This window comes from Cornus florida, unplaced genomic scaffold, assembly GCF_030987335.1.
Source record: "Cornus florida cultivar Cherokee Brave unplaced genomic scaffold, ASM3098733v1 CherokeeBrave_3.0.0_Hap2_Chr03, whole genome shotgun sequence".
Classification (NCBI taxonomy): domain Eukaryota; kingdom Viridiplantae; phylum Streptophyta; class Magnoliopsida; order Cornales; family Cornaceae; genus Cornus; species Cornus florida.
Window position 1 is genome coordinate 8,313,345 of NW_026775573.1, and position 72,089 is coordinate 8,385,433.

Consider the following 72,089-nt stretch of genomic DNA (forward strand, 5'->3'; position numbering starts at 1 on the left):
GCCACGTTGTTAGTGTACTCACCTAATAATAAGTAATATTTAAAAAAAGCTAATTTATTTATTCATAAAATTATTAATAACGAAATAATATGTAATGTTTCATTAAATTAGTACACCTGTGACAAAATGATTTTACCCATATGAGAAAATGATTGTGGTACACGACTAAAGCATGAGATTTAGTGATATATTGCTAATCTTTGTTTGAGTCTTTCTCAAAAGTATTGTGAAAGTTTAAAAATTAAAAAATAAAAAATAAAAAAAAAATTGCAATGCAAAAAACTAAACCCTACTTCCTACTCTATTGTGGTCATAATTCATGTTAAAAGAATTATTTGATAAAAACACAAACTAGATAAAAACTTGTCTCATGTTGATGTTTTCAAACTCAATATATGAGTTTGAAAACATCAACATGATTTTTATTTATTTATTTATTTTAAGAAAATGGTGGTGGTGTCAAGTCTCCTACATCAGTTCATAATTTACTACTTCCCAAAATTTTCTTGGGTGACCCCAAGGGAGTCCGAACTCCCAACCTACAAATAGGATTAGAATTAAAAATATATAATCAAAATCATGTTAAGCACAAGTTAACTAGATAAAATGTAGTCTCATCATTCAAATTTGAAAAATAACGATGTGATGAGATCCACGCCTCCCACACAAACAAACTTCATTCGGCATCCTCCAAATCGGAAGAATATATCTTTATTCTTGTAAATGTGAAGGTATATACTGAAACAAAAATCAGAAGAAAAGTTAGGGTTGTGTGCGGTAATGTGAAGTTGGAATAGGACTTATCATAGAGTCATGGAGAAGATAAAAGTGGACTGACTATTTTGGACACTGGTGTGGGGGATGTCAGTAGGAGGGAGTAGTAATACTCAATGCCAATTATATAAACTCACTGTTCACATACTAACATGACGTCACCACACACTCGCATTTGCTCCCTTGTTTCCTCCACGAAAGTAATGCTCTCTCTCTCACACACACACACACACACAGTTCCTCCAGTCAGATGCCGACATGGGCTATACAATAACCATCACTGGCAGTTTGTTTACCTTCTATATAGGCCTGCCTACTTAGTCTGAAAGTTATTAGGGGAAGTGAAAAAAATACTCACAGTTTCGTACTACTATTTCTCTCTCTTGTTTTTTTGGGAAGTTTACTATTCCTCTCTCTTGTTTCTGTCAAAATCATTACTTACAATTTAATTCTTCACTCTATAAATTAAATGAAGGAAACACTAGACATGTTTGAGAAATCAAAGAGAGCATACCTTAAAGCAATGTTAAGAATGTTCCGTCCTAACACAAAGATATTAATGGGTTTGAAACTAAAAATAGCATTGCGTACCCGTGACCTACAGTGGCCGGAGCCTCATACATTCCGATTTGTGTGAAAATCATTAGAATTTAATTCTTGATTCTTAAAAAAAAAAAAAAAAAAACCCTAGAATATTAAAGATTATTAAAATTGAAAATGAAATCAAATTTCAATGGAACTGGCAACTTAGAATAACTTAGAATTTGAATGGAAAGATAATTCAAACTAAATTTCCTCGGATTTCAATTCAATGACCAATTCAGTAAGCTCAAATACAACATTAATGATTTTATTTTATTTTTATTTTTATTTTTATTTTTTTTGTGGTAATTTCATCCTCTCCAAAAACCAATACTACCTTTGTTATTGGCAAACAAATTTTATATTACTAGCAAAGATAATTATTAATTATCTCAACTCTTTTATTTATTTATTTATTTTTTTCCACCTTTTAAAAGATTTGGTTGCAATTTTGCCTTCCAATATGTTTCTCAGATCTTTTACTTTTTTCCAGTGAACTTATCCTTACCTACCATTATATATAGAGCCTATATATATATTACATATATTATCAGTTGGTGCTTATTTGATTTGCACACACGTCAGAGGGGAAAGAAATCTAAAACTGATAGGCTTTACTTGATTCCTCGTTCAGAAAGTAGTTGTCAAGAATACAAAAAACAAAAAATCGTTTTCAAAGTTTTAAACCAAACAGACCCTCTACAAAACCTCTTCATTTGGCAAGAGAAAGAAATTAAACATAGCCCAGTTATATCCTAAACTCTATTATAGAGTATAAGACATAGGGTTAGGGACAAATTGATCTGAAAAACAAATGCAGATCTCCTGGAATTCTTATCCAAAGGCCGAGTAGGGGCCAACTTAAACCACGAGGGCCAAACTGTACTCACAGAGAACATGTATTCAGCACCAAAAAGGACTGGTCACATTATCACAACCACATTAAATGGTCCATCAAATTTTTATACTACAATAAATGAACCAGAAAGTCCATTTTGAACCCCGCAATCATTGCCTTATGCTAACAATATGTCCAGCAAACCATCAATATCATGCCCTTTTTTTGTGATGAGGTGTTTACATCAGTTTAACCAAAATTACAGAATTTATATGTTTTACCCTCTTTTTTTTTTCTTTTTTCTTTTTTTTTGAAAAAAACCCTAATCAATTGAAAAAAAAAAAAAACCCTGCAAAATTGTTAAAAAACTTTGGAGGGAAACAAATTTCCAGAAAACAACTTTAACAGGAAAGACTAGGTGTTAGCAATCACACTGCTTGAATGAGTTTTCAAATATTTCTTTCTCACACTGAAGTAACCAAAAAAATAAAAATCCCTTTTTATTGAAATGAAAGAAGTTTTAAAATGAATACCTACAAATAGCAAATAAGAGGAAATTGCAGAAATAATAGGAACAGTGATTCAAGGAAAAGCACACATCAACTGCTAAATCCCCAACCAATATGATGAAAGCAATAACAGCATACTTCTTTCAATACACAAATGCATGATTAAGATGGCATAGACAAGGGGTGATGATCATTGTTGACATCTACAACATCATCTTTATCCAGAAAATAGGAAAATTTATTGAGTGAATATAATAACCATATTTCCAATACCATCAAGAAAAGAAAGAAAGAAAAAAATGCTGACGGTTTCGGTTGATTCCATCCTTGATCAATTGGCCTCAGTTTTACAAGCATTTTTTTTTTTTCCTTATAAAAAAAATAATAATAGTGAAATATCATATTATCTCAACAGAGAACTCCAAATAATGTCATTTTGTGCAAAAAATAAAATCTGCAGTCTCTAACAACCTATTGCAAGTGTCTTACGGGGTTGTCACAAGGAGAGGGTGGCAGAATATAGACCTCTCTCTTAAAGAGCATCGATGCAAATATGACATTGACAGCATTTATTGGCTTCTGTGCCATTTGAGCTTATCGGTATGACCCTGGAGCCACCAGTGAACTGAAAACAAACAAAACAACACATTATGTACACATTTTGCAGTATTCCAGCACATGGAGCGCACACAACTGAGTGTGTTGAAAGGAGTACACCTGAAAATGATCTTTTAGCAATGACTTCTCAACTCTCAAGAAAATAGGGTTGGCAATTTACACACCATACATATGTATATAGGACCACAGAGTGAACATAGTATAACTATTCAATAGGAGATTCATAAGCAGATCGCTTTCGAGACCTCTCGGATTGCCCATTCATATTAAGCTACTTCAGTTAGTCATAGAGTAGTATTACCATCAGTAGTACATCATAATGATGAATCTCATTCAAAAAGGGCATCAGATTCCATTGCTTAAACTTAATTTCAGTCAGAACATACCAGTAATGACATTAAGGTGCAAAACAAATAATGTAGCTTGCAAATAGTTGCATTCTTTAGCTTGATGCCATGTGGTGGTCCTTATGGAAAGGTGTGTCGCAAAATTCCGTACGAGAAGGACATTTCCTGATCAACAAGCCATCCCCTTTTAGCCAAATTGGATGGTGACGGTGCTATAGGCCACAAAATCCACCACAATAATGTTTAAGGGACCACCGTCCTAACTAATTTTGATGCAGCCCAATCTAAACTAAAAGCATATCCAAATGCCTTAGCAAGGACAAAGAAATCAATCATTCATTCATTTGATGTAATCGAACAGCATGTCATTTGGAAGTCAATATTATTTTTTCAAATAATCTTTCTAAATATGATTCATATGAGAAACTTTTCTTTCTTCAAATTTTCAGAAAAACAAAATGAGTTGGGGTACAGCAGTAAAGGGCATCAACTCTTACTCCCCTCCCCCCATTAAAAATTTGTGTATGTGTATATATGATATATCATCAAATTGAGTTGACCTAAACCAGAATTTTCCAACTAGGTGCAATGAATTACCTTTAACACATTAAAGAGAGCAAAAAGATGATATAACCCTCTGAAAATATAGATAAGAATATCACATATCTCAAACTACATGTAAACTGTATACAAACAAAAGACAATTAACCGTGGGTAGAAAATTAGAAATCCCAATGCATTGCAGAAAATTGATATAACCTCTGTAAATAATGCTAGGAAATTATGCTAGAATAACTTTATCTCAATACCAATAACTACACATAAATGAATCTACCAAAGAAAAAGAAAATAAATAACTGGACATAAAGAAACAGTATTGTAACTGAAGAAACAGGGTTGGAAAAGTGGAGAGGTGAGAGGGAAAAGTGCCAAATGGTGCCAGTAACTTTCGCTTGACAATGATATGCTAGGATCTAATAAGATAAACAAGAGAAAGCATATGACCAGGAAATGAATAAGGAATTATAACCAGTTAAAAGATTAAGAATGGAAAATATCATAGACAAGCAGCCACAGACAGTTGATTGGACTATATGTGAGAAGCACGTGAATTCAAAAATTAGTTTGCAACAGCATCACTAACTAGCTGGTAAGGCAAGCTGTCATTGGACCTAACCACGTTAAGTTCAGGTGGGAATCACATGGCCAATGCCATTTAGGACTCAGTGAATTTTTTATGATCACTAACTGAATTCTACCAAATTTGGGTCTTGAAACAACTTTTTTTTTTTTAAAGGTACGAGTCTTGAAACTTGCCAACAACTAAGTAAATCTCCAATGCAAAATGCCATTTTTGCATGTCAAATCTATATTTTGAGAGGAGCTATAGTGTCAAAATGCTATATTTTAGCAATTCTGTTTCAATGGTGCATTTCATTCAAAATGTTATTTTTTGACACAACCACCATTATTTTTCACCTACCATTCCCAACTATAATTTTCAACAACCAATTTTTATTTTTTTTTTTTTTTTTATTTTTTTATTTTTTTTTTTTTTTTGTGAGTGTTTGTATTTTATTTAGCTTATTTGCCTTATTAAAAATAAATAAATAAAAACATTGACATATATATATATATACAAGCACAACAAACATATATATACACACAACAGACATATACATATATATACACACAACACTGAAATATATATGTATATACAAGCACAACTGACATATATATATATATATACACAAGCCCAACACCAAATTGGCAGTCTATGCGAGAGAGAAGAGAGAAGAAAGAGAGTAATAGCAGATTTGGCAATAGCTATATGTTGTGTTATATTTGGCACAACATTTGGCAAAGTTATATTTTGGCAACCCATTTGGCATGCCATTGGAGAGCCCATTTTAAACCCACATGCTATATTTTGAAAATAACAGCCCAAATAGCAGCCCATTGGAGTTGCTCTAAGAAGAAGAAAGTTAAGAGGGGAATTCAAAGAGCCTTGAGCTTAGAAGAGAACAAGGTAGTAGGAGTCCAGAGTAATAATGGATGCTGAACCAAATAAGAACTACCCAATGGCAGCTGGTTTGGACCGTTGGTTCACTTTTAAGCATTTTCGCACCATTGACCATGACTGAGTAGCACAACTTGTGGACTGACAAGTGGAAATTAAATGAAAGAAAAAGAAAAAGAAAAAGAAAAGTATATACATGTGAAAGTAGATCATTTAACTAGATTGAGTAAAAATAATAAAGACTGAACCAGAGAAAGAAATGCTTTGTATGTCAGGTCCAAAACCAAAGTAAAAAATAATTGAAGTAGCTGCAAGAGAGAGAATAAGATGAAGAATAAAGAATATTATGTGTAGCAGAAAAAGAGAGGGAACCCTGCTTTGTGCAGTGGTATATTGCTCAGGCTGTCAAGCATGGCGCGTATGAATCCTGAAATCAGCCACTTTGTGTAGATAATGACAAAGATTAAGTTTGTATCCAGTCCACCCCTGATTAAAGGAGATCATGACCCTCTACGTGTAGCTGAAAATAAGAAGGGAGAGGTTCTATATATTCCAGTATTATACATATGACCGAATAAGATACATTATAATCTTCAATATGCTGTTAATCCGATAGAAAGGAATAAGATCTAATATGGGATTAGGAGTAGCTTGAGGCAGCCCAATACGACTCACGCAATGGTAACTCAAGGGAAAATTCAAAAATTCTAGGAGGGGATGGAGGGGGGAATTAGTAGTATGAGAATTCAATTTAAAAATGTATATATAGTTGTAGGTGTTTTTTTTTTTTTTTTTTTTTTTTTTTTTTTTTTTTTTTTAAACAATAAAACTCAGTATATATTATAAATATAATAGAATGTCTAAGATAATATTATTTACTTGTAAAACAATACTTCATCTCACTTTTGTACTCTTGCATTTTACTTGCTTGTTTTTAAAATGAAAAGAAAACAATACAACAGTCCTTTAAAACCGCTTTCACACTTTACAATTATTGCAGTCTTGACTCTACTTTTGAGGGTTTCCAAAATTGTTAATGCAAGATGCGAAATCCATACCGATAGAAAATATAGCTTCTAATTTTTCCAGTGCAAGATGGTAATCTGATAAAATGTACTGAGAAAAATAAAAATAAAATATCAGTAAAATAAAGAATTTTATAACAGTATTAGCCCTTTAAGTAAAAAAATATATATATTGAATGAGCTATTGATGCTGCTTGTATTTCACCATATATAAATTTTGAAGGACACAATCTGAACTGCCTGATGTTCCGCATATAAAAGTTTTAAGCGATTGAGCACCTCGGTTGAGTCTCTCCAATGTAGGACATAAAGCACAAGTATCCAACTCATTCTTCACATAGCTCGATTCTTGGACCTACAAGACTGCATAATAAAGCAGCTAATTTGTATAACCTTATATGCAGTATGCCATTATTGTAGAATATTGTAAAAGAGCCAAGCCAAGCTGACATGGCTGTTTGTGTCTAGCTTGTGAGACTCTTCACCCAATAGATGTGCTTAAAAAGAAAAGAGGAAGTGGGAAAAGGAAAGGCCTATGATATTATGGAGAGTATGACTGGATAAAGCCCAATGACCACAAGTATTTATGTACCCAACCAGAAGTACATAAAATTCAGGGCCATCTCAGTTATCCACCTGATGGAGAATGAGTTTTGATTGGCACATATGAGTTATACATGTTTCGCCTTTACTTTTGGAGAAAGGGCAAGGATAGATAATGAGGTTTAATTTTTATTTATTTTAATTATTTTTGGTAATGTTTATTTTTAGGGTACTTCACTATTTCAGGGCTTTTCTTGTTTGTTTAATATTTTGCCTAAACTAAGGCTATTATGTAACCAAACAATTCAGTTTTGGAATTGTCGATTATTATTGTGAGTTTGAGATTTCTCTTTGTTCTTCTTCATCCTTTGTTCTTGCTTTCCCTACCCTTCTGTCTGTCTAGTCTATCTATTCATTCTCCTTTCTAATCTCCTTCGTCTATCTCACTCTTCTCTGTCTTTTCATTTGCGCTTTCTTTCAGATCCCACATTGATTGATATCAAAGCATTCTTGTAGTCCTACATTACCACCAAGACTTATGATCACCACAATATTGTTATGTGGACTATATAATACATTTAAAGCTTGCCTAAATCCCCATCCCTACCCTAAGGGTGTGTGCGGAGGCAATAAGATAAGAGCTTTACAATATAATATTGCACCTTTTTACAAGTCAAAAGGAACAAGTTATCAGCCAAATGAAGGAGTGAAGGCTTGTATGATAACATAAGTGCTCTTCAAAGAGACATGGCAGCTATTCAACTGACCAAAATAAGAAGACATTAGGTGGGTGAATATGAAATACTAATCAAATGAAACAACAAAAATATAAGCCAAAACTTGAGGCAGAGACATTCATGCAGATGTGTGGAGTTGATTATAATGGCAACATTTGCTCCTGTAATGAAAATTTGCTTTACATGCATTTCTTTCTTCAATTAGCCATAACAATACTTTGGTGTGGAGAAGTCCATTTTGACATCATATATTGGAGGAAATCCACTGGGTTTAAAATTTACTCAATTTAAGAGAATGTCACAAGTCAATAAAATCATTTGACTTTCAATAATGTCCAAAGAAAGTATAATTAAGGAGATCTACTAGACCTATAGTAAAACAATGCTAAAAGCAAACCTTATACAACATAGGTAGAAATTAAAGATATTCTTTTGTCTAAACATAATCGTCATTCAGAAATTTTCTCCATCACATCTTATTCAAACTTATATAAACTTGATAATTCAAGAAGTTGGCCTAGTTTTTCAAATCCTATCAAAAAATCAACACAATTGAAGACATTTTGATTTACTAAACATCTGTACTAAAGAAAATGCTGTTTTGAAAACTTATTTCTAATTTGAGATAATGCTTTAAGAAGAAACAAGTCCCCACATCCCCTACTTCTTTTCTCTGGTTTTAAATTTAAAGAGCATGTCTTATGGCATTTATCTTTTGGTCCTATGACATGCTAGTGCCCCCACATAGGTAGATTGAGGCACTGCTTCAGCGCAACTATTGTCAGTTTTCATATGTTTTTGCAATTAACCGCTTCCACATTATTCCCAAACGATCTTGCCCTCAAGTTCAAGCAACAGGAGAAGCATCTTTTTAATCGTTTCTTTCCTCGGGTTCATGAAGTTTTAAGCAGCTTGATACAATAAAGAGCTAACCGATCTCTTTCTTACAACCCAAAATTCTCAAAGAAAAATAAAAAATAAGTGTCTTGACATGTACTTCAATCATTATTAATACAGGGTGAATTATATCAATAAAATAGAGTCACCTTCAACTGTCTTCTTCTTAAATATCCCATTAAATATTTTTCACTTAATATATAGATTTAGTGTCCATCTCCTGACATGAAAAGGTATGATTTCTTGAAATTATGCACCTTTCCCTGTCATCCAGTAATGATTTGCAGAAAATTATGTTTTCATGTAATGCTAGTTCACCCAGAATGCTAAGGTAAATGAATTGATTTAGTATGGCATTGTTGTATTAACTGTCATATGCAAGCTGATCTTACCTTTTCATCAACCATGTTCAAGAGAGAGAGAAGATTACAGCTCTTACATCCACAATGAACTGTGATTCCCATACTCGAAAGGAACTGAAACAAAATAATTGACATAAATAGGAGATGTAGCAGTGTCGACAGAATGAAGAATAATTGAAACAATGAACGGACAAGAAAAAAACGTCTCTTCTACTGGCTAACTCTAGCTTACTCTATGCCATAGTATTCTTCAGATGCAACTCAAATCATCAAATTCCCAACAAAACCTAAATTCTGGTAAAGTCGTGTCCAATCATATCTGAACAACAACGGCCACCTCATAAACAAACAAAAAGAAAGGGAAAGAAATATCAACATTTCATTGAGGAAAATAAATGAAATGTAGCTTTTATAAACTGCAAGACTTTAAAGCAGAATAAGAACTTCAAGCCAAAAATAAATAAGTAAATAAAAATACAATGTAAGTTCCATAAATGTTTCCTTGTTTCTCATAGTCAATCCAAGCTCTCGGAAGTCAGAACATGTCAAAAGCTTCATCATATCATGATATACGGAGCCAATTCAGCATGGCTGTGGAAATTTTTAATTCCATGCTGCTTTAAATTTGGGCAACCGCCAAAGCCTTGACTTGAGTGGTATGTCCACCTCCCCAAAGGGGAGGTTGAGGGTTCAAGTCCCAGTGGGGGCATGTGTGTGTACGTAAATAACCCTAATAAAAAAATAAATAATAAATAATAAATAAATAAAAAAAGTGGGCTTGTCTAAAACTTCAGCTCCAGATTAAAGAACCATCATATCTTCTCCTTTACCCAGACATGTGGAGTATTGAGGCTAAGGCTTCCCAAGGGTTGATATTTCCCAAGACCAAATGCTGATTGAATCATTGAAATCTCCAAAAATAAAAAATAAAAAAATAATCCAAATTGAATGTATCATCAATTTATCATTGAACTGTCAAATGGGTTATCTTCTTTTTGCTTAAATAAAGATAATGCTAGCAAAATCATATAATTGACAAAATAACAGAACCTGATGACATGAATTTTTTCACTTTCGGTAGAAAGGGTACCACTAGATAAAGCCAAAAGGACATTCCTTTCCAATTTCAAGCAAGCAACTGTTGGGTGTTTGAAGGATTACAGTACCAGTCATTCAACAATGGCTCCAGGAATAATTATGGAAAAGTTTCGGCCGAATACATAACAAGTGTCCAATATGTAGGTCGTAACGATCCAACAGTACTCATTGAGGGCATTTTTCACAAGTGTTGATCTATGTGAAAGCAAGATGATGAAGAGAAAACTGGAGAGAGAGAGGGGGGAATATATGCCAATTGTAAACCTAAATTGAATTATATTTGCAGATATAGAATTGATGAATGCCAATTGTTTTAGTCATATGCTTGCAGAATAATTTCTCTTAGAAACTTCAACTAGAAGTTCGAATTCAATTAAAGCAACAGCTAGAACTGAAGTATTATACAAAGATTATTGAATGATGATAATAACTATTTGGTCAAATTTTAAAAGAAATCAAATAAATTACCAATACCTGTAAATGAAGATCAGCATTACTTTGGGGGAAAATCAGCATTGATTAGGAAAACGTTGAACCTTGAAGAAGGCATTTGACAGCAAATAAAGGGAGAGCACGAAGAGAGTGACCGTGATGGCCCTTTTTTTTGGTTCCTTCTTCTCTCTTTTCCACATTTTCTTTTATTTGTTTGTTTTATAGTAAAAAAAAATAATAAAAAAGAAAAAGAAAAATGCAATGTAAATTTGTTTTATTTTTAACTTTACAGTCTTTACCCCATAATTATTTTTAAATTTTTATCAATTTTATATTATTTTATAACTTTTATTGATTGTGTTGAGTCTTTTAGAACTACCCATAATCCAGGCTATAGCACTAACACATGTAAATTCCAAATCTGCATGCACGAACCCAAAAAAAATCTCTTAAACCCCCCCTTCCCCCCAAAAAAACAAAAAAATTTATCAAAATTTAAAAACGAGAATATATTATAATTTAGCAGTACTTTCAGACTTATTTACTAAAAAAAGGCGTATTTGCAAACCCATTTAAAAACACGTGCAAGGCGAGGAGTGCTTTGGATTCAACTCTGTTTAGGGTTAAAATTGTTGCTCAAATTTAGCTAGTTTGCTTAATTCACAACTGAAACCAAAATTGTACCAAATGGAACTTGAGTTGTCAAATAATTAGCTTTATTGCAATTCCGGTCCAAATTTATTGTTAAAATGATGCATGACCTCATTACTCAGGTCTAACTCAAGTGGGTTAAGCTGTAAACGCGACTCATTCGACGAGTTCTATTCAAATTTAATTTTCTAAATTCTAGTTAAGTTCGAATTATTGTAAGATTAATTGATGGAGAAAACTATTATTTTAGCAGCAATACCTTACAAATCGTGCAAAGAATTTGATTCTGGCTCATCCCCGTTACGTAGTTTCATATATTTTATGTAGATTTATTTGAATTGATTGTTGATGTTAGTATGTGGAGTGATTAATTTTAATTAATCACAATAAATGTGAAAAAATTAAAAATTAAAAAGATTAAAATCCAAGGGCGAATCATAAATTGTCAATGGGGACTAGTATTGAACATAAATTTAATAACACTATTTTATAAGCAAATTTTTTTTGAATGAATTAAAAGGGGGGACTAATACTACTATTAAAATCTTTTTTTAAAAAAAATTGAGCTGAATTTTCCATACTAAAAATATATATATTTTTTTGGTTGGGGGGGCCCAAGCCCCCCTCTATGTCCGCCACTGTTAAAATCACAATAGTTGCGATGATAGGTTAAAATTTAGGGTAAATTACACTGACACTTCCTGAGGTTAGGTCATATTTCAGCCAGATGAAGATTTTGGTTTTAACTTTCACTTACACCCCAATCATGTGAATTGACCATTTTACCCTCAATTTTTTAATACAAAATATATAATCTGAAATGACAAAAGAGCCCCTATCCTTACCCCCACACCACCGCCACCATCTTTGGCTCCATCTATGAACCAATTCGTATACAGCTCCTTCAATTTCACCTATATCCACCACCACCTATCCCAAACCACAGCCACCATCACCATCCTGACATCCACCACCACATATCTCAAACCACTACCACCATCCCCACCTCCATCCTCACAACCACCACCATTAACTCATCGGCGAATCGATCTGCGACATAACCCATCCCCAAAACCCATCTTAATCAATCTGCAGCTTTTCTTTCTGGCTGCACCTTCCACTATCCCCAAAACCCATCCTCATCGGTGAATCGATTGACGACGTCCACAAATCGTGACCACGGATTCAATGGTGTCCACAAAGACCAAGCGGGCAGCAGAGTCGTCAATATCCTCGCCGTCAATGCTAGCATCCTCTCCGACTCCAGCGCCCATTAACGTGAAGATCAGCGATCAACCAAACCGGAAAGCACCCCTGTTGTTGGTGATGGTAATCTGACGTGCCGCGTGGGTGAACGCGCTAAAATCGTGACGTCCATCACTGCAATTCCGACGGCGACAGTGGCAGCAATTCGGGTGGCGACAATGCTATCAATTCGGTAGCCTCGGGTGCAAATTTTTCTTGGTTGGGTGGGCTAAATATCCTCCCATCGCTGACTTCCCTTTTAGTTGTGAACAAATATCGAACTGGTTGGTCGAGATTAAGCGATTGGGAGTTGGGATCCGAGAGCGAAGCCCCTCTCCCCCGCCGGAAGTTTTTTTTTTTTTTTATCCTGAAAGGCTTGTTGTTGGGAAATCTATGAGGATTTCTAGTTTTCTCATCTATCTGAGGAAAAAAGTAAAAAATGAATCTCCTACAAATCAAAACCTAGGACGAGAAAGATAGCCAGAGCACAGAGCCTATGTGAAAAGGAAGTCTGCTTGGATATGGAAGGAGAAAAAAAAAGGTAGAGAGAGAGAGAGAAGGAGAGAGGGGAAGGTTTATGACAGAGGCGGGTGGGCAGTGGTGATTATGATGGGCAGTTTGGTCATAAAAATAGTCAATATGAGGTCAAAGGTTAGTATAGTCATTTAACACCTCAAAACTATTCTGATTCAATCAAAAATTGACATTTGGGGTGTAAGTGAAATGTTAAACTACTCATGTGAAATCTAAAACCAAAATGTTAATGTAGGTGTAATATGACCTAACCACAGGAGGTGTGAGTGTAATTTACTCTAAAATTTAATTACTCACATTCTAACTATCATTGAAGCCCCGTGTCCAGCCACGCCCTAATTACCCTATTATTCGTGCATTTTAGGGATTTAAATTTTTTTCAATAATTTCTACCTTAGCGTATCTGTAAATTATCATTAAATGATTATAAACATTTAATGTCATCTTGCACACAATCAAAATTAATTTAAAAAAAAAAAAAAAATAGAAAAGGGAAATGTTCATGTGACCTAATGATACTTTGGAGACCCCAAAATTCATGGAACGTTGTGCTGCATTTGGTCAGTATAAATAGAATTTTTTATTCTAATAATTTTTTTGTTTGATATGCAATTTAAAATGGGAATGACCATTTCATTATAATGAAAATTAATTTCTGAAAATGAAAATCTATTCCACAACTAAACTTATGAAATGACCATTCTATTCTCAAATAATTTTTTTTAACAAATTAATTTTCAAAAAAACTCTCATGTTCCAAGTCCAAAAATCACCATCATCTTCCATCGCAACCACCTCTACCTTTCACCACCACCACCTCTACTTTTCACCACCACTACTACCGCCGCCTTCCACCACCGCCACCGACTTTCATCACCACCCATCGCTTTCCGCTACCACCACCGCCTTTCATCACTGACATCGCCTTCCTTTGCCCCAATCATCATCGCCGCCACCGCTATTGCCATTATCGCTACCGCCGCCACCACTACGCCTTCCACTGTGACTGCCATTACCTTTCACCACCTTCCACCACTATTGACGCCACCACGTTTCACCATCTTACACCGCCGCCGCCATTGTTTCCACCACCTTCCATCACCATTGCTACCATCGTCCATTACCTTCAACCACACAATAGTCACCTCCATTAGCTTCCACCATCGCCACTTACACCATTATCTCTTTCCACCACCGCCAACATCCTTGCCACGACTTTCCACCCTTGCTGCCTTTCACCAACACCGCCGCCTTCCACCATCCACCACCGCTGCCTTCCAACACCACCATCCACCACCGCCACTATCACCATTTATTTTTAAAAAATTATAGAATAATGTTATTTTGTTAATTTAATTTATTTTTTTTACTAACAAAGATATTTTTGATAACTTAATTTGAAATTTATTTCATTTTTAAATTTAAAATTGATCCAACCAAACACCAAATGGTTATTATCATTCTAATCTTGCAAATTTCATATTTACAACCAAACAATAGAATGAGCATGATCATTTCATTCTCACTTATATTCCATTTCTACACACCAAACGCACCATAGAGAAATGAAAATGATATTCAAACATACTTGTTAAGTTTATTTGTCAAAGTGGCACAATTAAAGGCATTGATAATTTGAAGCGAAGTCTGAAATGAGAATCCATTTTATGTCTTCAATAGTCAATTTATGTCTTCAATAGTCTTAATTGTTTTATTTTGATAAATAAGTCTAATTAGTGGGCCTGAATAATAATATCATGACTCTTTTAAGAAAATTGCATATGCTCGAAGTACACGATTCCACATCCAATGGAATTTGTTTCTTGCAATGAATAATAAAAAATAAAAAAATAACTTCCCAATCAATCATAAACAGCTTTTATTTATTTATTTTGAACGTTGGTCATTGAAAATGTATTTGACCACATAATCATTTCTTAACATTTGCTGATGTAAAATTTGAAAAAAAATTATATGGTTTGAGACTGTGAGTCTATGAGGCCAACTCTTGTCAATAGTTAAGTACTCTATTCGTGTCTCAAGTTAAATGGTTAATTTTTTTATTTATTTTTGACTATCTCAAAATAAATATTTTATTTTAAAAATATTTTTTTATAATATTACAAATTTAACTTTCTTTATTTATAAAAAATAAATTATCACAATATCAGATCATATGAATCCATTATAAACAAATAAATATTTAATAATTTATTCAATATCAATACAATTAAAAAAATTTAAAATCCAAGATTTAAATTCCCACATTTAATTTGAGATGGGAGTAAAAATTTCTCAATGAACATGGCACTTTTATACTTTTTTATTATTATTATTTACGTGTCTAATTGTCATTTGTTGGGACCACGTAATCTCAACTTCACATGGGTATGGTCAGCGGTCAGCCGTGACAGTGATTATAAAGTCACTTTTACTATTCTTCAATTTCACAAGAATCAAAACTTCGTTTTCTCTCTCTTCCCATCGCGGGCCACTATCTCCTCGATTCTCTCTCCACCATTCGCCTCTTTCTTTCTCCTGAGAGAGACAGAGAGGCGGACACCCCCAAAATATCAGCCACACACCCCAAAAAGCTCACAAGGTAATATATATACGACCCCACATATATATATATATATATGTATATATATTCAAATTCTTCTTAGCATTCTCTTATCGATCTTTATAGTCTTTATAGAGTCTTCTATCCATCATTACAAAGGTAAATTAATGGTTTGTCAATGGATTTCTTCTCTCATTTTATTGTATTGTTTTAGCCATCAACATTGGCAATTTATGTATTTATATATATTTATAATATTTTGTTGCTGACTTTATTATGATCCAAGTTTTGCCGTTTTGGTTCTAAAGTTCTTGAAGCAATCTATTCATTTCAGTTTGTTGTTGTATGAGAATTCAACGCTTCAGTTACAACTATGAGTATGTAATTGTTGTAGCATGTTTTTGGCTGTTCTGTTTTGTGATGTTTTGTGATTTTAGTGTTTGATAGACTGGTTTATCTGATTGTTGAGGCGAACTGATTGATCGTATTGTAATTTTTTGATTGGTTGGTAAAATCTTGTTCTGCTATGTTGATTTAGTAGGGTTGCAAGTGAACTGAGGACTCTGTTCGAGCTCGTTCGTTAAACAAATTAGTCGAGCTCGAGCTTAATTTTTAAGCTTAAGCTTGCTTAACATATGAGACAATGCCGTACAGCATTGGGCTTGGCTCGTGGTATAGGCTCTTGAGTTTTGTTCATGAGCATACATTCGATTAGTGTAGACTTGATTTTTTATAAAAATCTATAAGCATGCTCATAGTTATTTATGTATTTTTTGAAAGCTTATCTTGTGAGTTTATGTTATATATTTAGTGCAAGTTTCATGGAAGGGGATTAAGTAAACTAATCAGAAATGTTCATTGATAACTTCATGAACATGATCTTAAACATAGCCTGAACACAAACATGAGATTAAGCTTGATTTGTTTTATTAAAGGAGTCTAGCCTGAGTTTTTCAAAATTGTGAGGACCTTAGCTAGAGCTCAGCTTTTGAGTTCGTTAAGATCCCGAGTTGAGCTTCACTGTCTAATGTTCAGCTCCGCTTGGTTTACTTGCAGTCCTATTTGCTAGTATTGTTTGTTTCAAAACATGTCAGTCCTGAAGGTGACTGTTGTAATTCGTTCCTCTTTTTATTTATCTCATTTTCATCACTTTATGTTTTGTTTTTTGGTTCTCTCTCTATATATTTTAGTCTAATGAAGGGTAAGGATTATGGCGTATATTATGCTGGATTATGTATTACTTATTTAATTTTATTTTTTTCCGATGGGTATATTATTTGTTGCCATTATGTGTGGTATTAGGATGATGTGGTCATGCTATTTTTTCTGATAGGTGCAAGTTCATTGCTATGGTGTGAGCTGCTTCTCTTAGATATGACAGACTAATAATACTAACTGATTATTGGCTGTGATTTGTATTTCAGTCATGTGTGGATTGATTAGTCCATGAACAAAAAATTTTAGTTTTAGTTCCCTTTTGCTTGGTTACAAGTCATTTATTCTATTTTTAGAATGTTCTGTCACTATTTTGTTTTTCCAGCCTTTTCCTATTCTCTTTTGAAAACAGATTGTTAAGGTTTGTCCATATGTGCAAATAAAAGGAACAACTTGAAGGGGGAAATCATCTATTTGTATTTTGTTATAACAGAATTTTGATTCATTTATAATATTTGCTTTTCAATAATAAAAAAAAATAGTAAATATTAACATCCTAATCCTAAGACTGATGGAGCGAATGTTATATGTTTGCTAAAACAGTAACACATTATGATTGCACATTTGAAAGAATAAATCTGTGGTTCCCAATATGTTTTTTTCCCATCCATACTCTCTGCTTATTGGACTGGTGACTGGTTTAAATCAGAATTCAGCATGTTTTAGCTGTATAATTAAATTACTTTCTATTTGGTTGCTTTGAATCCTGGCCGGGGCCGGTGGTGTAAATTCGATGGATTGTGATTTTTACATGATTTCCGACTCAGTGTTTCAACACTGTTTCAGTTACAACTTTGTCAGCTTCTTAAAAACCAGGATTGGTTACTGCTTACTGGCATGAAATGGATAAACTGAAGTCTTCATGTGAACTGTCTGAGTGACTTTTTAGCAGAAAAAAAAGGCTGGGGTTGAACGACTTAGGTTTAAATTTTGTCGTGTGCAAGGTGGGGGTGGAGAAGGAGAGGTCAAAGTAAAACCTGAACTAATATATTTTTGTGTCACTTTCTTTAATGGAAACAGAGTAATCTCTGCCCTACAAGCTCGGATTTATCAACCGTTGGAGATCTATAGTTTTTTACATGCTTGAATGTTTTTATATGCTTAACTAAATGTTCCATTTATAGTTTTTGCCGTTACTTTTCATGTATCAAACTCATAATGTGTGGCTTCTGAAATGTGTATTACTATGAGAACTTAATTTGACAGTAGTTGTTAATCTGTGTAGAGAAAGGCACGATGATTGATCAGCCTCGAAACCCAACTGTTGCTCAGAAGGTAGCTGGCAAGCTTCTTCTCAGATCTAGCCTAACTCAAGATCTTTGGGCTTATGATGGTGGTTTCCAATGCCCTGCCATGTCCCAAAGGCAATTTAAATATGGGAACTACACCAATGCTGCATTGCAGTATCCCATGTTGCAGCCTTGTAAAGCGACTCGTGATCTATCCATGGTTGCATCATCAACTTCTCCTATTTTTGTCCAAGCCCCAGCAGAGAAAGGCTTCACAGGCTTTGCCATAGATTTCCTTATGGGAGGAGTGTCTGCAGCTGTATCCAAAACAGCTGCTGCTCCAATTGAGCGTGTGAAGCTTTTGATTCAGAATCAGGATGAGATGATTAAAACTGGTAGGCTCTCTGAACCATACAAGGGCATTGGTGATTGTTTCAGCCGAACAATTAAGGATGAAGGGTTTGGTTCATTGTGGAGAGGGAACACCGCTAATGTCATTCGCTACTTCCCAACTCAGGCTAGTCACTTCTTGCCCTTTCCCTTTTTCCTCTTTTCTCATAAAATTATTCTTTTACCTATGCTATATGCTTATTGGTTTTGGGAATTTGCACCAGGCCTTAAATTTTGCCTTCAAGGATTATTTCAAGAGGCTTTTCAATTTCAAGAAAGACAGGGATGGTTACTGGAAATGGTTTGCTGGGAACCTGGCATCTGGAGGTGCAGCTGGTGCCTCTTCTCTTCTCTTCGTCTACTCTCTGGACTATGCTCGGACCCGTTTGGCAAATGATGCAAAGGCTGCAAAGAAGGGAGGAGAGAGGCAATTTAATGGCTTGATTGATGTCTACAGGAAGACACTAGCTTCTGATGGTGTTGCAGGGCTTTACCGTGGATTCAATATTTCATGTGTTGGTATCATTGTTTATCGTGGTCTCTACTTCGGAATGTACGATTCTCTGAAGCCTGTGATCCTTACTGATAAGTTACAGGTCAGTAACTTGTGCTTGCTTCCTTGATTGTTTTGTGATGATAGGATAAGAAGATGAGGTTGAGATCACTACATTTTTTGTTTTGGCATGATAGATGCTTCTAGTTTTTAGACTTCTGTATTCAGTTAAAAGGTTGATGTTTCCTTCTGGATCAAATTTTCATTGCTTTGTATTGTTGTATAATTGCAATTAATTTTGTCTATGGTGGAAATAGGGTGGTGGTATTTTTTCATAGCAATTCTAGTACGAGGGCTTTTACTGGGAAGGAAAAAAAAAAAAGGTCAAATCACGGGGGCATGCATTATATTTGAGCTTGAGCCCTCATGGCTGTTGGATGGAGAAGATGTGAAATCAGCCTCTTGATCCTTTTTCTATTGTTCACATTTTCCATAATTACAGATGACAGTTTTTCTTCTGTGTTGACGTGTTTTGTGTTGTTAATTGGAAGAACCAATATGAACATTATCATTTTGAACCAGTATGAAGCAGAAGATTATTGTTCTGCATATTTTTGAACTTGTTGCACATGGAATCAGTTTGTTGTTGATTTCTGATATTACCTTTGTTTTCTGTTTTGGGTGGTTTCAGGATAGTTTCTTTGCTAGCTTTGCACTTGGTTGGGTGATCACAAATGGTGCTGGCCTTGCATCATACCCAATTGACACTGTTCGCAGAAGAATGATGATGACCTCCGGTGAAGCTGTCAAATACAAGAGCTCGCTGGATGCTTTCTCGCAGATCCTGAAGAACGAGGGTGCCAAGTCTCTCTTCAAGGGTGCTGGTGCAAACATTCTTCGTGCTATTGCTGGCGCTGGTGTTCTTGCTGGTTACGATAAGCTGCAGATGATTGTCTTGGGAAAGAAGTACGGATCTGGTGGTGCCTAAATAAGGGGGAGTACTATTTATTCCTTCTCTCTTTAGCATTAGATGGTGATGAACAAAAAAGACTTGGAGTCGTGAGAAGAATTCAACCGGCAAATTTTTTATTTATCGAATAATTCATTTATAGAGGAAGTCACTCCCGAGCCCATTGTGAATGGTGTTTTGTTTCTTATAAACCTGTTTTGTTAAATCAGCATACAAATGCTGTTTCTTGAGTTCCATTCAAATGTTTTGGTCAGGCGTTAATTACCTGTATTTCTTTATTTTTGTTTTATGAGGAATATGATATATGAATCTATTATTTGTCCCTTTTTTTCTCATATGATCAAAGTTGTTGAACTCCACAACACAATTGGTTCATATACATTATATTTGTTCGAGGCATTAAGTGAGAAATTAATATGCTTTTTGCGTTCAAAACACACTGCAAAATGGAGCCAGTTTAAGACTAACGTTTCTTCTTTCATTAACTACGAAATAGTATATGTATTAGGTACAAATTACACACTAGTAGACCGCCGCATTTAAATTCAACCATAGTCGTAAGGTTTTTTTTTTTTTCCAAAAATTTGTTAACCAAATGTTATAAAACTACAATTTTGACATTCTCTTATATAAAATTTTTTGTCATTTCCCAGTTTGAAAATGAGGGGCATTATTGACTTTTTAATACATTTTGCCATTTTGGTCTTCAACAAATGGAATTGGGAAAGATAAAAGGTAATAAAGGATGAATTTGTGTGTAATTTGTCTTGTCAATTACCCTACTGCTAAATTTTACTGAGAGTGACATCTTGTATCTTCACTTCTCAGATCCAGATGAATGAATATTCAGCCGGGCCTAAAAGGCTAAAACATAAATAGAATAATTTAATAATAAAGTAAGAAAGCTCCAACGGTCGAAAAATAGCTTCCCTTTCTTCCATAACGGTTCACTGTCTCAGTTCCCCGCTAACGTTACACTTCACTTCTCTTTCTCTCTCTCTCTCTCTCTGTCTATCTGTGCAATATCTTCCGAATTCTGTGTCTTAGGGTTTCTCAGTATTTGCATCTCTCTCTCTCAATATCTTCCGAACTTTGTGTCTTAGGGTTTTACACTATTTGCGAGCTGATAATTGTTAGGTGTTAAAGAACAATTCACCCAATTCGCTGCTCTCTCTCTCTCTCTCTCTCATCGGTCGCTCTGTGGAATGGAGCCAGCCAAAATCGATTGGAAAGCTATTAACTCGGTATTTGTCGAAGACGAGCTCTTTGAGCACATAAATGCCCCTCAATGGATCGATTTGTCTGCTCCTCAAGACTCTATTGATGATGAATCTTGGTTCTGCAGACCTGGTAATATAAATATATATATATATGTACTTATATGTATATATACGGCACAATTTAGCTGCCAATTCTTGTTTCTAATCTTGCATTCCTCTTGCAGATTGCAATCATCCCAAGACAGTTGAAGATTTCCTGAAAGAAACTTCTAATTCAAAGGTTCCAATCTCAAAATTTTCGATCTCGTTTGAAGTTCTTGCGTTTGGTTTCCTAGAAAGCTTAGGAAAACAATACAATTTCACGTTCACAGTCGTTTTTTCAATATCTTGACCTGAACTGAGGCCGTCACGACTTTTTCTTGAACTTTCTCAGCTACCTGACAGAGGATTAATTCTTCTACAATTGTCTGATTTTCGATTTTTTTTTTCTTGTACTTTCTGTTTTGTGAAGATTCGAGGATCAGCTAGGGTTTCTGAGATCCTTCCATTGGGTGATTGGAGTCGGAGGTACTAATAAAAATCCTAGCTTTTGATATTAAATTCATTCACTTTTGTATATCTAAGCTTATAAATTTCATATTTTCATTCAGAGATGGTACTTTGAAAAGAAGAGGGCTCGTTCAACCTTTAGTTTCGTCAGACAAAGACTCAAATTGTGATAGATTAGTCGAAAATAGCGAAAATCAAAACCCTAATTTTTCTACTCCCAGTAAACAGTACAACTCCATGAAAGCAGCAATCAAGTCAAGCACAGAGAAGAAACAGATCGATAATTCCTTGCAGAAGGAAGATACACCGCTGCTGAAAAGCACGCTATCAGCTCGGAATCTGTTTGCAGGACGAGATATACTGAATCAGATAACGGATTTTTGCAATGAATTGAAGAGATTGGCGACGAGGGCGAAAGAGAGAGAGAATGTGGAGAGATCAAACACAAAGAAGAGTCCGGTGGTTGAATGTCCTGACGATGATGATAGGGGGGATTCGGATGAGAGAGAGAAAGAAAGGAAGCCACTGCTTGAGGTAAGAAAGGAGAAATGTGACACAACGGAGAAGAGCCATGTCAAGGCGAAGCTAAACAGGAAAAAGTAAGTTATTTGTATATACATAAAATAGAAGAATGCCTATCTACACAAGCATACAAACATATCAAAGTTGTCCTTTTTTATGATAGATATGTATATTTGTTTGTGTATATGTATATATCCATTGGGTGTCAAGGAGAAGTAAAGCAGGAAAAAGTAAGTTATGCGCATAGACATAAAGTAGATGAATGCAATCCACACAAGCACAAAAACATATCAAAGCTGTCCTTTCATTGGGAGATCAGTTTTTGATAAATAAAAGAGCCAGTGAGGTTGCTGCTGTTCAGATGATCATATTCTTTATTACACTCAGAGAAGTATGATGAATAAGGCAGTGCAAATTCATGGATAGCTTTGATCAATATCCATTGGGGGATCAATTATTTTTTATTTCATCAAATTTAGTTTTAGTGTTTTGCTGCTTGATCTAGCTCAATTTGCTTGGTGATTCTAACTTGGAAAACCTCCACACCAAATAATTATTGCTTAATTATTTGAGACACCAAATAATTATTGCTTAATTATTTGAATCATTAACAGAATCCCGTTAAGTGGATTGTTGCATGGTGGTCCTAATTAGAGCCATTGACTACATATTGTTTTCGCACGTTATATGCCATGATATCGGTTTGCTTGATCTAGCTCCATTTGCATGGTGATCTCACTTGGCAAACCTCCATACCATATAATTAAGCAAATTTAAATTATTAGAATCATTAACAGAATAAAGTTAAGTGGTTTGTTGCATGGTGGGTCCTAATTAGATCCATTGACTGCATATTGTTTTTGTACGTTATATGATGATAGTTTGTTTTTCCTACACTAGAAACCAAAAAAAGAAAAGAAAGAAAATTGCACGAGTGACTGAATTTGGTAATGCTTTTATGCAGGAGAACTGATCAGGAGGCAGAGAATATTCCAATCTCTGTGGATCTGAAGAATGTGAAGCGCAAGGAAGAGGAAATCTTGTCACAAATCCGAACCCTTCCTCCCTCACCACAATGTTTTTCAGCTGGCCGCGGGCCCACCAAAGCCACCCCTCTCAAAGCTTCTCGATCTAGGCCGCCTCTGGTATGGCACTAACCTCCTGCTTCTTTCTCTTATCTATTTCCTTGTTGATTAGGGCAAGTTATGACAGAAGAGAAAAGACTAAACAATTGATAGGTAGAAAGGTAACAGAACAAGAGATGTTCTTTCAACCCCCTTTTTCCCCATCTTTCAAAGGATGATAGAACCTCATTTTTCCCCATCTTTCAAAGGATGATAGGATATCAACATTAGTCTATTTATTGTAATAGAAGCTCATGTTTTATTTGATTATCTCATTGAAACATTTTCAGTCTACTAGTTGAGAGATAAATGTTCTTTACCCAATAATGTCATTTTCTATGAATATTTTTCCTAAAATCTGGATGGAGGTTATTTTTCCGCAGCAAAGGAAATGCATCACCTTTAATTTTCTTTTCCTGGATCCATTGCAAGATAGAGTCTCTAGGGGCATAAAGTTCTGCAACTTTTAGAAAGAAATAAAATCATTAGATGGTTTTCTGTGTGTCCAAAAAGACAACTTGTGTTTATGAAAGAAAATCTTGATAGCCGGAATTTGGTTCACTTCATTATTCCGTATTTTCTTTCCTGCTTTCACACCTATTAGCTTGTGCTTTACGTACAAGCTCTCTAGATCATTGCATTTTTCTCTATGCTTTTATCGTTTCAATTTCTTTCCAAAGCCAAACGAGGAAAGTAAGGAACTTCTGATTTTAACTCTTCTCTTTCTATTGAACCAAACTGCATCTTATTTGTATAATCCTAATACCTATCCTGTAGAATTGAGGTCCTTTTATACAAGTTATTATCTTCGTCACCTCCTAATAAATGGTTAATATTAGTGAAGTCCATTTTTCTCCAAATATTTTCTTGATGATGATGACCTTCTAACTTTTCTGTTGAACTTAATCCAACCAAACCAATTATCCAAGTTTGGGTTAGAGAAAATTTATGGCTGTGCTTGGGTTGATAATCCCAACCTAACATAGGAGAGGAGGGAACCTTGGAGACTTGGGGGAGACAATAAAAACCCCGAGGGCCGACTCCCGACTTTGAGACGGAGTGGACTGTGGTTTACACAGTTGGTAGTTGGGCCGCTATTGCATTAGAGATATACGAGTATTTTAATTTACTGATTGATTTTTATATAATCAAATGATGGACCATTTAGGAGAGGGGAATCCTTCAAGAGCTGGGGCAGAGCAATAAGGAAGTGCGAAATGATGAACCTGCTGCGGACAAAGGAAATCACAGAGGAACAAGGGCTTCTAATGCTGCTGAAAGAGAAGCAAGAACCTTAGATGTTTTTTGGTTCCTGAAGCCATGCACAATTTCTAACTAAGATAACTGCACAGTAAGAATCAAGTTCAAAATTATTCATTCATTCTTTCCATTTTTACACTTGAAGTTCCACCATTTAGTAGTTTACATCAATAATACCTTATTTGTTGTTATATATCTTTCAGTTTTTGTTATTTCTTAATTCATTTGGTCTTGAGGATAAAAAATGTAACAGGGAACTCAGTTATTGTTGTACTCAAAACCAACTTTACTGAATAAGATGCGCGATGCGCTTTTACCTCTCTTTTTTCTATTTAGTCACGTTAGTCATATTTGTAAAAGTTATCCTTCTCATTTTGATGTTATATATATCTTTCAGTTTGTGTTATTTCTTAATTCATTTGGTCTTGAGGAGAAAATTTGTAATAGGGAACTCCGTTATTGTTGTACTCAAAACCAACTTTACTGAATAAGATGCGCAATGCGCTTTTTACCTTGTAAAAGTTATCCTTCTCATTTTGATGTTATATATATCTTTCAGTTTGTGTTATTTCTTAATTCATTTGGTCTTGAGGAGAAAATTTGTAATTGGGAACTCAGTTATTGTTGTACTCAAATGTGTTTCTTATGTGGAATTTAAATTCTTTTATTTTTAAACCTAATTTTCTTTGGAAGCAAATCAGTTGAACTCCAGAAATTTTGCAGGCATTTACTTGTGAGTCTTACATGAATGCAAAATATGTTATTCATGTTTGAAAGAGAGTTGGTTGTAACTTAAAAGGATCTTATGGTTACATAAATGCAAAATAAGTTCATCATGGACACATCAGGGAGTTGGAACTCTCTAGGTTTCAAGCTTTTTCTGCACCATGTCACTGCTGTTTGTTCATGGTGTTTGAAAGAGATTTGGCTGTAACTTTAAAGGATCTTATGGTTGAAAGTTCATCATGGATACATCAGGGAGTTGAACTCTTTAGGTTTCAAGCTTTTTCTGCACCATGTCACAGCTGTTTTGTTCATGGTCGGGGTCATATATATAAGCATGACTAAGAAAGTTGTTCTCAGACAGTGAGAGACCTGATGCAGATGTTTGGATGTGAGAAGATAAGTTTTGCCTTTGCTTTGATGGTTTAGGGGGAACTTTATTATTTCCATTTTTAGGACAAAAAATGAAGTGCAAGAGTTTTCTATTGAAGCATAATAACACTTCCGTGTAATTATAACTCATCATGTTTGTATAATAGCAGTTGAAATATAAACCATCATGCTTGTATAATAGCAGTTCATGGCCGGCGAGCTTAGCGCAACAGTAAAGTTGCTCCATTATGACTTTGAGATGACGGGTTTAAAATCGAAAATAACTTTATCATGCAGAGGTAAGACTGCGTACATTTAATCCTCCATAAACCCCATAATGGTAAAAGTCTCAAGCTAGTCTTTTTTATGTTTCTATAATAGATGTCAACAAACTTGTATGAAAACTACACTTCAAATTCCCCTTAAGTGGGGTGAGACGCATCTGATGGTAAAAAAACCTAAATGCAACTTTAATTCATTAAATCATATCATCCTCAAACAATTGGATTAAACTTAATTTTGAAGGTTCATTAAAATTCAGCAAAGGAGGGCTTAGATGCATTGAGATTATTTAGGCATAATATGAAGGGCTAAAAGGCCTAAAATCAGCAACTCAGAGAGAAACATGGGTAAAGGGGGCTTGAGTCACCGGCTTTAAGGAATATTCGTGGAGGTTCAAATAATGTCATTGAAGAGACTACTGAGACTGGTCATTCATTCAAGAGCAAAAATTTTGATTTTATGACTGAAGAACGTGTACTTGGCAAAACAAAGAAAGTGACATTTCTAATTATTGAACAAGGCCAAAATACAAAGAAATTAAGTTGGAAGAGAGATTAGGGTGCATTGAGACCTATAAAAATATATTTAAAAATTCTTCTAACCATTAAGAAGACGAATAAATACACCGATAAAAAGAGAATAATTTAAAAATGAAATATTATGCCGTGTATGTGATTAAAGCAAAGACGACTTAAAAAAAATAAAAAATGATTAATACATAGAACAATTTTAGGACAAATATTTTTGATATTGTTCATGGAACTCATTAATCATGTTTGAAAAAAAAAAAAAAAAAAAAAACACTCATTAATCATATGAGTGCCATTATTAGGGATTCCAACGGAGCGATTTTGGGCTAGTATATCCTTCCACCGTGCAGTCGTTTAAAAGTGGGGAAGTCTATAGAGTAGGAAATATAAATAAAAAAATAAAAAAAATAACAAACAAGGATTTGATTTGGCCAATAGAATTCTGCTACGTGTCACGATATACACTGGTCTCCGGTAGTACAGGCGTAAACTAGCGAAGCCCTGAAATTTGCTGCTCTTTTGTCGAGCTCTAATTTCATTCACCATTTGAAGGTAAAACAGTGAGTCTCTCTCTCTAAATAGAAAATTAGGGTTTCAAAATGGCAATGGCTGGGCGAATCAGATCAAGCGGCCCTCTCTTCCAGAGGATTCTGAGGTCCGGTTCTCTCTCTGCACAGAGATCAACTGTTCAACGATCCCTTCTGTGCCCTAGTTTCACAAATTCGGAGGTATAGATATGAGATAATCGTTAGTTTCATCTGTATTCTGATTCTTATTTGTTTCTGATCTATGTTTAGATTTGAGATTCATTCATAATTTGTTGTGTTTGAGCTGAATGAAGTTGATTTACTTGAAATGCTCGCTCTCTCTATATGTATATACACACAAATATAAACGAGGGGATCTTTTTGCCGATGAGAAAACTTTGAATTACAAGTGAGCGGATGAAACTAAAGAGTCAAATCAACTTAGGTGATGCAAAACCGAAACACACAAAAACCTCAATCTTAAAAAAAATAATGTTTATCACTTGTAAATGAAAAAAAAAAATCTATTTATCGTTTTTCATTTTCCCTTTGTTTTCTCAGCAACCAAACGAGGGTTGAGGGGTTTTCCGGACACAATTCGATTTCTGTGTGTTTCTGGTATTTCATTTCATGGTCACAGAATTAACCTTGTTCCCCATTTTTCAATTTTTCCCCTTTCAAGAGAGTGTTATAATGTTTTTATCATTTCATTCGTAGTTATGTGGTTCATTCTTTAATTATGTGGACTCTGTTCAATTGTTATTTATTTATTATTTTTTTGTTGTTGCAGTCGTCCAGGAACTATGCTACTTCGGCGCCAGCAAAGGAGCAAAAAGTTAAGGTAACCTTTTTCTTTCTGAGTTTTGACAAGTTATGTTATGCATTTCACTATTATCTTGAGAAAGTTAAGGACCAATTTTTGTAATTTGCTCTTAAAATTTTTATGGTTTACATTCCCACAGATTGGTTAGCATTTTTCTTTATTAAGTTAAGAAAGCTACTGACACTGGTTATTACAATATTGTGTTGGATGATAATGATTTGTCAGGATCTATGTGAGTTTTTTTTTTTTTTTTTAATGTTATTCTTGCTTTGTGATTCTTTATGACATTTCAGCTGCCTTTGGCTTTGTTTGGGGGTACTGGAAATTATGCCTCTGCTTTGTACGTCGCAGCAGTAAAGGCTAATGCATTGGACATGGTTGAGTCTGAGCTTCTTGACTTTGTTGAGGCTACAAAGAGAAGTGCCTTATATTCTGAGTTCGTGAAGGACTTGTCAATGCCTGTGGCAAGAAGACTTAAGGCAATAAATGCAGTTAGTGGTGAAGCTAAATTTTCAAAGTTGACAAAGAACTTCTTGGGTACGATGAACTTGTATTGATAGTTAAATCTGATATATGGACATCTTTTTTTCTTTATTAAAAATGAACTTAAAACAATTATTTCTGCCATCACATATAAACAAAATGTAGATCATTAGATTGCCATTTCATTATGATGTCAGAATATTTTTGACTAAATGTCCTAAAGTTGCATTGTTAAAGGTGTTTATAGAATTTTTAGGTACTTCAATCATGTGCACCTTGGATATGTTTTTTAAGTTGTTCTTATTTGCTATTCTTTTAGGTAGGTACCGTGTATCTGTTAACCGTGGTTTATCGAATTAGATTTTGCTAAAACTTTGCATCTATTTTACCTTTATTATCAAGTAAGATGAAATTATATCTCTCACCGCTTGTTTGTTTCATTTCCATACACGATACAAGAATTAAGAATCTACATAAAAGTATTAAAAATGAGTAATATGATTTGCTTGTGCTAGGCCTTTGAACCCAAGTGGAAAGCATCCAACTTGTTGAAGAACATGTTTAAAGAGTTTTAAGACATGACAATCATCTTCTGCAAACATGAAAGATGCACTAATAATTTAATACAACTGTCAGTTTGTAGTCACCAAGAAAGATGTGAAAAAGTTTGATGGGAGGAATGTTGACAGAAAAGTTTGAAGCTTTCTATATTAGTACATGTAGTTGACATAATAAACATATATTGACTGTAGTTAACCTAAGACCTGCTGTGATCTTGCAATATATCTAGGCAAAATTATCACTTGAATATAGTGGAATGTGAACATTGATTACATGTCATGAATTTGTTTCACTAATTGACATCTTGCAATTTGGGTCTTATTTTACTTCATTATCGAGCAACTAGTCTAAAGTCACTGTGTTTTCTTGTTTGAAGTCAATTGAACTTGCTGTTAATTTTTCTAACTGGTCTTTCATATAATTTTTTCTAGCTATTCTGGCTGAGAATGGGAGGCTAAGAAACCTAGAAAGTATAGCGAAGAGATTTACGGAGTTGACCATGGCACATAGGGGTGAAGTGAAGGCCATTGTGACGTCTGTGATTGTAAGTTATATCAATTTAAAATTTTAATTCTGATGAGCACTCTTACCATATGAAACTAGTGTTAGAATGTTAACGCTAACTACCTGCCCCTTAAAATTCTGGGTGTGTATATAATTCTAGAATCATTATAATATGCACAATGTGATTCTTGATGGTGCTAGTCTAGTGTGGTTGTAATGGAACTGGTTATCATTGAGTTAATGTTGTCACGAAAATTTCTTAGATGGCTTTGTACACTTATTAGCTCAAATAAAGTTTCTTTTTGGCCTGTCATTTCGGTTGGCTAGGAAAACGGAAACATTTGATAAACACAAAGGAAATGTCAAAAAATAAAGAGAATTATCGGAACACTTGGACTCATGAAGTACAATCTATTAAAGAAAAATGAGGCAGGTAATTGATTATTTGTATATCCTTTGGGGTTATACATCCAGATAACCAGAAACATTTGAGCTTTATATAGATGGAAAATTGAAGTGAAAAAGAAGTGAGTAGGAGCAGCTGCCCCAGTGGGCATTAGCTTACTCTGTCCCTGGTATTGTAAACATGGCAAAAGCAGATCAGTTATGTTATAGTCACTTTTAACTATAGTAAAACAATATAATTTCTAAAGAAAGACCTATAACATGGGGAGTGATAGTACTATGAACTTTGAGGTTATCTATGTGGTATTTTTTTTTAGCTTTATCCTCGACATCATGCATATATATATATACATATATTTTTATGTCAAGAAATTTGAATAAATCAATTGAATTTTTGCCTTTTTGTCCGGTATTGTTGTGTCCTATTCCCTGTCCTATTCAATTCCTGTTTTTAGAATTTGACGAGTCGTTATATCTGTGCACTGTCGTGTTTCTACATGTATATCATACAGTTCATGCCTATAATGTTACAACTTCATATTTAATTATCAATCTAGCGCAAACAGATAGAAGATAAAAACACGACAGTGAACAGACATAATGAGATGGCAAATTCTGAAAACAGGAATCGAATAGGACACAACAATATCGGACAAAAAGGAAAATTTCAATTGATTTATTCGAATTTCTTGACAAACAACAAATGCATGATGTGGAGGACAAAGCTCAAAAAATACCACATAAATAACCTCAAAGTGAATACTACTATCACTCCCCTTGTTATAGGTCTTTCTTTACAATTATATTCTTTTACTATATTAAAAAGTGTCTATAACATAACTGACCCGTTTTGGCCCTGTTTACAGTACCAGGGATGGAGCAAGCTAATGCCCACTGGGGCAGCTGCTCCAACTCACTTCAATTTTCCACATATATATATATACTAAAATGTTGGTTTTCTGGATGTAAAATAACAACCTAGGTAATCTAATTTAGGCAATAGTGGCTGTCGACCTAAGTAATACTAAGCTCTTACAGTAACTCCTCTCTCTTCTTCTACTTTTCCTTGGTTGCGCCCCGCCCCCCCGCCCGCCCTTTTCAAAAAAATGGTTGCTGCCTTCTATTAGTCTTTGTGATTGCTATTGTTGACCAAAAAAAAATGTTTAGTTATGCTTACAACCATTTTTCTAAAAAATTCCATTTTACCAAAAAACAGAGACAATTGGGCAACGGTACGGATTAGATTAAATGGTAAATTAAATGGGAAATAGAGGCATGTAATATGTGAATTTCAATTTCTCCATGGTTTAGTAGGAGACAGAAACTTTTCAGCTGATTCAATGGGAAAGAAACTGAAAATTTTGATCCTTTGTGTTGTAATATATTATACTAACCATTTCAATTATGCCCCTTGGTTTGTGAGTTGTAAAAGAGATGGTTCAGAATCTTCAGATGGACAAGGTGTATCTGGTGGGTTTCTGTGAAGAATGCTTTAGATTCTTAGCTAGATTGGAGGGATTGTTGCAGTCATAGTACTCTTTGTTGTTTATGGGGACATAACACATTGAGCGATCAAATGATTTATACATGTTAGGGAGGAACAAAACCATCTTTGGCATTAAATCTGCACATTTTTTTATAGAAAAATCGAGTAGAACTTTGACCATTCATGGTAGTTGGGGTTTATCAAATTTGGTTCATTATAAGCGGTAACATATATATATATATATGTTTTTTTTTCCCCCTTTGCAAGAAACTCACACACCCATTTGCCCTGGGGACTTGAACCCTCACCATCCACTTTTGGAGGTAGAGGAGATAATAATACTAGGCTACGGCCCTTGGTACACACACATATATATATATATATTCATTTATTTATGTATGTACGTCTACTTCTAAGTATGGTTTGATTTACTTGAATTCATACTAGAACTGTGATTGTGATCTTTAGATGGCTTTATTCAAACCATTCAGACTGTCTACAGTTTCCTGTGTTATTTGTGGGTTTTTGTTTCTAACTGTTTCCTGTCTTTTGCACTTGTCTTCCAGCCCCTTCCCCCGGCGGAGGAGAAAGATCTGAAAGAAACATTACAGGAGATACTTGGACATGGGAAGAAGGTTAAGGTTGAACAGAAGGTAGTGTGTCTCTGCTGAATTTTATGTGCTATTCTGATGACTTCCCGCAATACATCTTGTGCTTTATAATCTTATCATCTCTAACCCTAGTGTATTTCTTCTAGATTGATCCTTCTATTCTTGGTGGGATCGTGGTGGAATTTGATCTAAAGGTGTTTGACATGTCCATAAAGACTAGGGCAATGCAGATGGCGAGGCTCCTGCGAGAACCTGTCAACTTTGACGGCCTCTAAAATGTTGTTGCACCTTCTCCAAGCCACTGATATTTGTTATTTTGCATTAATCCGTTAAATGCTCCAACAAGGAGATGTACTTTTGTTGTGTTCTGGTTATTGCTTGTGCCTCTTTTTTCATATGATGGAGTCGTCATCGCAAATAAAAGCAACTTGTTCACATTTGTTCAGTAAATCCTGACAAATTTCAATTTCTTGCATGGTTTTCAGCCTATGCACTTTTGATGTTGTTACATGGTTAGTGCACTCGCAGGTTTCCTAACTTTGCTGGCGTTTTCTTGAATGGATGAACAAATATGGCATGTTACTGTATATCTGTGTTGATTAGTGTTCTTTTAAACTCGTTTATTTGACACCGTCTGTGTTGATTAGTGTTCTCGTAAACTTGTTTGTTTGACACCGTGTGATTAGAATTGAGAGAAAATTTCAGGTACCTAGAATGCAGGTTTGGAACATTTAAGCGGATTGAAAATTTCTTCCTCGGAACATAATTAGGAGTTTTTGCAGCATACTGGATAAAGATCTGAAATACCAAGTTTTATGTTAGAGCTTCTGAACTGGGTAAAACTGTTCTTGTTGCTTTTGAGATAACTGAATATGGCGATGGTATATAGTGATTGTTGGTACTACCAAACTGAATGTTCTTGGCAGTTTTGGAATGACGAACAGATAGAATCATTAGATTGCAGTAATAGAAAATATGACGAGCAAATGAATGGAAAGATCATCTTCTCACCTGAGGAAAATCCTATTAATAAATGAGATTCTACAGATCAAGAGTTATGTGATGTTTATACTCTCAGATTGAAAAAGTTGACGACAGGCTCTACCCATGACATGCTTCCAGCTCACATTGGAGTACATTCGAATTAGGTTAAAAAGTCACTGTTAGAATCGGTCAGTTTTACATCCAAATGATAAGTGTGATACGGATGGAGAAGGATTTCCACGTATGAGGATAGATATGTAACATTAGTCAACAATTTAAACTTTTGAATAAGAGAGCATGGCCACACGTCTATGCGTCCCTCACATTGTTGTCCCAAGAAGTGGATGCTAGTAGTTTCTAAATCTTAAATGCTAACTTTTTGATAAGTTCAAAATATATCATGTTTACAAGTTCATGTTTTGTTTATTATGGTACAAAATCTAAATATGTATTGGATGTAATATGTATAAAAAACATATACAATTCAATAATATGTATAAAAGAAGCAGCCCAGAAAAAAAAGTAAAAAAAAAAAAAAATTGATAGATCAATTTTGTTTAGTAATTATCACATTGTGAAATTGACAGACGAACTCATTCATTTTTGTAGTGGCTGCCATCATGAATTTCCAAACCTTTTCCTTTCCCTCCATCAATCACCATTGCATTGATGCTCCAAGAAAGAAAAGGAATATTTTGTTTGGGTTACCCCCATATATACCCCTCCTTTTCATGTGATGAAATTCATCTATTCACATAAAAGGTAAATGGCTTTTACCATTTTGGGGTGGCTTTTGTTTGGCAACCTGAAAAATCTACTTTTATTGTATATATGCTTTTCTCCATTACTTTCACTTTTGGAGATGATAATTTGTCCAAGTACATGTTACTATTTTTCTAAGTTGGCCTACATTCAGATAGATAATTTGATACATGTATAGATGCACGTTTAAGGGCCAGTTTTGGCGTAACAGTAGGATTGCTGTAATATGACGTGAAGGGTATGGATTTAAAATCGTAAACATCCTCTCCATGCAGAGGTAAGACGGTATACATCTTACTCTCCTCAGACCCTACAATAACTTTCACTTTTGGAAATCATAATTTGTCCAAGTACATGTTGTCGTTTCCCTAACTTGGCCTACATTTGAAGGAAGATAATTTGATACATGTATGCACATGTGAGGGTGAGTCTTAACACAATAATAAGGTTGCTGTAATGTAACGTGGAGACTGCGGTCAAAAGTTTAAAATTAGAAACAACCTCTCCACGCGAAGGTGAGATTGCATACACCAAATTCTTCCCCGACTCTGTAATGACTAGAGATTCGTGCACTCTCCCCGCATCTCAATGATAAAAGAATGGTGCACTAGACTAACCCTTTGTGTATATGCACATTTCAGTGCAAGGTGTACAAGAACAATAGCTATCTGGACTAGTTGGTTTTTCTTGTCTTCATAACCAAGTACCATGTTACTTGGCAAGGGCTCATAAGACAGCTGTTAGTAAAGGGGAAAGCTTTTGAAACATTTGAGTAGCTTCACAGTTTTCTTCTACTTTTTTTCCCAGAAAAAAATGCTTTGGGTCACAATCAATCAACATGCAGGATCAACAATCTCTGAATATATAACTAAATTGCCTCTAATTTTTTCACAAATTGACTAGACATGAGTGAAGCAAAAATTGATTTGGCCCATGCAATGATAGTGAATTGTTTATGGATTTTTCATGATTCTGGTAGGAGGGTTAGGTAATGAAAAGGAATCAGTAAGAATATAAACAGTGATATATATACAATATAGGATGAAACCTTGGTTTTATATTTTACCTGTTAGAGCTAAGAATATATTTCATGGAATTAATCTAAAAATTTATTTCTAATATTCTGTCAAATTCTAGCACTACTTTGAGATTATAAAATTATTCACTATTTATTAAAGAAAATTAAACTAACATAGAACATGCAATTTGCAGATATTTTTTAAACATTTATAATGAATCTCTCGAAGGAAACGTTGGGCTTGCTTGGATTTTCACTCAGAAAACAAAGAACTAAAAATAAAAAAATTGTATCAAAGTTCCACTTGGTTCAATTTTTTAGAAATTATTTTATAAAAATTCAATTATAAAAATATATATTTTTAGAAAAATGTCTTATATACCTTTCCGAGTTTTTGAGAACCGTTTTCAGAAAACTAAATCGAACATGTGAATATTTTTCTCTCTACATTTTCATAATTTCAAACTCGATTAAAAATGACTATAAAATGAAATGTATTAAAAAAAAATATATCATTTTCATTCTCTTAAAAAAATTAAAGCCAATGGTGTGCCAATTTGTTGAAGATGTATATATATATATATCAAATTTAATTTGAGAATTTAAAGTAGCACCTAATGCATACTTCTATTTAGATTTACTTAAGTTACCTCATGAGCATGCAAATAATATAAGAGTTGCACAAAATCTTGAAGATAATTTGGAACTAATTTAGAATTTATTGAACCATATATATACTAGAATAATTAAATACTTGATGCATGGGCCAAAATAGTGATGGATGACTAATTTTGTGATCGAATATATAGAATAATTCAAGATTTCTATCAATTGTATTATATTTGAAAAAAAAAAAAAACCAATTGTATTATATGGGAAAGACAAGATTAAAAAATTGACAAATTAAGACAATTTTGACAAACTTTTTTGTATTTGTCGGCAGGTAGTTAGTTGCTTGAAAAGTCAGTTAGCTCAAACGAGAGAAATATGCTTAGAATATGTGTAGCAACATATATATATTCTATATATATGTGTGTGTGTAGTACCAATTTTGATTAATTAGCAAATACAGACTGTACCAAAAGGACTAATGTCATGATCCCTAGGGTTTAATTAGACTTCAATTGCACGAGAGAGAGGGAGAGATTATGTGAAGTGGAAGCAAAATATGCTACGATTCTCATACACATAGGTACCCTTGGGAGTGAAGAAAAATGTATCGAAAAAGACAAGTTAGAGTCAAAGACAAGAACACCAAACTCTCTCTCTCTCACACACACACACACAACACATACACACCTCTCTCTCTCTCTCTCTTGGAGGTCCCCCTCCAATCCGTTTGCCACTCTACCTATCAACCAACATATAACAAAATACCTAGCAAAATACACCCTCTCTCTCTCTCTCTCTTTCCACATATTCATAATCTAAGCAAAACCCCCACAATCATCACTATCATCATCAACATTACGGCTCCATGAAGCCTTCACTTCCTCTCTCTCTCTCTCTCTCACACACACACACACAGATATTAATTATATATATAATTCATCTATATAGCTAGTTCTCTCTCTCTCTCTCTTATATATCCCCATCAAGCCAGTTGGAATATATTAAGAAGAATTTATAAGCTTTCCTCCATTGAATTCATCCTCCTGTGTTGCAATGAGGAAGCCAGGAGATCATCCAATGGGGAAGGAAAAGGCAAACAATTGTAATAAGATGAGTAAGCTTAGGAAGGGTTTATGGTCACCAGAAGAAGATGAGAAGCTGATGAACTACATGCTAAGGAATGGGCATGGCTGTTGGAGTGACATTGCTCGGAATGCCGGTCTCCAGAGGTGTGGCAAGAGCTGCCGCCTTCGCTGGATTAATTACTTGAGACCAGATCTCAAGCGCGGCGCCTTTTCGCCACAAGAAGAAGAGCTCATCATTCATTTGCATTCCATCCTTGGCAACAGGTCGGTCCTACATAAATTACTCTCCCTCTATTTATTTACATACATGTCTCTAGCTCTCTCAAATGGTTTGCACAATAGTGAAGGGACAGTTCCACATAGTGAGTGTGTGTATAAAAAAATTTCATACATACATGCATTCTCTTAGAGATAGAATATGATTAGTTAAATTGGTTTATTTGTAGCTAGAACTACTACTCATTGCATAAATAAGTCATGAGGTCATGTTTCTTTGTTAATTCATCAACATAATTAAGCACATGAGTACTACATAATACATATAGGTTTTCTAGTGTGTTAACTAACATATTGCAATAAAAATTGGAATATATATGTATATAGTACACATATTACATCCCGCGACAAAGATCTTATTTAGATTGTATATACTTTGAATAATTGCAGTTGATGTAGTAAATATGCTTTAAAATTTTGTTAAAAACCGAACAAATTAAGTTGGAAGCCAATCCCAATGGCTTTGTAATTTCATGCTTACGTGATGCTTTCTCCAAATTGACCCCTCCTTTATCTTAATTATTTTAGGATTGGCACCCACCTAACTATATACTCATTTAAGCTATCCATTATTACATAGTGTTACTAGATAGATATTTAACATTATTTTTCCATAAAGTAACAGCTATATGTGACACTTCAACTGCATATATCATTTATGCATGCATATATAACTTTTATTAGAAAAAAACTCCCTATAATATTCCATTGCGGAACTAATCAAACAGAACTAGACTTGATTTAATTTAATAAAACTTTATACGAGATGTGAATTTATACAAGTACTCTAAATTAAATCTCCTAAAATTTGCTACTAAATTCTAGAAAGATGCAATATGTACAATAAACAGAAAAGGAAAAAAATTCTTGGTGAAGATTCCAGAAGATTGTGGTACTAATAAGTTCTATGAAATGTATGGTAATTTAGATATGAATTTTTTTTTTTTTTTTGGTGGTAAAAAGGTGAAATATAAAAGAAAAGAAAAATGTACAAATATACCATTTCGGACATGTATATGAAATGTTGTCCATATATTTGGTAAGATTTTGGTGCATTTCAAAATTTTATTTTTAGTTTTTATTTTTTATTAATTGTAGACTTAGCATCCATGCAATTAACCATGCATTTTGAACAATTTAGGTGGTCTCAAATTGCGGCACGTCTACCAGGAAGGACAGATAATGAAATAAAGAATTTCTGGAATTCTACAATAAAGAAAAGGCTGAGATCGATCAACAGTAATGCTACTACTTCCACACCCTCACAAAACAAGGGTAGTGATCATCTATTAGAGGGTACTAGAGATGTGATGCAAGGTATAATGTCCATGCATGAACATGACATCATGACCATGTGCATGGACTCATCATCCTCGTCGTCTTCCTCGTCCATGCATGGCCTGGTTGGTCCTTTCGACTACTCTTTCAATACTCTACTAGACAATGGGCACGACATAACCGGTGCATCGGCTTTACTCAATGTGTCAACATGCTTAGCACAAGTTGGTGAGGAGGATAGGTTTGGTGGAGATTGTGGGATTCATGTAGAACCAGGTTTGATGGGATTTGAGAGTGACAACATTTCTATTCCTCCATTAGAGATTAGGGGTGTTTTAGAGAATAATCATGATCATGGAATGGGACATTGCACCTTTGATAAGAAAACCAATAGCAACCACCACTTCAATAATAATGGTCATGAAAATCAGAGCATCAAAGTAGAAGAGGACTTGTTTGGTTTTGCAAATCATTGGGATGGAGAAAACTTAAGAATGGGAGAATGGGATTGTGAGGGTTTGTTGGAAAATGCCTTCTCCTTTCCTTATCTTGATTTCCAAGTTGAATAACTGCCTTCCATCCTTTCCTCTCTCTCTCTCTCTAGATCTCTCTCTCTCTCTAATAAGGCTTTTCAAATCCATGTCCTAGGAAATTTTGGAGAAAACAATTCTTTTGAATATTTCCAAACAGCCCTTTATGCATTTGGTTTGCTATATATACTTTTCTTCTTGATATATCCACTTAGGAGACCTTTGTTCTTTCAGCCATGAAATCCACCATCTTTTTTCACAATATGCAATAAATGTGTTACAAATTGGACATATGGGTAGTAGAGATTTTTTAAAATGTATGTATCTCCTAGTGAGGGCAGATTGGTTATTTTGCGGATTTTTTTTGGAGCTGGTGCAATAATCATTTCCTTTATGAAGCCAAATGTGAATAGTGAAATGTAGTTTGGTGATTTGTAGCATTCATGTACAAATGGAATAATGAGATGGTGGAAATTGTTACTAGTGGGAATCATATATATGTGTAAGAACTGGAAAACTATGGTAGATTTGTATTCTATATACATTAATAAAAATTAGAATTTCTTCTTCTTCTATGGATCTGTGGGAATTAAAATTGCAATTAATCATTATTATTTTGAATTGAGAGTCATTGTCTTTCTCTTCTTAGCTTAATTTTGAAGATAATTGATTTTTGTCATTGCCTTCTGTTTGACTCAATTTACATAAAGAGTTTCAATCAAAGAGATCGTTAAATTCCCCAAAAAAAAATTGCCATGTCACCATAGAAAAACATAATTTCTACCAATTATGTGATCATTACAGGTTGATAGATCATGCACGTGTATATAAAAGAATTATGTCAAATATATAACATCTAATCTAATCGGTTTAGTATAGACATGTGGTGAACTAAAAATGTTTTAGAGTTAAGTTTTGATATGTAAAACATGTAAATAGTGCTTTATCTGCGGATCTCATCTTCAATGGTGAATAAGAGATTTTACCACTCATCTCCTTTTCAAATACTACAAACTCCCCCCTCTATTTTTAACTCCAAAATTAATATTATCAGTGCTACTCATTATAAAAATAAAAGATAATTACCAATATAAATATAAATATATATATATATATATATATATATATATATTTATATTTATATATATATATATATATATAAAATAAGAGATTTTACCACTCATCTCCTTTTCAAATACTACAAACTCCCCCCTCTATTTTTAACTCCAAAATTAATATTATCAGTGCTACTCATTATAAAAATAAAAGATAATTACCAATATAAATATAAATATATATATATATATATATATATATATATATATATATATATATATATATAAAATATGGGTGTACTTTTTCCTACGTTATTTGAGAAGGGACAATCCCTGAAAAGTCCTTACGAGTAAATTAGACTAAAGTCATAAAATCAAGAAACAACGACAACAACTAATGGCTTCTTTTATAATTTATACTATTACATTTATTAAATATACTAATTAATTTTGTTATAGGTCTCGTTTTAGTCGATATTCTAGGTAGTTTTCTCTTTGAATTGGATGGGAATTAACAAACTCTGCTTAGAAGAAACTTCTACAAATGGAATAAATTAAAGTTGTTTTTGTAAGTAGTGCTGGAGCTCAATGCAAATCGGATACAAACAATCCTAAAAAATAATTGGTCAAAAGAAACTTAATCATCTAGAAGAGAAATTCAGGGAAAATCTGGTACAATCAGTCAAAAACATAGTTCAAATTTTAGCACACAAACATATCAATACTTGAGACAAAAATCAAGGATTAAATGGCTAAGGGATGGAGACTCCAACACATCTTTCTTCTTTAATTCCATATCCTCAAGAGTCAACAGGAACAAAGTTACATCCATCACTGCTGCTAATGGTGAAGTCCTTCACACTGCAGAAGCCATCAAAAGAGAGGCTGTATCTCATTTTCAATCCACACTTGGGATGAACCCACACTCCTACCCAGGTATATCTCACTTGTCCCCCTTAATTCAACCAACTGTGCCACTGTCTTTTCATGAATCACTTTGCCCTATTCCCTCTAATGAGGAGATACAAATGAGCATGTTTTCCATCAACATTGACAAGGCTCCTGGGCTAGCCTGATGGGTATAATTCTTTCTTCTTCAAAAAAACATGGCCTATCATTGGCAAAGATGTTACTTTGGCAGTCAAAAAGTTCTTCACCTCTGGAAAATTACTTAAGGAAGTTAATTCAACTTACCTATCCCTTGTGCCAAAAAAACCCAACCCAACTTAATTCCCTTAATGATTTTAGGCCCATCTCCAGCTGCTCTACAATTTACAAATGTATTTCAAAACTGTTGGCAAACAAGCTCAAACCCATCTTACCTCACATCATTGGCCCATCTCAGTCTGCATTTATCCAAGATAGGCAAATTGATGACAGCATCCTACTTAGGGCTGCAACTTGGGCGGGTTATGTGATACCCCCGAATTTTCGAATGCGGGTTGGCCAGGCCCACGCCCGAATACCCGAGGATGTCAAAACAAATTAATAATAAACGAACACAGAGTATAAAAGAATAAAGAAGAATAAATAAAATGCTGACAAGAAACTAAAATGATAATCTAATAATAAACCTCATAATATATTTTCATTAATTAATAAACTCTTCTGATACAACTGATCCTCCAAAATACAACTCGGGAATCCATACTGTGTGGACCCCTAGAAAATCCAAACTAAACAAATGACAGTAATCTAAAACAGGAAACTGAATCATAAAGGAACTCTTATGTAGCATCGAAAGAATGAAGTAGACTGATCCCCGCTCAGCACGAACAGCCTCTATTCGTGACGAACGCCTGAAAAATAATGGTGGGTCAGGCCCACAAACAAATTCTACTCTACTACAGTCCAAGCAGAGATCCGATACACGTATACATCCTAGTCAATCTAATAGTAACTAGTAATCCGTATATATATATACACACACTAAAGGAACCTCACTAGACTATAGGGTTGTCTCAACCTGAATAGTAGGCAACATGCAAAACGCACATATAGTGGGCATGAGTACCTAGACCTACCAGGGTACACAACTACACTATATCTAGCTACACATCCCTGGCGATATACGCACCCTGACCATTGATCCTGAGACTCAAGCTCATATCATGGCACCATACTTATACATATATATAATCTAGTAACCATCCTATCCAGTATAAATTAATCCTCCATAAGTCATTCAACTTGTTCAGCTGACCTGACTTGAATATAAGTAGGACTTAACATTTTAGTTAATCCATTCCCTTATATAATAAATTAATCCTCCATAAGTCATTCAACTTGTTCAGCTGACCTGACTTAAATATAAGTAGGACTTAACATTTTAGTTAATCCATTCCCTTATATAAAATAGGTAGGACTTAACTGATAAGTTAATCCATCCTTAGAATGTCATCGTCCCATACCGGTGCATTAAACCACACAATCCAACAATTGATTTAACAATTAAGGAAATATATCAAACATTCCATAAATAACTATGATAAATATGATATCAAGTTATCACATAATAGGAATGACTTATTATTTCTTTAAACTTCCTATATCATATGTCCTACACAAACTGAATCTTATACATGATGATATTTTATTATACCGTTAAATAAGGATTCTCTAAATCCAATTCATCCTACACATTTAATCTCAATTGCTAAAATATTTTAAAAGATTAAATCCATTCGTTTGTTTAAAACATTCAAATAGCAAGCATCGTTATGATTGAGTCTATTTAAATTTATTAAAACCCAAACCTAGTCCCTATTTAATGTTTAGGAATCCTAGACATGTTTCTACGTTCCATCATTCCACAGATATGAAAAATACGTAATTTAAACATGTAAAAATTCACATAAGAAATCAAATCAAAATCATGCATTTTATCAATTCATAACACAAGAACAGATATGAACCAATTTCATAAAACATATGTTCTAACCCAATTAAACATGCATAATTATTTAATTTTATGTGTTTAATAAATTCAGAAATTTCCTAGGCATGTACAGAAACACGAATCAAAGGGAAAGAGATAGAAGAAGAACTTGCCTTATACTTTCGGATCGAAAGTTAAACTTCTTCTTCCTTGGTCTTCTCTCTAAAGGGTTTTTCTCCTCATTCTTTCATTTTCCTCCTTCCCTCTCTAACACTATCTCTCTAGTATATATCACGTGAATATTTCTAACCCCCTTTTACAACCTATAGCTATATATTTATAGGCTAAATAAAATAATCCTAACCATTTTCCCAATCTAAGTCAACTTAAAAAAAAAATGAAAATAAAAATATTAAAAAGGTAAGCAAAATATGTTACGTATATAATTTATGTATATGTTTATTAAATAAATAAATTATACACATTCCATTATTTATTAATTGATTATCCAATAATATTTAAGTTACCATAATATTATAAAGTAACTTAAAACATAACACGTATCAAATTTATGTATATTTTTATTATTTAAATAAACATATACATCAGATTAAATATTACTACCCAAATTACCATAAAAGTAATTAATAAATTACTTTCTCTTTTATATATATATTAAAAAGGTATGTAAAATATGTTACGTATAGAATTTATGTATATGTTTATTAAATAAATAAATTATACACATTCCATTATTTATTAATGGATTATCCAATAATACTTAAGTTACCATAATATTATAAAATAACTTAAAACATAACACGTATCAAATCTATGTATATTTTTATTATTTAAATATAAAACATATATATCAGATTAAATATTACTACCCAAGTTACCATAAAAATAATTAATAAATTACTTTCCTTTTTATATATGTATATAATATATATCTATATATATACATATATTATTCATGGGTAATAATCCATACACATCCAACCTCCTATCCAAGTAGTCCATGGGACCCAATTGGTTGGCCCATTACTACTAACCATAACTATAAAAGAAAAATAAAATAAAATAATAAAAGAAAAGAAAACATTTAATTTACAATTAATGAAAACACCATTTAAGCACATAATCTAATTAAATAATTAACACATAGACAAATACAAATAATACATAGACACATCATCAAATAATCAAGTAATAGCTAATTCAATTAAACACATAAGCAATTAGTCAAATAATTAATTAAATAATTAAAAAATACAATTAAAACAAATAAATAAATACCGAGACTATCCTTTTAAAATTAGTGGTATTACAGGTTAGCCCAGCCCAGCCCAACCCCAATCTAGAAATTTTGAAATCTGGACATACAATTCACAAATCGGGTTATGTTCGGGTTGGGTTTTGTCAAAACCCAGACATATTCGGGTTGGGCTCGAGTTCAACCCGAACCCAACCCAAAACCCAAAATTATTATTATTATTATTATTATTTTTCTCCTTTCTCTCTCCTCTCTCTTCTTTCTCTTTCTTTCTCTGCCTGAGATCTGGGTTGCTTCTTCTTGAGCCTACTGGTCGTGGTTGTCTGATCCTAAGCCGGCCTCGATGTGATATTGCTTCTTCTTTCCGGCGATGGTGCCTGCCTCCTCGCCGGAGATCTGGGTTTCCTCTCCCTCGTTCCGGCGATTTCGCCAGAGGACGGCCGTCTCTTTGAGACCTTCGCAGGGCACTTCTTTGATGGTTTCTTCTTCGGGTGGCGGCAGAGGAGGAGCTCTGCAGTTGGCATCAGATTCCGGCGAGTAGTGGTGGTGATTTGGAGGAACCACATCTGGGTTTTAAAATAAATAAATAAAATTAACACTGAGAATATTCGGTTTTGAACTTTTGATTATTGCAACAGATAGATAAACTGAAATATATAGGTTTTGAAATTCTGATTCTTGTAGATTTAGTACTTTGCAGTTGTAGATAGAGAGAGAGAGAAAGCAAGTTCAGAGTTGGGAACGAGAAGAGAGTTGGAGGCGGCGATTGGGGAGGCTGAATCGATTTGCACTAAATATCTATATATATATATATATATATTTAATAATAATATAATAAAAAATATATAATATACGTATATATATATATATAAATTTCCAAAAAAAAAAAATTATATATATAAAAAAAAAAAAAAAAAAAAAAAAAAAAAAAAAAAAACTCAACCCGTTAACCCGACCCAACCCGTCCGAAAATATTCGGTTCGGGTTATAACCACAACCCATGTTAGGTACAATTCGGGTTGGCCCAACTCAACCCGATTCGGGTTGAGGTTGGGTTAGGGCTGGGCTGGGTTGGGCCAACCCAACTTGCAACCCTAATCCTACTTGCCCAAGAATTACTCAATGGTTACCATAGGCACTCAACCTCACCAAGGTGTGCTCTGAAAATTAACCTCAAAAAGGCATTTGATTTAGTGTCTCGGGAGTTTCTTTTTGACTCCCTAACACTACTGGGCTTCCCCACTACCTACTTGAACTGGCTACATACTTGTGTCACCACGCCCTCCTTCACCATCTCTTTGAATGGTGAGTTCCATAGGTTTTTCAAGGGAATTAAGGGACTAAGACAAAGGAACCCTCCTCACCTTTCTTATTTGTCATTGTTATGCAAGTTTTTTCCACTATCACAAACAAAGTCACCAAGGACCTACCCTTTAAATACAATTGGAGATGCAAATAACTCTCATTAACACACCTCATATTTGTAGATGGCCTTATGTTATTCTCACATGCTGACCTAACCTCACTGCAAACCTTCAAAATTGTAATCACAACCTTCTCCACACTCTCTGGACTGCAAATTAATCAAAACAAAAGCGTCATTTTTCTATCAGGTGTTAATAGTCAGCTTGAAGAGTCTATCATCAACCTCATAGGGTTTGGAAAAGATCCTTACCTGTGAGGTACCTTGGGGTGCCACTTGTCTCCACCATGCTCAGAGCTATAATTGTAGACTGCTTGTTGACGTACAAGGTTACTTCAAGTATCTCACATTGGACAAGTAGATGCCTCCCATTTGCTGGCAGGTTACAGCTCTTAAAGGTAGTCCTTTATTCTATCCAAATGTTTTGGAGCCCCAAATTCGTTATAATCCATGAGCTTGAGGGGATTTTTAGATCCTTTATGTGGTTTGGACTTGATCTGAAGAAACTAGGAGGAAAGGTTGGTTGGGAGAAATGTTGTCTTCCCAAAAGATGTGGTGGTCATGGGTTGCCTAACCTGCACAAGTGGAACTGCTCAGCAATCATGAAACAGCTTTGGAGGATTATCAACTCTAAAGATATGTTGTGGGTTCAGTGGATTAATGATTACCTTCTTAAAGGAAGAAGTATTTGGGAGGTCAAAACACCAGGGCAATGCTTATGGAGCTGGAGGAAGTTGCTCAGCCTCAGGGATGATTTTTTGTCCCTTGTCAAGCTTGAAATTGGAGATGGAAAAATTAATCTCCAATTTTTGGTTTGACAAGTGGTGTCACATAGGTCTACTCTACCTTCTTGTCACCAAATTGCTTAATCAAACTTTGATAGCAAGACCAGTCTAGGTACCTATATCACCAACTTCATATGGTGTTTTCCACAATCCATCACCTTAATCATTCCTCAGCTTCTCCAAACAAAAAACCTTCCCACACCCAACCCCAAGAATCAATTAAGACAAATACATCTGGATCCCATCTCTATCAGGCTCCTTCTCATTTGCACACACAATGAAGCACCTCAACAAAGACATCCCATCCCTCATATGGCCTCACCTGGTTTGGTCTAATCCCACAATACCAAAACATGCATTTACCCTTTGGATAGCCATCCAACAAAGACTCCCCACACTGGACAGAAGCTGCACAACACACATTAATTCAACAATATGCCCCCTCTGCAACTATGAACCAGAGTCCCACAACCACTTATTTTTCAAATGTGATTTTGTCAAACCCTTGTGGACATTCCTACAAGCACGTTGTGGATACCATATCCTTCCATCTTCTTGGTCCAAACTTGTTCATTGGGCTACACACCACTGGAGAGGCTCATCTGGAATCACAAGCAACTCAATCTCCAAGCTCAGTCTGGCGTCACTGGTCTACAACATTTGGATGGAGAGGAATAGGCGAATTTTCAAAAATAAATCTCTTACTGCTAATTCAATCCTTCATCTCACATTAGAATCTATTCAAGGGAAGATTCTTGTATCAACTATCAAGGGTGTCAGCAATTGCAGAAGAACAGCAAGGTCGGGAGGTTCCTGAATCATGTGTGCGTCCATCAGCTAAACCTCTTGATCAATCTAGGCGAACCTCAAGAAGATGAGGTTGGGGCTCAGAGCCATGATTACCGGATTTGTTGGCTGTCAACTGCCATTTCACAACAGCTTTCCATTTTGGGATTTTTCTGCCTTTATTCGATGAGGGCAAGGCAAATGTAATTGTTGGGTTGGGCTTTGGGCCCTATTCTTGAAATTAGCCTGGGCTAACTGCGTTATATGGCCTTTGTTGTAATCCATTCCTCTATTTATAATATTTATTTCACTTTTCAAAAAAAAAAAAAACATATCAATACTTATCATTTTTCTTCCAAAAGTGAAGAAGCTTGAGCTGCCTAGGGGCAAAGGTTTAAAAATAATCAGATGTTTTGCTTTTGGTAATTACCTTTTATTTTTATCATGGATGGTATTGATAATATTAATTTTGGAAATTAAAGAAAGAGTTGTTTTGTATTATTTATAAATAAACGGGTTTGTAGAATTTTCTTCTCAGCAGAGTTTGTTCCCAATTTGAAAGAGAAAAGCTAACAGGAGAATTCAGGGAAAATCTAGTACAATTAGTCAAAAACACAGTACAAAGGTTTGAATATATTTGGATTTTTTTTATAATTACCTTTTATTTTATTATTTGTAATATTAATTTTGAAAATTAAAAATACAAAGAAAATTGTTTTGTAATATTTAGAAATGAAATAACTGTGTTTAGAATGTTACTGCTAAATCAAGTCATGTATTAAATTTCTTACTCTTTAGTTATTTAACCTTGGATGATATAAAAATTAGTCATCCTACCACAATTATAGCCCTCAAAACAGATGGAACTCCTTTGAAAGGTAGACATGGACCCACATCAGTATTATAACAGATTTTATATAAATATAATAGTAGCTTGTTATAACTAACATCATTCTCTCAACACTCCCCTCTAAACTTAGAAGGTTGACAAATTCATACATATTATTGTAAATAAAACATTAAATTGGTTGATGGAGAAACAACCCTTTATATAAGTATGGATAAAATTTTAATTACTACTAAAATTATAGAATTAGACTCTAAAACATCCCACAAACATATCTACATATTTAGAAGTTACCAAAAATACCATACAAGTTTATCTAACTCACTTGCTCACATTCCATTCTTCCAATCACAGAGTTTCCAATCTCAACTAAATGAGCTGCCAAACCCATCCCCTGAAGCTGATTCGGTAATATGGCTACCCTCTCCCAACTTTAATTTTTCCCTTGCTCATACAATCAACTACCTCCTTCCCCCTACATTCAATTTTACATGGTACAAGACCATTTGGTTTGAGCATCATATCCCCAAACACAGTTTCATCACCTGGTTGGCCATAAAGGGAAGACTATATACACTTCGGATAGAAAACCAATGAGACACAAACATTATATTAACACATGTTATCTTTGTCTTGTTAACTGTGAATCACTGGATCACTTATTCTTCCAATGTCAGTTTTCAAAGGTAATCTGGTCATACATTCAGCACTCAATTGGGCTTTACATCCAACCTTCTTCCTAGAATGATTTGATCACTTGGTGCTCTTCACACTGGAGTTCAATGGGATTCTTGGTCCACAAATTATTGCTCTCAGCTGCTGTCTATTTTCTTTGGATGGAGAGAAATAATAGAGCTTTCAGAAACTCATCCTCACCCCAAATACTATCATCAGTCAGATTAGGAAATCAATCAGAGGGAGGTTGGCTTCAATCAAGCTGAAGAAAATAGCTGACCTAAGAAATATTAACAAGCTTGATGACTTGCAGAAACTCTTTATGGAAAGTTGCAGCTTAGCTCATGCCCAGGCTCTTATCACTGATTAGCTGCTGCTGTCCTAAGTTAAAGATTTGATGAGATGCTATCTATTTAGCTTTGGTTTAGAATGGTCTTCGTGTAAGTTTTGGTTTTGCTGTTAGCCTGATTTGCTTATATATGTTGTTTGTAGTTCTCATGCCAAGCTTTTGCTTGTTAGCTTTTGTTCCTCTGTATGTTGCAGTTTGGTGTCCCCAAACTTTGGGGTTGATTTGTACATATTTTCTCCTTTTATAAAAGCTTACCTTTAACTAAAAAAAAAAAATGTATAGAATGTTTTGAAAGAGAAATGCTAGCAACAATTGGTAGGTTGATGATAGAAGGACACTTATGATTGATTGAAAAATCATCCATTGTTTTTTTAACCAATCACAACAAATGTGAAACAAAAATAAAATAAAATAAAATATCACAGTGATTTGGTTGAAAAACAATCATACCAGAGCTGTTGGGATTGGTTGAAAAGTTAGCACTCCTTATTCTTATTAGGAAATTTATATATTTTATTACATAATATAGAACAAATTACATAGAGAAATTATTTAATAAAATGACATCAACAAATTTTTTTTTTTTTTTTTTTTTTTTTTTTTTCCATCTTCAAATTAAACTACAAAATGAGATGTGGTGGAGACCTCCTTCTATAAAATAGATTTTTTTTTTTTTTTTTGGTAATAATAATTACCATAAGTATCATAATAAAATTTACCATAAATAATTTTATAATTTTTATTAAAATATCTCCAACAAGCTAGTATAACTTATCCATGCCTGCAGACAACCATGCCATGGTCCTTCTTCTTGTGCAGTTACCTGCTCTCTGCGTGGCTAATCTTTCCGTCGAGTGGGAGCTCTTCAACCTCTTTTTTGTTATTGGAGTATTGAACTCCATCTTATTCTCCAATATACTTTTGCTGTTTTTTTTGGAAAGTAATACACTTTTGTTGTTGACTCTATATATCTTGTATACATCTCTATATAGAATTTTATAACCAAAAAAAAAAAATTAAATCACCTTCCCTGTGAAAGCTCGAAAATGAGATAGGCAGCTCAAAATGATTGGCGAATGTTAAATTTGTAAGTTTATTTACCCCCCAATAAAAAAAATATGGCAATGGTCCTAGTAAAATATGGCAAACTGCACAACAAGCCCACAAAATTTGATGCGGCTGATGATGGAAGCCCAATTAAGTTGGCTCTTGATCCCTAGGCTCTACTAGCCTACCTGGTTTTTCTAATATATATATATATATAACAGCCACACCATGTATTATAATATCAAGGCCTACTAAAAATTAATCATGATATTAGAAGTATTGTAGGGTCATCATGGCATGGTCAACCATAAAAGCAGGACACTAATAAGGGACAAAGTGAGAAACCATTTAATCTTTAATAATTCCTCTGATATGAGTTGTCTATAAAATAAGACACCACCTCATTGAGTGGTTCATGCTTGAAGGTTTGCTTTCCCTGCTGCAGTGACTGACCATACAGTTTCTCACCCCAGTTAGTGAACCTGCATATGAAACAATTCAAAATTTGATCATGGCATGTACACAACATATGCATGTGTAATTACATTTTCAAATATATATATATAAAAAGGAAATATCCTATTCTTATGCGGAGGAAATGTTGAGCACATTTGGTCTCCTCTAAATTTCGTGTTGGCAATAGTCTCGTGCATAGGGTTAGTATTTTTTTATACACAAAGAAAGAGAGAGTATTGTGCTACACAGTCTAAAATTGTGAGAGCAATTATTAGATAATCAACAAAAAACTTATATTCTGGTTTATGCCTTTTTTATATTATCTTATTAAACATTTTGACTCCACTTTTTTTATAATTGGAGAGTTTTGATCTGGACCACATATCCAACACTATTTAATAAATTCTCAAACTCTAGCCTTACTCTGAGTACTACTGATTTGGAGTGTGCAGCATTTTTCACATTCATGCATGAGTAGATAATTCCGCATATACATATGTGTGTGTGTGTGTGTGAGAGAGAGAGAGAGAGAGACATTTTGGGGGCTTGTTGAGGATTGTAATGTGAAGTAGAAGACGTCGAGATGAAAGATTTATAGGTTTGAGCAATAAAAGGAAAATGTATGTGATGATGATGACAATGAGAGGTGCTTGTATTCATCATGTCTTGGTATAAAAGCGAAAGGTAGTACTACTACTACTCCAATTATAGAATTGGTATACTCAATGTCCACCTCACTATATACTACCATCAATCATGACTCCCTATGCCCACCCTTCCTTAAGAATCCATCATCTCTTCCAAACCAAGCAAAAATCATTCAAATTCACATTCTCTAATTGTTAATTAATCTCTCTCCATTTCCATCTTTTTCTCTATCTCACATATATATATATATATATATATAATCAAGACTCATCATTATTTGCTTATATTTTAATGATCTTCCATTATTATTACTATGTACTATAAATTATATTATATATGAAGAAAATTTTGATTGATATCCGTTGGAAATTTCTTATTATTATGTTTTATTCTAATGGCTATAGTTTTATTATTCAGATCTGTTTGAGTACAACTAACTTATATTTAAGCATGGTATATAATAATATATAGAAAGTGTACAGTAATCAAAGGAGGCACCATGATTGGTGAAAGATTTTGTTTCACCGTTACATAAAAATATTTATAATTGAAAGAAAATTGACGGCATCACCATAATCGATGTAAAATTTTGCTCTACAATTATATAAAAATATTTATATATTTTAACATTATGTTTTATTATACAAACCTTTCTTGTTTGGCACACAATCAAATTGATTAGCTGCTCAAGTGTATGCTATATAACTGATATGATGAGATCAAGTCTGATAAATTAAGCAATACTATAATGTTTGATTGATTTTTTAAGCGACTCCATAAGATAAAGATTTTTTATCAAGAATAGATCAAATACATTTTATCTTCCTAAAGTGTTTCTATCGACCATTGTCGCATCAATGGTAATTTTTAGGCATTGTAAATCTATTTCCATGATATATATAAATTGGTTTATGGTTAGGGAGGTTTGTGTAAACATTATTGGGATTAATAGACTAATTAATAAGCAATTAATGTGCAATAAATTGTACCATAAATGTTCTCTCACAATTGATTAACTTTAATTTCTCAGTCTCTGTTTGGATAAGTTTTAGATCTGTGCCTAAGATTTCTAATTATGAAACATGAATAAAGATTAAAAAGAGTGTAAAGGAATACTAAAGCGTGCTTACTTTGCTATGATTCCATCAGCCATAAAAAGGAGATATAATTCGGTGTAAAGCAAATTTAATACCACTAAAATACATAGACTAGGAAAGAGGCTCTCCCGCAATTCTCGGACCCAGCTTCATTCGGCCCAGCTTGGCATCGAATGTTTATCACTTTTCGCTTAATTTGAGGACCATAAATTAAATTAAATTTATAAGAAGACATAAATTTGTCCCCTTAAAGCTATCAGCTCATCTATGCCATAATTTACCAAATTAAAACATGTTTAACAAACAGAATTTTCAAATTAAATTTTAGAATTATAAAATGGTTCATTTATAATCATTTGGTACAAATAAATGATATATATATATATATTTTTGGTTTATTGATATTGATTTTTTTTTATATAATAAAAATTCTTTATAGATACCATTACTCTTTCAGAAAATGTTGTCTTATCCTTCCATGTTTACAAAACAAGAGTTATAAAAAAAATAAATAAATAAATGACAATACTAGAGACAAGAGTTATAAATAAGTAAATGACAATACTGCCCTTTATATCATTACATAAGTCCAATATTAGCAGTATCGCTTCTCTCCTCTCCTAACACAAAAACTAAGATTTGATTTTACTTCAGAGATAATAATATTATCCAATTTTCTTTTCTGTTTCCTCCATCCAATTTTCTTCTTTCTTCTCTAAGTAATAATGTTGTTATAAACTCTATAAATTTCATTTGTTTATTTTATAAAATAATACATTTCGAATTATAACATCTACCATATATTTCAACTTAACATTAGTTTCCAATATATAGAAAGCCTAAATATAGATATCTATAAATATCTTTGTTCTTGATAAAAATAATAATAATAATAATAATAAAAGTCTAGCTCCAAAATGGCTCATAGTGAGCTAAATAGCACCGCCCACCTAGCTAGCCTTCAGCCCAAAAAAGCAACGTCTCTTTCTCTCTCTCTCTCTCTCTCTTTTCCCAGTTTAAAAACTCCCTTTCCATTGTCAGAAGAGAACATCATCTCTCTCTCTCTCTCACTCATACTCTTTCTCTCTCTAAATGACTAATTACAGAATGGATGCAGAAGAAGAAGCTCTGTTTCGGTCATACCCTTATGCACTCTACTTCGTGCAGAGCCCATCAACCGCCTCTCGGGCCAACAGTTCTCCCATTCGATCCGAGAACTTCAACATCAACAACCCAACAATCAACACAAGCCAAGAAGTCAGGAGGTTCACTCTCTCCCATTACTCCTCCTCTCGCGGCTCCAACAATTCCTCCTTCTTGCAGGAGAAAAAGATCATTGCGTATGACCTTCAGAGCCACGGGACAGCTGCTGGGACCGAGAATGGCGAGAACCGTCTGATTAGGATCTCTGATGACCATGATCACGGGGTTGATCATGATGAGGATTATGATGATGATGAGGAGGAGGAGGAGGATTATAAAAAAAGTGGGTGGTGGAGATATTTGAGTTTTAGGGGTTCTTCTTCAGTTGGGTGGATATGTCTGCAGATAAGTTGGAGGGTTATATTGAGTTTGGCTGTTGCATTGCTTGTTTTCTACATTGCTACTAAGCCTCCACCTCCCAAGATATCTATTAAGGTACGCATATAACATATACCTCTCTCCCTTTTATTATTTATTTTTTTACCGGGCAAACGAGGAGGAGGGGAGACTAAAATAAGGCACACCCGCTCGGAGAGCTGAGCGTTCTACCAACTAGGTTACTGAATAATGCTCAACATATTTCTCTCGGTGCACTCAAATTAATTACAAAAATATTATAAGCATGCACCATCTCTATAAGATTTGAATCCTCTGCAATATGTCCTCAAACAACTCCATGTCATCATTTGACGATTATAAATATGACACGTTTTCACTTGTTCGAAATGATTTCATGCATAACGAAATCTAAACAAAAATAATTATGTGATGACGTTTTTGTAACAAGATGCTTGGAGAGGATTCAAATTTTGTGTATACAAGTATTATAAGTATATAGAAATGACCAACAGTACACCCGTGAGTAAGAAAAATTCTCTACACTGAGTACAGTGATCATTGAATATGAGTGTATTTTTATATTTATATCATAGTCAACAATAGTTGAAGTGAAGAAAATTTCTTGTTCATCGGTGGGCAAAAAATCATTTATATATATATATATATATATATATATATAGAGGGAGAGAGGGAGTATAGAGTTCTATCATTGTGATCCTAGCATTGATATTGATATCACATGACAACATATCGCATGACAACTACAGTTGTTGCTGCATTCTGAACTGCAGTTGTATTATAAGTTATATATATATATATATATATATATATATATAGGGAGAGAGGGAGTATAGAGTTCTATCACATTGATATTGATATCACTTGACAACATATCACATGACAAATTACCGAAAAAAAACATATCACATGACACCTACAGTTGTATTATAAGTTATATATACCACACTTCTTTTCAATTGTCCTAGATGCAAATCAGGCCATCATACATGCGCACTACACACAGAGAGAGTGTGTGTGTGAGAGAGAGAGAAGAAAAGCATTATGTGGAAATTTGCATAATAATTAAAAAGTCAAGAAAGAAAAATATACATCAATAAGATCCATTGATCACGTGAGTTCTGCTACTTTAGTCATGTGGTACATCAGAACTTTCCATTTGATTATGGGTTCTTTATTTTCGAAAAATTAGTTTACCTTACAAAATACAATCCCAGCCCAATACCAAGCCCAACTCTAATATAAGCTGGCCGGTTTTCTCGTGGTTGTGTGACATGTGGAGTCAGGTTTGGGCTAACTTGAAGCAACTTGAAAATTATTAGGCCTTTCTTTATCATGTTCCCTATCCCAGCCCAAAATAGGCATGAATCTTCTATAATATCTATGGGCTGAATACTTAGACTAAATTTATTGAGCCTTACTTTTTCATGTCCCCGGACCAGCCCAAAATTGGCATGAAATCTGCTAAAAATCTATGGGCTGAATAGTTAGTCCATAAGGAGACCTGAAATTAAATTCCCCATTTTGATATGGGACAACTTGGGCAGGTCAACTTGAATTCCCATTAGTGGCATTTTGATATAGCCTAACATATTCTTGAAGTTTTTAACTCGGATTTAGAATTCAGTTTTTTTTACACGTATCATTCAACTCAGCAGTGCGGTACAAAAGCGAGACATTAAAGACTTACCTTCTGAATCCTTGCCAGTAGTGCGGTACAAAAGCGAAACCTTAAAAACTTACATTTCGAATCCCTGCCAACGCCGCTATATCTCTAGGAACGATTTAGAATTAAAGTTGCCTTAGTTAAGATTGAAAATTTTATGGCCAAATAGTATTTATTCCCTACTTCTTTATACTTTATATATCTTTAGATTAAAGTCGCTGGCATTAAAAGCATTTTCGTTTCAGTAATGCTTGTGGTATAAATTATCACTGTTATAATCGATCCTCATGTATATACCACAATTCTTCAATGCAAATAAATATTATCAATCGTTATTATTTGATATTCTCAAGGCTATTTGTTGTTGATTATCGTCGTAAGAAACATATACTAATTATAGGGTGTCATTTACACAAGATTTAGTTACGTCTTTGTCCATAAACCTCATTGTATTGCACGTCTATTGCCTAATTAGGGTAAAAAATATATTTTTTACAGCGGTCGCAATCACCAAACTGTGGCCAATTATTTTGTCGTGGTTGAGAAATATTGTGGTGTCATTTTCATATGTCCACAACTAAAAGGATCATATTATTGTGGAATCCTGAAAGATAAGCACCTTAAAAAAAGTGACTTTTTTTTTCTTTTCTTTTTTTATAATTATAAAAAATAAAAAAAGGTACTCTTCCTTTTGCTTAAAAATTGAAATCTTGTCAACTATTGGTCTAGTAAAAATAATAAAAAATAAAAAAAAAAAAACTAAAAAGTTTTTCCTTTGTAATAACAAAAATGTTAATTCTTTGACCTGGTAACAACAAAGTTATACATATTAATCTACATATAAGTTAGGCTATAACCCAAATTTATTTATTTATTTATGTTTTTCTATTTCTGGGTTGATATTTGAGGTTGAAATGTATATATGTTGCAGATGGCAGGAATTGGGCAATTTGGACTAGGAGAGGGAGTGGATGGGTCTGGTGTTACAACAAAAATTCTGACCTGCAATTGTTCCATGAATCTAGTGATAGACAACAAGTCTAAGCTCTTCGGCCTTCACATTAATCCTCCACTCATGGAATTGTCCTTTGCCAAACTCCCTTTTGCAATTTCATATGTAAGGATGTTTGAATTAATGCCCCACACACACACACACACACACACACACACACACACACAAGCATATGTATTTTTACACATATATAGGAAGAAGAGTGAACCATTGAAGTGTCTTGGTAAAAATATCTATCATATCTTTCCGTAGTTACTCTCCAATTCTGGAGATGTTCGGTTCTTGGTGATTGTCACTATCAGGTGAGACTCATCACGTGATATTGCATTGATTGGTCCACCAAACCTCTCTCGAAGAGAATTTTAACTCATTTTAATGGTTCACAATTGAAAGTCTTGCATATATATATATATATATATATATATATATATATATATATTTCACGAAAATATAAATTATCGGGAGCTAATGCTTTTAGTATATGTAGGTTTCTAAAATGAGGAACTTAAGAGAACTAATTTTTCCATTCATATATTTGTAATGGTTGAATTGGTCATATAGTTTTCTTGTTCATTTTCAATACAAGTTCGCTCAAAAAAAAATTATTTTATTTTATTTACTTTTAACTTTGTAGGGTCCAAAATTATACGCATACAACGACGGTTTAACAATGTTTAAACTATACGTTGGAACGAGGAACAAGCCGATGTATGGTGCAGGCAGGACCATGCAGGACATGCTCGAGTCGGGTGAGGGATTGCCATTAAAGATTCGCGTAAGCTTGAGATCGAATTTTCGGGTGGTTTGGAACCTTATTAAGCCTAAATTCAAGCATCAAGCTGAGTGTTCATTAGTCCTGCATAGTTCATATGGTAAGAAACATAGTAGAAACCAGGCTTTTAATAGCAGCTGTGTAATAAATGCTTAATCTTGAGTATTGTTTATCTTGATATATACAGAAAAATTAAGTACAAGTGAGAGTTTGTGGCAAATCTGAATTAATATAAGTAAATCTTTGTCACATTTCAGACCCCGTGATTTCAAATCCCTTAGTTTACTTAGTAAATTTCTTTGATAATCGCACAGAAAGTGCATATGTGTGATAGTGAATTATAATGTGTTTTAAGTGATTCCATACAGTATGACAATATGTGTATATGTATATAAATATATATATAATTTCATAATGCACACGCAATACAAATATTTTACTTACATGACAATAATAGACCATTGTCGTACTAAAAAACAAGGTAACTAAGAAAATACTTGTGTTTTCAGCCGTATTGTGTGTGCGTTTGGCCTGTTTTGTCTGGTCGGCCCCTTAATATTCCCTTATATATATATATTTGAGAAAAAAAAAACAAGGTAAGAAAAGCAAATGAAATAACCATTACAAGTTTGGATGTGACAGAAAGTTAATATGAAAAGAAATATATAATTATTATATGATGAAAATATAATTTTAGATGACAATTTCTTAAACCACCTAATGTTGACCTATTATATACTATTTTCTCTGTCTCAATCTAGATATTATTTTTGGGAGGCAAAATTTTTAAGGAAACAATGCCCTTTTAAGTTTTAAATATTCAAGTTTGAAATTTTAAACTCTAAAAACATATATAGAAAGATGTAAAATATATTATTTATAAAAAAAAAAATGACAATTATTTTGGGACAAATCAAAAAAGAAATGCTTGACATTTTTTTTTTTTTTTTGGGATAGAAGGATGGACACAACACTTTTCGGATTTGGACATACCTAAGAGTCCTGATGCTGCACGAGGAACACTATTATTGAGTGAAAATATATATATATATGTGTGTGTGTGTGATGATAATATCAAATTCTGGATGGCAATTTTTAAACTACTTGACATTGACCTATTATTTTCTTTGTTTGGACACAACAATTTTTTAGATTTCAACATTTCAAAGGATCCTATTGCAACAGGAGTAACACTATTGAGTGAAACATTGCGATTTACTTATTTTTTAAATAATAAAAAAAAAATGAAATTTGAAATTTTATGATTTGTTAAATAATATCGAGATTAGTAAGGGAAAAGGCAAAGAAAAAAGGAAAAAGAGAGAGAAAGTAGAACTTAAACTTGAACTCAGGACAGGGTATTGTGGTCATCTTCTAATTTGTGCTTATTTTAAAGATTATTAAACATACACCAAACAATATTTTGCGTCATGTACGATAAATGAACTTAAACTTGAACTAGGGACGTTTGCAATAGCATCGTGATCATCTTTCTATTAGTTTGGCATTGACAACTAATATTAAGTTGCCTCCGGAGAGTTGGTGGAGTTGATAAGGTAACGGTTTGAGGTGCTATATATCCCAGATTTTAGTCCGTTCATTCCCATTATATTTCTTGACTGAAATTGGTACAGAGGTGTAGGGCCATCGACAGTATCTCTAGATTTGTGGTCTAGGGTGGATCCCGAAGGGGCCTGCCCAGGTGAGTTTCGAGTGCCAATAAAAAAAAATAAAAAAACATTTTCACATGCTAAGAAATAAGAATAACGTCTGAATTACTTAGGCCAATAATATCTCTAGGAGCCCATTCCTCGAGAGATGGTAGGTTCAATCAAGCATGAGTCAGAATTCTCTCCGGTGCACTGAGCAACAGCAAGTATCATGCACTGAAAATGACTGATGCATGGAAACAAATTCCAATGTTTTTTTCCTTAAAATTTGGAGTTGTTCTACATATAATAATTATTCTCATTCCAATGAAATTGAGGGACATTGTCAAATCTAGGTTTTACAATCTTTTCTTTTTTTTTGTATAGTAAGGTTTTACAATCTTGTTATTGTAGATAAGTTGCACTTCTCTTTAATTATTCTTAAAAGAAAATTTTCCTAACTTCAAGAATTTAAAAAATCGAAAGGTTCCATCATCTTATATATATGTATATAGATAGATATAAATCTCGAAGTATCTTATATATATTTTGTTGACAGAGAAGTTAAACAATTTTTTTGATACAAAATATATTTTTCATGAATTTCAAAATTAATATAAAATAAATCTTGCAAAAAAAAATATATATATATAGGAGGAGGATAAGCACTATGCAGCCAATTGATTAACTTATCAACCCAAACAAACATCGCCGTCTTGATTCTTGTCTGTCATTCCATTGACATGGAATTAATTAATTTATTATCCCATAATAAAGATTTAAATTACATATATAATCTTGTGTTTTTAACCGTATTGGGCTTTTGGCCTGTTTTGTCTGTTAGGCCCCTTGGATTTTCTCACTATAATATGTGAGAAAAAACAGAAAAAAAACAAGGTAAGAAAAGGAAATGAAATATCCATGAATTCTACTTTACATGTTTGGTTGTGACATAAAGTGAATATGAAAAGAAATTTATAATTATATATGAAGAAAATACAATTCTAGATGCCAATTTCTTAAACTACCTACTCCTCCTTGTGTTTGGACACAACACTTTTCGGATTTGGACATTTCAAAGAGTCCTAATGCAGCAGGAACATTATTAAGTGAAAAATATATATAATGAAAATGAGTAGTGATCTTCTTATCCATTCAACCACTAGTGCTGATCATTATAATTGCTTACACGTATAGAATATTCACACATATGAGCAATCATAGTCAGGGATAGAGCCGCCTTATAGTCAGTGGGGGCGATTGGGGAAATCGTTCACACTAATTTTTAATCGCCCCCACTAATTTTTTCTTTTACTATTATATACCACTAATTTTTCTTATTTTCAATTATATACTTATAAAATTTTCACTTTATCCCCTTAAAATTACCAAAAAAAAAAAAAAAAAAAAAACACTACTGCTAAATTCACTTTGCCCCCCCCCCCCCCCAACTTCCTGGATCCATCCTTGATCACACAGTCTGTCCTTGATCACAATTGTCTAGTGCAGCACTCTTACACCAAATCCTACTCTATTAAAAATATCAATGGCAATTTTTTAAACTACGTGATATTGACCTACTATTTAGTGCGTTTGGACATAACTTTACGGATTTGGACCTTTCAAAGAATCCTAATGCAGCACGAATCACTATTGAGTGAAACATTACGAAGAAAAAAAGAAAGGCGAAAACTTAATATTCAATTTAATAGTTTTGAGATTTGAAAAGAAAAAGGAAAAAAAGAAAGAAAAGTGAAGCAGATATATCATTTTGCCATTTCTTTAGTTCATACATAAATATTAAGAGATGACTTTAAACTTGAACTCGTGACTTTTGCATTGGTATCATGGTCATCTTTCTATTTGTGACGAGTATCAAACAGGTCCTTAGCTAATTTGTTGTGGCCAATATTAAGGTACATTTTCACATCCGCGCTAAGAAGGTTAGAACAAAAATACTGTCTGCTCATAAATTTGAGACCGAGACAGGATCGATCCAGTGCATCAACAAGTGTCATGGACCGGAGAGGTTTTAAGTTCTCTGCAGGGTTTCTTCAAATTTAGTATAATTCTGGTCATTTTATTTATAATCGCTCTTTTTTTTTTTCCTTGTTGGTACTCACACACATGTCTCTTCTGAGACTTGAACCCCTAACCTCCCTTTCGGAGGTAAGAGGCCGATAACGTTAAGCCACTAGCCCGATGATGAACTTTCACTCTTTAAAATCATATTAGATCGACTTGATAAAACTCTAATAGAGGGAGGACCTCTCTTTTGAATTGGTATGGTCCATTTGATAAAATGAGTTCAAATGAACCAAATTTTCATGTCATCAAATCTCAAAATAATTTGATGATGCCCAACGTACTCTATCAACTTTACTATCTAATCCACAAATTTAGCTATGCACTTAGTGGCACACCACCATTAGCACATACTTAATTCATAAAGGAATCTTGAAATAGACCATAAATATATACAACCCAAAAATGGAATTGTTTTATTGTAGTGACACTTCAATCCCTTTTTTGGTTAAGATAATTAAAGGAAGTGTGCCTTATGGAAAGGGCATATCAAGTGGCACTTGTTTTGTGATCAATCTTTGAATGCGTTTACCACATAAACAAAAAGGTTATTGCATTAAAAGTGAGTGCATAAATTAATATCACTTTGACAAAAATAAATAAATAATAATAATAATAATTTATTTATTATTACTTTTTCTATGAAAAGATATAAGTTTGTAGCTAATTAGAAGATGTGTTGCTCTATTTGAGTGGCAAATTTAATTAATTAGAGCTAATATGAGAAACTGTGTGTGCTTATAATTACAAATGCAGGCAATTTTTCAAGGTCTTAAACACCTCACACGCTGTCACACACACATATAAACACTTGAATGACTTCATTTGTAGTGACCTTGTAGGCAGGTGTGTCATGAACGGGTGCGAGTCACTGACAGCTTATCGCACTGGGTAAGTTAAGGGTGCACAATCTCACATTGTCTGAGTAAGAAAAAGGTAAAGTGCTTATATGTGGTGATGTTATCTCCAATTAGTATGAGATCTTTTGAGATAAAACCCAAAAGCAAAACAGTGTGGACTCAGACCCAAAGCGGACTATATCATATCATATGGTGGAGTGGGTTGTTACAAATGGTATCAGAGCCTAACCCAGCTGGAAGTGTGGCCAACGATGACGTTGGGCCCCAAATGAGGGGTGATTGAAGCAACCTTGTGGACATTGCTTGAGTGTGGAAGGGACAAGTGTTATATGTAGATTTAACACCCTTCTATGACACAACGCGTTTAAGAGTCAGGTAACCCCTAGGAAGTCTTTGGTCCGAGAAAGTTAAAAGCGGACAATGTTATATGTGGCTAAAGTAAGAGTTGTTACATCATTAATTTACTCTAAAATTTTGATCGATACATGCCCACATTCCACCATTTTTTGATTTTTCAAACATTGTAAACGAATCCCACTTTATTTCCTTACAATTTTGTGTTGTTTTATGGTAATTATTCTTCATTTCAATGAAATTTAGGACCATTGTCAAACCAAGTTTTACAATATTGTTCTTTTAGTTAAGGTGCAGTTCTCTTTAATTATTCTTAAAAATAAAATTTTCCTAAAATTCTAGAATTTAAAGAATCCCAAGGTTCCATGTGATACCCCCTAATTTCGGAACACGGGTTGATCAAGTCCGCGCACACGATTAAGGGATATCAAAACAATTAAAGTATTTAAACAAGCACCGAGTACAAAAAGAAATAAAAAGAATAAATAATTCGCTGAATGAAAATCTATTAAATAAAAATTCCATTAATAATTCTCCCAAAACTTACAATTCGAAAATCATGTAAATCAAGGATCCCTGATAACATAATCCAATGGTCTTTAAATAATATGCATTATCTAACAACAAGAAAATATCCTACATTGAAATAAGATGAATGAATGAATATGTCCTCCAGCTGCGGATCCTCAACCTTGAGACTTGAATTTCTAATAACCTGAAAAATAAATCGCGGGTTAAACCCTACGAGCAAGTTCTCTCTACCAGACCTCTGAAAACCAATAAATAGATCATCTCTGATCAAAAGCAAAACTAATAAAGTCTTTATCTTTAATGTACATAATTATATACAATATAACTATCATAACTATTACCAAGTTCATCAATTCCAAAACCATTATCAATGATTAATTAATAATCAAACCCAGTCAAATCCACAATTTCTTTTAAAGAAACTACTCTAACCCTAACTCCATCCTAGACAGCAATTTAATAACTTAAACCATAAAATATAATTAAAAGAACATTTTATTTGATTTCCAAAACCAATAATGATTTTAAGTATTTAAATCACACAGTCATATCTAAACTTTGACAAATCACCCATGTCACTACCAGTATTATTTTACTAATATGTATAAAATAACACACTAACTGTAAATACTAAACTATTCTACTTTAAGAATATCTAATCCTCATCCAACTTACACAAATAGTAACCATAGATGATATATTTTAATCATCTAACACACAACAATATAATTACACTTTGGCAAATCAACCATACCATTATAAACATATTTATTTATATATCGGCAACTCACCCATGCCTCCTTAAGTATGTTTATTTATACATTGGCAATTCAACCATGCATCCACAAGTATATTTATTTATACTTTTAATTAACAACTCATCCATACTTCCCATGTATGTATTATATTCATACACATATTTAGGTAGTATATTTAACCCTTTGGCAATTCATCCACGCTTACACTTTAACCATGAATCAACATTAAACTTAACCATTCACTGAATCATACATATCCATCTCATGCATATTATACGCATAACATTAATTTAATAATCAACCTATCACGATATACCAAATAAGAATGATACTATTAATCATCTTAAATGATATATTCATATATATATATATGTATGTATGTATATACTTCCCTCTAAATCAATCACATATTAGTTAATTCATATATATACATATATAACAAAAAATATATATATATGTACACTTCCTTCCATAACTAATATATTAATTAATTATAATTACGTTAATTAAATATAACTAGTTATCGTAGTAGCATCCTTTAACCCTCAAACACCTAAAACACATCCCCTAGTAATTAATTTCAACATTCATAAACTTGAAATCAGCTCTGGGACATTACCGGACTCTACAGTAACTTTCTGGAATCCCAAACACCTCCCTACGCGGCCCCACACTCTCCTAAACACCCTGCACGCGCCTCCACAGCCTTTTCCACGTTCGTACGCGCTCCCACGCGCCGTTACACGAGGTGGGGGGTTTGGCACACGCGCACGTACGCGCTGCCACGCGCGCTGGTTGGTCCTCTTGGTGACGCGGCGCGCTCCCATTGGCCGGTTGCATCGCGTTCCTATAGGTGCGCTGCACTGAATCAATCCGCCATCTTCAATGGTCCAGATCCGTGCGCTCCATAACATGTGTACACCGCGCCGCAGTTGATCAGTTCTAATATCATCACCATGCATCAGCGGCCCAGATCTGCAAGCACACCATAAAATCTTGTTCCGCACCGCATCAGAACCTTTGACTAAATATAAATTAATCTCAACCCTTCATGCTCCGTGTGCACTGTAATAGCATACATTGTGTCGCACCAGATCCCCATCCCATTTTGATGCGACGTAAACAGAACCACAGTGTGTATATATATCTAACCAGTATTTATATATATATATATGTCTATAATTTTCCAAGCAAATAATTGAAAAATAAATTCTAATAAATTCCTAAAAATATAGAAAAAAATACCAGAAAAATTCAGAAAATTTACAGAACAATTCCAAAAAATAAAGAAACCCTAATTACCCCTCTTGGGTCACAGATCCACCTATAAATTGATTTTAAAATATATATACAACATCTATATATACAATTAAAATCCAATACTCCAAAATTAAAAATATAATAATTCATACTTTTAAATAATCCGTTCTAACCATTATTTAATGAATAAATTTAACCTAAAATTTTGATATTCAAGGTAAAATATTTATGAGTTCTAAGAGGAGAGTTAGAGAAAAACTCGCCTGAAGGTTTCAAAACGAAACCGAAGCTTCAAGCCTTGATTGCCTCTTCCAAATCCGATGTCCTCTTTCTCTAATCCGGCCTCCTCTTTGTCGGCCTTCTCCTTTTCTCTCTCTCTTATTTTTTTAACGTGTAAACTTTTAACTCTAAAGTCTTATGCGTATATTTATACACATTAGAATCCAAATCCTATTCCTACTAGGACTTTCAAATAAAATAATAATTCTTAAATAATATATATCTATAAACACATATTATATTACAAATAGATATATATACCTTCCATAATTAATCTATGGGTTAATTAAATCATATAGACCTATATATATATCCATAAATATATATCTCTATATATATCTTTCCATAACAATTATTAATTAATTATATTTATATATAATTATATATATTTATAATTAATACAAAAATGATCATTTAAATAATTAAATAATTATGGGTCTTTATTAATTAACCCAATAAGGCTTCATATAAGCCCAATACCACATCTTTTGGTCCAACTTCCCTTAATCCCAAATCCAATTAATTTAAATAAATCAAATAATTAAATAGACACTTAAATAATAAAAACTAAAAACTAATTACACTAAGCACATAAACAAAACAATAAATTACAACCAAATTACACCATACCAATAAAATTAACACCCCAACAATTCAATCAATAATTAAGCACACACACAACAATCATCATATCAATAATTCACGAAATATAAATAAAATAAAATAATTAATCTAAACACTCAATAAAACAAATCAATTAAAAATTAAAATAAACACAATTAATTCAAATTAAATCAAATATATCATTTAAAAATAAAATAAAAGTAATTAATTTCAATTAATAAATCCTTTAAAATATCGGGGTATTACATTCTTCCCCCCTAACAAAAGAAATTCCGTCCTTGGAATTCACGAATCCATGAAATGAAAACTTTGATTATTTAATTTCAAATTTCATTATTCCTTTTATCCGTGTAGAAATTAACCCATCCACACATATTCATAATTAGCAGACACATCTCGTAATTAGCTAATTCCATATTTATATAATTGATAAATATAAGTACACACTAGAGACTTTCACTTGACTAAAGCAGTTTCAACCGGATAGTGGGTATCTCATATAAAACGCACACAAAGGTGGTCACGAGTCCTCCTTCTACCAGGGCCCACACATTCTTAAATCCAGCTACCTATCTCAATCGGCAATAAACGCCTCCATCCTAACCACTGATCCTGAGACTCAAGCTCATATCGTGGCACATATGTATATAATCCATTATATCCAAACATAAAAGTAAACTATCCAACCATATTATTTCAATGGCATGCCATTCAACTATTCCGTTGACCTGACACGAATAAGTAGGACTTAACTCTATGGTTAATCCATTCCCTTATAAATATATAGGTAGAACTTAACTTCTTTAGTTAATCCTTCCCTGAAATGCCACCGTCCCATACCGGTGCATTAAACCATACCATCCATAAATAAATAGGTAGGACTTAACTATTCCGTTAATCCGTCCCTAAAATACCTCCATATTATTTTAATGGTGCATAAATCCATAAAACCCATACTTCATTCAATATATATAATCATACATCAAATAATCCAGAAGTAATTATAATAAAAATCTGATAAATACATGATTATATTATATGCCAATTAAAATCACATAAATAGACATTGAAATTTCTAGAATGATATTAAGCAAATAAATCATTCATTCACAACATGTAAGTTAATTAAAATTCCATATGGTTCAAGTCCTTAGCATAATAATGTATATTACGCATTCTGGGATTTTAACCAGTCTATTTCAACCATTTAAATCACCTAATTTGATCTAAACAACCTTGGAACACCCCAATCCTCAAAACAGAACTTAAAAAATCCATTCTGCAACTACATTCATCCTCCCTGAACAATACTGAGTATAGAAGTAATAACTTCCCACAATTCAGTTATCTACTCTATCCCGCACCTACGTTTACTATATGAACGTAAACTATCGACCTTTGTAGTCTATGTCATTCAATCAGTTTCCACAATAAATACTTTCTCCCTACATACTAATTTAGCATACGATTCTGACGCCTATACTCCTTCCTCCTCAAATACTTTCCAAATCGGTGTCTTACCATTTTCTGATAAGACTCAACGATTTACCATTAGAACGCACTAACGGACCGAATATAGAATACAATGAATCCTAAACTAAAGCTCTAAGTAAAAGAGTACACAACGCGGAAGTCACATAACGAAAGACACCCTAGGGACACTTGAACCTGGAGTGCTCTGATACCAACTGTGATACCGCCTAATTTCGGAACACGGGTTGATCAAGTCCGCACATACGATTAAGGGATATCAAAACAATTAAAGTATTTAAACAAGCACCGAGTACAAAAAGAAATGAAAAGAATAAATAATTCGCTGAATGAAAATCTATTAAATAAAAATTCCATTAATAATTCTCCCAAAAGTTACAATTCGAAAATCCTGTAAATCAAGGATCCCAGATAACACAATCCAATAATCCAATGGTCTTTAAATAATATCCATTATCTAACAATAAGAAAATATCTTACATTGAAATAAGATGAATGAATGGATAAGTCCTCCAGCTGCGAATCCTCAACCTTGAGACTTGAACTTCTAATAACCTGAAAAATAAATCGCGGGTTAAACCCTACGAGCAAGTTCTCTCTACCAGACCTCTGAAAACCAATAAATAGATCATCTCTGATCAAAAGCAAAACTAATAAAGTCTTTATCTTTAATGTACATAATTATATACAATATAACTATCATAACTATTACCAAGTTCATCAATTCCAAAACTATTATCAATGATTAATTAATAATCAAACCCAGTCCAATCCACAATTTCTTTTAAAGAAACTACTCTAACCCTAACTCCATCCTAGACAGCAATTTAATAACTTAAACCATAAAATATAATTAAAAGAACATTTTATTTAATTTTCAAAACCAATAATGATTTTAAGTATTTAAATCACACAGTCATATCTAGACTTTGACAAATCACTCATGTCACTACCAGTATTATTTTACTAATATGTATAAAATAACACACTAAACTGTAAATACTAAACTATTCTACTTTAAGAATATCTAATCCTCATCCAACTTACACAAATAATAACCATAGATGATATATTTTAATCATCTAACACACAACAATATAATTACACTTTGGCAAATCAACCATGCCATTATAAACATATTTATTTATATATTGGCAACTCACCCATGCCTCCTTAAGTATGTTTATATATACATTGGCAATTCAACCATGCATCCACAAGTATATTTATTTATACTTTTAATGAGCAACTCATCCATGCTTCACATGTATGTATTATATTCATACACATATTTAGGTAGTATATTTAACCCTTTGGCAATTCATCCATGCCTACACTTTAACCATGAATCAACATTAAACTTAACTATTCACTGAATCATACATATCCATCTCATGCATATTATACGCATAACATTAATTTAATAATCAACCTATCACGATATACCAAATAAGAATGATACTATTAATCATCTTAAATGATATATTTATATATATATGTATGTATGTATATACTTCCCTCTAAACCAATCACATGTTAGTTAATTCATATATATACATATATAACAAAAAATATATATATATGTACACTTCCTTCCATAACTAATATATTAATTAATTATAATTACGTTAATTAAATATAACTAGTTATCGTAGTAGCATCCTTTAACCCTCAAACACCTAAAACACATCCCCTAGTAATTAATTTCAACATTCATAAACTTGAAATCAGCTCTGGGACATTACCGGACTCTACAGTAACTTTCTGGAATCCCAAACACCTCCCTACGCGGCCCCACACTCTCCTAAACACCCTGCACGCGCCTCCACAGCCTTTTCCACGGTCGCACGCGCTCCCACGCGCCGTTACACGAGGTGGGGGGTTTGGCACACGCGCTTGGACGCGCTACCACGCGCATGTACGCGCTGCCACGTGCGCTGGTTGGTCCTCTTGGTGACGCGGCGCGCTCCCATTAGCCGGTTGCATCGCGTTCCTATAGGTGCGCTGCACTGAATCAATCCGCCATCTTCAATGGTCCAGATCCGTGCGCTCCATAACATGTGTACACCGCGCCGCAGTTGATCAGTTCTAATATCATCACCATGCATCAGCGGCCCAGATCTGCAAGCACACCATAAAATCTTGTTCCGCACCGCATCAGAACCTTTGACTAAATATAAATTAATCTCAACCCTTCATGCTCCGTGTGCACTGTAATAGCATACATTGTGTCGCACCAGATCCCCATCCCATTTTGATGCGACGTAAACAGAACCACAGTGTGTATATATATATAACCAGTATTTATATATATATATGTCTATAATTTTCCAAGCAAATAATTGAAAAATAAATTCTAATAAATTCCTAAAAATATAGAAAAAAATACCAGAAAAATTCAGAAAATTTACAGAACAATTCCAGAAAATAAAGAAACCCTAATTACCCCTCTTGGGTCACAGATCCACCTATAAATTGATTTTAAAATATATATACAACATCTATATATACAATTAAAATCCAATACTCCAAAATTAAAAATATAATAATTCATACTTTTAAATAATCCGTTCTAACCATTATTTAATGAATAAATTTAACCTAAAATTTTGATATTCAAGGTAAAATATTTATGAGTTCTAAGAGGAGAGTTAGAGAAAAACTCGCCTGAAGGTTTCAAAACGAAACCGAAGCTTCAAGCCTTGATTGCCTCTTCCAAATCCGATGTCCTCTTTCTCTAATCCGGCCTCCTCTTTGTCGGCCTTCTCCTTTTCTCTCTCTCTTATTTTTTTAACGTGTAAACTTTTAACTCTAAAGTCTTATGCGTATATTTATACACATTAGAATCCAAATCCTATTCATACTAGGACTTTCAAATAAAATAATAATTCTTAAATAATATATATCTATAAACACATATTATATTACAAATAGATATATATACCTTCCATAATTAATCTATGGGTTAATTAAATCATATAGACCTATATATATATCCATAAATATATATCTCTATATATATCTTTCCATAACAATTATTAATTAATTATATTTATATATAATTATATATATTTATAATTAATACAAAAATGATAATTTAAATAATTAAATAATCATGGGCCTTTATTAATTAACCCAATAAGGCTTCATACAAGCCCAATACCACATCTTTTGGTCCAACTTCCCTTAATCCCAAATCCAATTAATTTAAATAAATTAAATAATTAAATAGACACTTAAATAATAAAAACTAAAAACTAATTACACTAAGCACATAAACAAAATAATAAATTACAACCAAATTACACCATACCAATAAAATTAACAACCCAACAATTCAATCAATAATTAAGCACACACACAACAATCATCATATCAATAATTCACGAAATATAAATAAAATAAAACAATTAATCTAAGCACTCAATAAAACAAATCAATTAAAAATTAAAATAAACGCAATTAATTCAAATTAAATCAAATATATCATTTAAAAATAAAATAAAAGTAATTAATTTCAATTAATAAATGCTTTAAAATATCGGGGTATTACATTTCATCGTCTTATAAATATAAATATTTTTGGTATAAGTATATATTGTTGAGAGAGAGAGCTGTAACAATCTATAAAATACAGAATATATTTTTTCATAAATTTCAAAATTAGTAAAGATGATGAAGAAATGAGAATAAGCACTATGCCGCAATTGATTAACTTATGAACACAAACAAACGTCGCCAACTCGCCATCTTGATTGATTTTTGTAGGCCATACAATTACATTAGCGCATAACACCATAATTAATTAACTTATCATCGCCATAATGAAGATTTAAATTACAAATATATTTGTTTGTCACACAGAAGTGTGAGATAACATGTGGCATTTATCAACTATACATCACAACTTAAATAAGGTTATCGCTTATTAATTATTTAAAAGAGGTATTATTTCAGCTGCAAGACGTTATATTCTCTCTCCATTTAAACCATTTAACTAAATTATTATAATGTGAAAGTAGAGGGTTTAAGTCTTCAAGGAGTGATTTGTGTAACCTAGCTAGTTTGTAATAGCAGTTTCGATGATATTATTAATTATGTATTTAAAATAATTCAGACATCAAATTAATTAAAAAATACCTTATTAAATCTATATTTCAAAGATAATTATTATTATTATTTTTTATCAAATTAGTTGTAAAATACTTTATCCGCTTATATGACATAATTTTTAACATTTGTTAAAAATTCAATGTTCCACTTTCACCCAGGTTTTCACCAAGGGTGTTCTTTCCTATAAATTAATCTATGGTGTCACAATATATATATGACACGCAATCAAAAATAATGTCTATTTAATTATATATATATATATATATATATATATAGTCTTGGCCAATCAATGGTGAAAATATGGGTTATTTATTTATTTAAGGTCAAGTGCATAAAACATCCCTATAATATGCTTATAGTACATGTCACACTTCTTATGTGTAAAAAATACCTCTAAAGTTTCAATTTGGTGTTATAACTCGACTAAATTATTCTTATATACACATTTTACATATTATTTAGAAATGCGTTATTTTATAAAATGACACAAAGATGGTTATTTAGTACATGTGGGGTGTGATACGCAATGTAAGCATATTATAGGGGCGTGATACACACTATTGTTGTTTTGAATATTATAACGATTAGATTTAATTGAGAACGTAGTTTTATCGCGATTTAAATAATATGATGACGGCAAGTGATTGAACATCCATTTATTATTATTATTTTTCAATAAAGATTGACTGCCAATTTGTTACTATATATATATATATATATATATATACACACACACACACACACACACGTTAAAATTTATTTAAAATTCAAAAGTTAAAAAAATTAAATGTATATTTTTATATATAAGGAATAAGTATCTTTAATTGAATTTTTTAATTATATTTTTAATAAAAAATTGATAACTATATTAAAATTTAATTGAGAATAATTTTTTATTTTTTATAATTATAAAAGGATCTGAAGTTTTCATTCCATATGCTATTGTACATTAATATGACAACCGTGACAACAATTTTTATTTTTTTTTTAAAAGAGAGATAATACATTAGCGAAAATATATAGAGATTTGTTTTTTCGAAAATGTGAGAGAGAATTCTTAAAAATGGGTTAAATATAGTTAATATGCACATAACACTCATATACCATGAGATTATTAGCATACACATCCCTTGAGCATTTTTGGAAGAGTAAAA

General features: G+C 33.3%; 5 protein-coding genes and 1 long non-coding RNA gene across 9 annotated transcripts; 5 read left to right on the forward strand and 1 right to left on the reverse strand.

The window, feature by feature from the left end:
* Positions 1-2,614: 2,614 nt before the first annotated feature.
* LOC132299323 (uncharacterized) lies at positions 2,615-10,976 on the reverse strand. 4 transcript variants are annotated; one of them, XR_009480064.1, is made up of 5 exons: positions 10,825-10,976; positions 9,485-9,589; positions 9,283-9,366; positions 6,747-7,076; positions 2,615-3,328 (listed from the first exon to the last, which is right to left on the reverse strand). It is a non-coding gene; the product is annotated as an uncharacterized LOC132299323 (long non-coding RNA). The 4 variants fall into 4 exon arrangements; XR_009480061.1 differs by lacking the exon at positions 6,747-7,076 and having other exon boundaries at positions 9,485-9,571; positions 10,825-10,974; XR_009480060.1 differs by lacking the exon at positions 6,747-7,076 and having other exon boundaries at positions 10,825-10,974.
* Positions 10,977-15,868: 4,892 nt separating this feature from the next.
* LOC132299324 (ADP,ATP carrier protein 1, mitochondrial) lies at positions 15,869-20,407 on the forward strand. Its single transcript, XM_059795855.1, has 4 exons — positions 15,869-15,934; positions 18,216-18,736; positions 18,834-19,205; positions 19,794-20,407. Exons 2-4 carry the CDS (start codon positions 18,227-18,229, stop codon positions 20,088-20,090), a joined length of 1,179 nt encoding a protein of 392 aa, XP_059651838.1. The 5' UTR covers positions 15,869-15,934; positions 18,216-18,226; the 3' UTR covers positions 20,091-20,407.
* A 541-nt stretch (positions 20,408-20,948) lies between these two features.
* Positions 20,949-25,068, forward strand: LOC132299325 (uncharacterized). Its single transcript, XM_059795856.1, has 6 exons — positions 20,949-21,422; positions 21,517-21,572; positions 21,804-21,859; positions 21,943-22,440; positions 23,328-23,508; positions 24,656-25,068. Exons 1-6 carry the CDS (start codon positions 21,278-21,280, stop codon positions 24,824-24,826), a joined length of 1,107 nt encoding a protein of 368 aa, XP_059651839.1. The 5' UTR covers positions 20,949-21,277; the 3' UTR covers positions 24,827-25,068.
* A 2,098-nt stretch (positions 25,069-27,166) lies between these two features.
* On the forward strand, positions 27,167-32,562 carry LOC132299326 (ATP synthase subunit O, mitochondrial). Its single transcript, XM_059795857.1, has 6 exons — positions 27,167-27,382; positions 27,972-28,022; positions 28,298-28,541; positions 29,480-29,592; positions 32,010-32,096; positions 32,201-32,562. Exons 1-6 carry the CDS (start codon positions 27,254-27,256, stop codon positions 32,327-32,329), a joined length of 753 nt encoding a protein of 250 aa, XP_059651840.1. The 5' UTR covers positions 27,167-27,253; the 3' UTR covers positions 32,330-32,562.
* A 3,817-nt stretch (positions 32,563-36,379) lies between these two features.
* LOC132299328 (transcription factor MYB83-like) lies at positions 36,380-39,168 on the forward strand. Its single transcript, XM_059795858.1, has 2 exons — positions 36,380-36,779; positions 37,933-39,168. The coding sequence occupies exons 1-2, from the start codon at positions 36,484-36,486 to the stop codon at positions 38,636-38,638; spliced, it is 1,002 nt and encodes a 333-aa protein (XP_059651841.1). The 5' UTR covers positions 36,380-36,483; the 3' UTR covers positions 38,639-39,168.
* A 13,819-nt stretch (positions 39,169-52,987) lies between these two features.
* Positions 52,988-57,234, forward strand: LOC132298640 (uncharacterized). Its single transcript, XM_059795039.1, has 3 exons — positions 52,988-53,559; positions 56,079-56,264; positions 56,794-57,234. Exons 1-3 carry the CDS (start codon positions 53,014-53,016, stop codon positions 57,085-57,087), a joined length of 1,026 nt encoding a protein of 341 aa, XP_059651022.1. The 5' UTR covers positions 52,988-53,013; the 3' UTR covers positions 57,088-57,234.
* Positions 57,235-72,089: the final 14,855 nt, after the last annotated feature.

What these genes read in the sequence shown, in the direction of transcription:
- LOC132299325 (XM_059795856.1), top strand. Translation starts at nt 21,278, where the DNA reads ATGGAGCCAGCCAAAATCGATTGGAAAGCTATTAACTCGGTATTTGTC. An exon ending in TTGGGTGATTGGAGTCGGAG is followed by an intron (nt 21,860 to 21,942) that starts GTACTAATAAAA and finishes ATTTTCATTCAG; the next exon opens with AGATGGTACTTTGAAAAGAA. An exon ending in GCGAAGCTAAACAGGAAAAA is followed by an intron (nt 22,441 to 23,327) that starts GTAAGTTATTTG and finishes GCTTTTATGCAG; the next exon opens with GAGAACTGATCAGGAGGCAG.
- LOC132298640 (XM_059795039.1), top strand. Translation starts at nt 53,014, where the DNA reads ATGACTAATTACAGAATGGATGCAGAAGAAGAAGCTCTGTTTCGGTCA. An exon ending in CTCCCAAGATATCTATTAAG is followed by an intron (nt 53,560 to 56,078) that starts GTACGCATATAA and finishes TATATGTTGCAG; the next exon opens with ATGGCAGGAATTGGGCAATT. An exon ending in TCCCTTTTGCAATTTCATAT is followed by an intron (nt 56,265 to 56,793) that starts GTAAGGATGTTT and finishes TTAACTTTGTAG; the next exon opens with GGTCCAAAATTATACGCATA.
- LOC132299326 (XM_059795857.1), top strand. Translation starts at nt 27,254, where the DNA reads ATGGCAATGGCTGGGCGAATCAGATCAAGCGGCCCTCTCTTCCAGAGG. An exon ending in GTTGACAAAGAACTTCTTGG is followed by an intron (nt 28,542 to 29,479) that starts GTACGATGAACT and finishes AATTTTTTCTAG; the next exon opens with CTATTCTGGCTGAGAATGGG. An exon ending in AGGTTAAGGTTGAACAGAAG is followed by an intron (nt 32,097 to 32,200) that starts GTAGTGTGTCTC and finishes TATTTCTTCTAG; the next exon opens with ATTGATCCTTCTATTCTTGG.
- LOC132299324 (XM_059795855.1), top strand. Translation starts at nt 18,227, where the DNA reads ATGATTGATCAGCCTCGAAACCCAACTGTTGCTCAGAAGGTAGCTGGC. An exon ending in TTCGCTACTTCCCAACTCAG is followed by an intron (nt 18,737 to 18,833) that starts GCTAGTCACTTC and finishes AATTTGCACCAG; the next exon opens with GCCTTAAATTTTGCCTTCAA. An exon ending in TCCTTACTGATAAGTTACAG is followed by an intron (nt 19,206 to 19,793) that starts GTCAGTAACTTG and finishes GGGTGGTTTCAG; the next exon opens with GATAGTTTCTTTGCTAGCTT.
- LOC132299328 (XM_059795858.1), top strand. Translation starts at nt 36,484, where the DNA reads ATGAGGAAGCCAGGAGATCATCCAATGGGGAAGGAAAAGGCAAACAAT. An exon ending in CATTCCATCCTTGGCAACAG is followed by an intron (nt 36,780 to 37,932) that starts GTCGGTCCTACA and finishes TGAACAATTTAG; the next exon opens with GTGGTCTCAAATTGCGGCAC.